At 35.2% G+C, this 51,181-nt stretch overlaps 2 protein-coding genes across 2 annotated transcripts; both read left to right on the forward strand.

Annotated features, from left to right (window-relative positions):
- The first annotated feature begins 19,914 nt into the window (after nucleotides 1-19,914).
- Nucleotides 19,915-22,514, forward strand: LOC128552488 (uncharacterized). The gene is made up of 2 exons (XM_053533536.1): nucleotides 19,915-21,887; nucleotides 22,472-22,514. Exons 1-2 carry the CDS (start codon nucleotides 20,287-20,289, stop codon nucleotides 22,512-22,514), a joined length of 1,644 nt encoding a protein of 547 aa, XP_053389511.1. The 5' UTR covers nucleotides 19,915-20,286.
- Nucleotides 22,515-22,594: 80 nt separating this feature from the next.
- LOC128552489 (uncharacterized) lies at nucleotides 22,595-24,070 on the forward strand. The gene is made up of 3 exons (XM_053533537.1): nucleotides 22,595-22,752; nucleotides 22,911-23,671; nucleotides 23,994-24,070. Exons 1-3 carry the CDS (start codon nucleotides 22,595-22,597, stop codon nucleotides 24,068-24,070), a joined length of 996 nt encoding a protein of 331 aa, XP_053389512.1.
- Nucleotides 24,071-51,181: the final 27,111 nt, after the last annotated feature.

The raw sequence follows: 51,181 nt of genomic DNA on the forward strand, positions 1-51,181 counted from the left end.
CCAAACTTTATTTGGTTGCTCAAAACTTGCAGACTTGGACATTTTTAATGTAGTTACTAATTTTTTTTCAAGGTATGGAACTGAAGTGGGTCAAGCAACAGGAAATGCTTTATATGCTACGGGTAACATTGGTATGACAGCTTACAATGCTAACCACCTTGGGGTCAAGGCCATTGCAAAGAGAGCTGCAAAGGACACTGGGAAGGCAGTTTTAGAGGATTTGTCAGACAAAAGCAAAACGCCACCACAAAAACCACCTCCCCCTGGTGCTGGTGCCTCTGGGAGTGAGAAAAAATACTGAACAATTTAGACTAGTCTTGTTATTCCATTGTTTTTTTTATGATCTGTGATACTATTATTGAGGAATACCTCCAAATCAGCTATGTGTCAAAGTTTCTTTGTGGATTGTAGAAAGGGGACTATGTAATTAGTTACGTCTGCATACAGGTATAGAGCAGTCTTGAAACTTGAGAATTTTCTTAAACGCCTATTTCAACACACAAAGCATCTTCAGTGGCGTTGTACACTCATGCATTAAAAACAGTAAAAACAATTCATCAGTATTAACACAAAGTCTTGATTTGCTTCAATGTAATTGCTGTAGTATGAATTTTAGAACAATGAATAGTAGTCTTTGAAGAAGTGAGTTTTCAACTGCTTTTTGAAGATTTTAACTGATTCACTTTGTCTGAGATTTAATGGCAGTTCGTTCCAAAGTTTTGGTCCAACCGTACTGAACCTCTGTCACTGAATGTTTTTTTCTTGTTATAAGGGACAACGTAGCATCCTACTGATGATTCTGACGAACGTAGTGTACGTTTTGAAATTTTACTAGACAAAAGTTCTATTAGATATTGAGGAGCATTACCAACAAAGCAGTTGTACATATAAGTAAGGATCTTAAAATTGATTCTTGCCTTCACAGGTAGCCAGTGCAAGTCATATAATGCCTGTTTTGAAGTATCACGCATCTTACGGTTGAGAACAAGTTTGGCGAACATATTCTTAATACGTTGTAATTTACCTACTTCACAATTAGCAACACCATAAAGAATAACATTACAGTAATCCAAGTGAGAAATTACTAATGACAAAACCAATATTTCAGTGGCTTCTTTGGTTAGGTATTTACGGATACTTTTGATCTTGAAATAATTCAACATTGCAGTTTTACATTTCCTTTTTATATGCTCCTTGAAATTAAGTGTGTCATCTAGAAAAGCGCCTAAGTATCTAATACAACTCTGCACTTTGATTTTATCACTGCATATTTCAATGTCTGTGATGGAACACTTATTCAACTGTTGGCGACTACCAAACATTATAAATTCTGTTTTAGATGTGTTCATTTTTAGTTTGTTACTGTTCATCCAATCATTAATAACAGTAGCACAATTTTGAAGGTCTTGAATTGCAGTCTTTTCTGCGATGATTGTTGGCTGAAAACGAACGTTCTGACTCCTTAGTTATACAAAACAAACATTAGACAGATGAAAAGTTATGAATATACATGTACGTGTATGTGCAGTCACATTTTAGTAATTTTGAAGACTTAGTACAGATGTTGTTCAAATTTCAGATTTTTTGTGTAAAAATAATAAAAGTGTGTTTAAAGATTCTCCATCAGTCTGTCTGGAAAATATTGTGTGATGATACACCTTGTATATAAAATGATATTGGTTTTAGACTTTTGCTGCTTAATGCCAGTGATGAGCAGACATCATAAAAGGAAGGATTTTTAGAAGGGATTATTACTTTTAAGTATAGGTCATATGTTTTCTTTATACTAACCCCTGATTCCTTACATAATGAAATTTCTTCAAACTTACACATTAGGTCACATGGAAAGGAAGAAATTTTTGAAGGGCCCATAATTTCTGCATTAATGTCCCTTTCTGCATTTTGTAATATACATGCCTGGGATTCATTCAAAAATCAAAGGCCTGAAAATCTACATTCTAAAGCCTGAAATCTCCTTTTTAATAGAATTATACAGACAAATTCTTGCAGCTATATGCCTAAAATCAACACCAGTCCTGAAAAATTCTAACAACATTTTGGTCTGTACCATAGTACATTCCGCTAATCGTTTCAGACCTAAGTCTACAAAACTTTACAGCACATTAACAGGAATGATCGTAATGACATAAACTCAACAACAGATTAAAACACATTTTATATTTTTCATGTACATGGTCTTTAAGTACATGTACTAACTTTGCCAGATACTTATATAGTATTATTGTAAAATACCAGTGTAAGTAATTCATGGTACAGTACATATTGCAGTCAGCAAACTTGTATACTACTGAGTATTAGGTATCCCTAGTATTGATACTGAAGTCATTATAAACGGGATAACAATATGCTTGTCTTTACTGTTGCATGGATTAGGATGTTTCTAATTTGAATAGTAACTTTGTCGGTAATACTCTCTCTCTGTCTTAGTTGCACATGTAGTATATGAGAAGGCACAGTGCATTAAAATATAGATATTGCATGTCCATTAATTTGAAAGAAAAGATGTTACTGTAAAATCATTAAATTTCGTGGGCATGAAATTTCATGGTTTTGGTCAAAATGGCAATTTCGCAGGGATATGAATTCGTGGATTTCAACTTTCGAACCTAAAATGAATGGGAATTTTACTTGTTTGTTGGGATTAAATTTCGTGGATTGACTCGACAACAAAATCCATGAAAATAAGTCCCCCATGAATATTAATGATTTCACAGTATGTTTTTTTCTTTTTTTTCTAAACTTTATTTATGTTATAACTTTTTCCTAGTTCTTATCTACATTTTGTATATTTTGGATTTTTATATACTGGGGTATGGATATTTGTTTCTTTCAGCCGCAAGTTTAAATACATTCACTGAGTGAACATGAGATGCAGTTTTGATTTTTTTTTTCAAGGGTGGCACAGCCATGAGTGAAAATTTAGAATCTGTGTTCACAAGTGAAAGATAATTTGACCTAAAATTTTCCTTTTTATTGCATTGTTTTCAATGGATTCTACCAGTTATACTAGTCTTACCCTCATAATGGCATACATGTAGCAAATGACATTACAAATTTACAATGTTAATGTTAAAAAAAAAACTTAGCTCGTCTAAATATTTAGATTTCTTTTACATTTGAGTGCATATCTTACTGTTTTGTAGGTATTTTTTTTTACTTCTATATCTTTATTATCCCCCGACGAAAGTCGGAGGGATATAGTTTTGGCGTTGTCCGTCCGTCCGTCCGGAGCCATATCTAGGAAATGGTTGGGAATATTTATTTAAAACTTCATATACATGTTCACCACAATGAGTTCTTGCGGCCCGTCAACTTTCAGTCAGATTGCCCAAGTAACACGAGAGTTATGGCCCTTAGAAGTTTCTAGTGTTAACTATATAGGGTACTATAAATATGGCAATTTCTGCATCATAACTTTTGATATATTTGACCTAGAACTATGAAATTTAAACAGAATTTAGATCACCATAATGTGGTTGTGTACACACAATTTCATTTGGATTTATTGTAAATTAAGAGTTATTGCCCTTTAATTGTATAAAAATCCACATATTTGTACATAACAAACTTACCATTTTGTAGAATTTCATTAAATTTCTTTAATTCTTTTCCATGAATATTTATTGTAAACATGTGAAGTTGTGTACCCACTTCTGGTCACCCCCTTACCTTGATCACACACCTCCCCCCATCCCCCGACACACCCCCCCCCCCCCCCCCCCCAAAAAAAAAAATTTAAAAAAATTCATTCCTTATTTTAGATTTTTTTCAAACAAACTTCATATACATGTTCACCACTATGAGGGTATGGGGCCCATCAAGTTTCAGACAGATTGCCCAAGTAACACCAGGGTTATGGCCCTTAGAAGTTTCTAGTGTTAACTATATAGGGTACTATAGATCTATAGATATGCCAATTTCTGCATCGTAACTTTTGATATATTTGACCTAGAACTATGAAACTTTAACAGAATTTAGAGCACTATAATGTGGTTGTGCACAGACAATTTTGTATGGATTTCTTTTTGTAACTTCAGAGTTATTGCCCTTTAATTGTCTAAAAATCGACATATTTGTACATAACAAACTTACCATTTGGCAGAATTTCATTAAATTTCTTTCATTCTTTTCTGTGAACATTTATTATAAACATGTGAAGTTGCGCACCCACACCTGGTCACCCACTTGCCTTGGTCACCCCCCCCCCCCCCAGCCCCACTCCCCCCCCTCCCAATTTTTTTTTTTTTTTTTTTTTCATTTCTTTTTTTTTTTCAAACCTTCCAAGTTGTACTATTCCCCCACCTCACTTCTCCACCCAGTCATGCCCACCACTGATCATGCATCCTCTGCCCCCCCACTCCAACTTCACCCTTTTACCTTTTTTTTTTGTTTTCATTTTTAATTTTCAATCAATATTTATAATCAGCATGTGAAATTTTGTTTCCTCTCCCGTTCCCCTGCACCCCCACCCCCTAAAAAAATAAATATATACATATATCTATATATAGATATATATATTTCCATTCCTTTTTTTAGCTCACCTGTCACAAAGTGACAAGGTGAGCTTTTGTGATCGCGCGGTGTCCGTCGTCCGTCGTCCGTCCGTGCGTCCGTAAACTTTTGCTTGTGACCACTCTAGAGGTCACATTTTTCATGGGATCTTTATGAAAATTGGTCAGAATGTTCATCTTGATGATATCTAGGTCATGTTCGAAACTGGGTCACGTGCCGTCAAAAACTAGGTCAGTAGGTCTAAAAATAGAAAAACCTTGTGACCTCTCTAGAGGCCATATATTTCACAAGATCTTCATGAAAATTGGTCAGAATGTTCACCTTGATGATATCTAGGTCAAGTTCGAAACTGGGTCACGTGGGGTCAAAAACTAGGTCAGTAGGTCTAAAAATAGAAAAACCTTGTGACCTCTCTAGAGGCCATATTTTTCACGAGATCTTGATGATATCTAGGTCAAGTTCGAAACTGGGTCACGTAGGGTCAAAAACTAGGTCATTAGGTCTAAAAATAGAAAAACCTTGTGACCTCTCTAGAGGCCATATTTCTCAATGCATCTTCATGAAAATTGGTCAGAATGTTCATCTTGATGATATCTAGGTCAAGTTCGAAACTGGGTCACGTGGGGTTAAAAACTAGGTCAGTAGATCTAAAAATAGAAAAACCTTGTGACCTCTCTAGAGGCCATATTTTTCATGAGATCTTCATGAATATTGGTCAGAATGTTCACCTTGATGATATCTAGGTCAAGTTCGAAACTGGGTCATGTGGGGTCAAAAACTAGGTCAGTAGATCTAAAAATAGAAAAACCTTGTGACCTCTCTAGTGGCCATATTTCTCAATGGATCTTCATGAAAATTGGTCAGAATGTTCACCTTGATGATATCTAGGTCGAGTTCGAAACTGGGTCATGTGCAGTCAAAAACTAGGTCAGTAGGTCTTAAAATAGGAAAACCTTGTGACCTCTCTAGAGGCGATATTTTTCAATGGATCTTCATGAAAATTGGTCAGAATGTTTACCTTGAAGATATCTAGGTCAACTTCGAAACTGGGTCACGTGGGGTTAAAAACTAGGTCAGTAGATCTAAAAATAGAAAAACCTTGTGACCTCTCTAGAGGCCATATTTTTCATGAGATCTTCATGAATATTGGTCAGAATGTTCATCTTGATGATATCTAAGTCAGATTCAAAAACTGGGTCACGTGGGTCAAAAACTAGGTCAGTAGGTCTAAAAATAGAAAAAACCTTGTGACCTCTCTAGAGGCCATATTTCTCAATGGATCTTCATGAAAATTGGTGAGAATGTTCAGCTTGATGATATCTAGGTCAGGTTCGTAACTGGGTCATGTGCGGTCAAAAACTAGGTCAGTAGGTCGAAAAATAGAAAAACCTTGTGACCTCTCTAGAGGCCATATTTTTCACGAGATCTTCATGAATACTGGTGAGAATGTTCACCTTGATGATATCTAGGTCAAGTTTAAAAGTGGGTCACGTGCCTTCAAAAACTAGGTCATTAGGTCAAATAATAGAAAAACCTTGTGACCTCTCTAGAGGCCATGTTTTTCAATGGATCTTCATGAAAATTGGTCAGAATTTTTTATCTTGATGATATCTAGGTCACATGTGCTCAAAAACTAGGTCACTATGTCAAATAATAGAAATAACGATGTCATACTCAGTTGAACACTGGGTCATGTGGAGATAGGTGAGCGATTCAGGACCATCATGGTCCTCTTGTTTTTTTTTTAAATGTTCAAACCTTCAGCATGTTAAGTTGTGACTGCACAAACCTTGCCCTCAGCCATGTTCAAGATATCTTATCTGTGTTCTCTTAAGGACATCTGATCTTTTAAGTTCAAATGCACATGAACTTGTAAAACAGCAACACCTGGTGCCAAACCACTCAAAGACAATATTTCATTCCAGTTAAACTTCAAGCTCACATTTCAATTAACTGCATTTAATTTTAAAAGCTAAGCTTATTACAGTAAGCATATCCCATTCAAAATAAATTCTTTAGTCCGGATCAAAGTATCATACATTTATTGTGTACTCTTTAATTAAACATTTGTTTTCTGTTAAATTGATTTTGACTAATGAAATTATTTGCTTCTTATTAACATCCTTAACTTTTTGCTGGATATATCTTTTTGCCATTCCTCACCACAAACCCTTTCGGCGGGGGATACCAATTCATCGAATTTGCTTGTTTGATGTTTATTTTGGAAAGAATTTCTGATTTTATATCATTCATATTCTTTTGCAATCAAGTATAGTTCTGTGACAGTGGAAACTGTTTGAAACAGTAGAAATTGTAAATATAATCTTGTTATATTTCAGTTAGCCACTGTAAAGCTTTAAATGAATTGTTTTCAGTGTAATTATTGTCAAGTTTTGTTATCAAATATTATAATGTTTTTTTTTCTGAAACTGGGTGATAAACAAAGATAATCAAATAATGGCTTTTTATACCATTAAATTATAACATCATGTTCATTGTGTAACTTATAATTCCAAGCCAATGTATGGAACTATACCATCAACAGTATTGTTCTTAGAGTTTAAGTAACCTCCCCTTGATTTTGCAAATGGCATCAAGAGGGGTAGGGGAGATAACTCAAGATGGAAAAAGAATTCAGTCAGAGTAACCTCCCCTTTATTTTGCAAATGGCTTTAAGGGGGCAGGGGAGATAACTCAAGATGAAAATATTCAGTCAGAGTAACCTCCCCTATATCTTGCATATGGTGTCAAGGGGGTAGGGGAGATAACTCAAGATGAAAAAAAAAAGAATTCAGAGTAACCTCCCCTTTATTTTGCAAATGGTGTCAAAGGGGTAGGGAAGATAACTAAACCTGAGGGAAAATCTGTTAGAGTTACCTCCCCTTTATTAAGCAAATGGCATTAAGGAGGATAGGGGAAATAACACACGATGAAAATATTCAGTCAGAGTAACCTCACCTTTATCTTGCATATAGCGTCAAGGGGGTAGGGGAGATAACTCAAGATGGAAAAAAAATGAATTCAGAGTAACCTCCCCTTTATTTTGCAAATTGCATCAAAGGGGTAGGGAAGATAATTAAACCTGGGGAAAAAATCACTTAGAGTAACCTCCCCTTTATTATGCAAATGGCTTTAAGGAGGGTAGGGGAGATAACTCAAAATGGGGAAATCAAAGGACTGAAAGTACTGGAGGATCGATTGTCTCTGAACAACACAGATTGTGCAAGATTTTTACGATTAGCATTTATCATTTATCAATTTACATTAGCTATTTCACATTTAACATTAAGAATTCAGCATAGATTATATGGTATAAAGCATTTGGTAAGAAGCATTAAGCATTAAGTAACTGTCATTTAGCAATAAGTAACTGCCATTTTGCATTAAGTTATTGGCAATTAACATTTATTATTCGGCATTTGGCATTTGACAATTAGCATTGCGCACATGCCTTCCATAGATTCCATATAGCTATGGCTTTCTCCGCATGTAAAAATATGACTGTTTAATACATATTCCTCATCAATGATTTCTCGAAACATATAATTTATTAGCCTCCGATCAGTTATCCGTAAGCTATACTCTGTGTACATATAAACTAAAATACTGCAAGTAAGGTAAGACAGAGCCCTTTGCAATATTTTGTGTGACAGATAATACCTTAACACGCGATCAGTATTAGTAATTGCATCCATGAATACTTCCGAGCTTTTTACTGAACTTATGCTTATAAGCATATAGAAACAAATTATTGTTTAATTTACTAGTACATAATATATTTTTCAAAAAATAAAACAACAATTCTATAGTTACAGACTTCAAAAATGAAGGTCTGTAAAGCCAGCGGAAGATGTAGCTTCTGAAATAATTTCTGTATTGTTTGAAAACGTTTCAGCACTTTATAAAAGTGATATCTAATCCAGTCCGTATCTACCCATCATTGGACCAATATCTCTTTTATATAGGATAGATATAGTAAAATGATGTCAGACCATTATAGTTTTGCTCACTGCTTTTAAGTTGGACCGATATCATGTCTAGGTCTAATATCGATCAGGTATCAAACAGTCTATCCGCCACTGTTGATACTCTGTCTTTCACTTGACACTTGTTCTTTTTGATGTGTTTAACACATATGAATGATTAGGTACTGACTGAGGGGATTTTTAATCATATCTTACACACATAACACTATGCCTTATCGTAGGAAAAAAAGTGTGAGTCATATTTTTATATAAGTCAGACATAGCGCCTACCCGCCAATATTCTGACTGCTGTCTATTCAACTGAATAGTAAAGTGTAACATGCTGTTCAAAGTGAACCTTTGATTTGATAATAACATGTAATGTTCCTAGCGCCGTCATTTCATTACTTTATCAACATTTTGATGGAATACAATGTACATTTGTATTTAAACACTACTGACGGAATGAATGATTAAGACTTGAAAAACCAAAACAAAACATATATAAAATCTAACATATATTACTCATTCACAAATATTTACCACTCAAAAATATGTATTTACAACTTTCCCATGGCTTGCGATGCTATGCTACTATAATCGTAAATGTATTAGTCAAAATCCAAAATATATTAGCCAATAAATCTATTTATATCTGCAGTGTTTGTTTGGTGACCTAGTTTCCGTGCATTGATATTTTACTGCAGTCAGAAATCAAAGCCTTGAGATGTCTGGTGGTTGCGGGTTTTGCTAGAATTATTTTCATTTAAAATGCAAATCTATAAATATACATGTATAAGAAACAAATACTAATGTGCCTCATATCTAAGATAAACTCTTCCTGACCTTACATGAACAGCTGGAAGTCAGTGATGTAACCATGGGCTGGAATACCTAATCATTGACAGATCTTATATAACCTAAATGGCCAGTGTGAATGGATAGAGGATGAGTAAGAGCTATTTGTTCATTGATAATTCATCCGCATTGTTCTTGAATGGGACTACCTTGTGTAGCACATGAACATCCTTCCTTTGGATGTGATTTGGAATCAAATAAAGATACTACATGATTGTCACAAATACACTTAACTTTGGTAGCGGGATAAATCCGCAACCAAAAAAACAGCAGACCTATATATATAAAACACTGACTGAAAATACAATGTACATTAAAATTTTGATGTTCGACAGCTGATAATACGGTCGTGGCAAAATAATTATATTTTGATGGTTAAATAAATGTAGGGCATGGAACTACTTGTTTGTACCTATGGCACTACTTTTGTTCGGTTTGCAGTAAGTAAAATCAGTTAGAGTAACCTCCCCTTGATTTTGCAAATGGGTTCAGTTAGAGTAACCTCCCTTTATTTTGCAAATGGCGTCAAGGATGATAGGGGAAGTAACTTCTGACTCGAAAAAGTGGTTGGTTAGAGTAACCTCCCCTTGATTTTGCAAATGGCGTTAAGTAGGGTAGGGGAGATAATGTAACATAGAAAAAAAAGAGCTCAGTTAGTGTAACCTCCCCTTTATTTTGCAAATGGGATCAAGGGGATATGGGAGATAATTCAAGATGAAAAAAAAGGATTCAGTCAGAGTAACATCCCCTTTATTTTGCAAATGTCGTCAAGGGTGGCAGGGAAGATAACTAAGATGGAAAAACAAAATAATTCAGTATGAGTAACCTTCCCTTTATTTTGCAAATGGCGTCAAGGGGGTAAGGGGAGATAGCATAAGATTGAAAAGCAAAAGGATTCAGTCAGAGTAACCTCTCCTTTATTTTGCAAATGGCGTCAAGAGGGTATGGGAGATAACTCAAGATGGGAAAAAATCAGTTAGAGCAACCTTCCCTTTATTTTGCAAATTGCGTCAAGGGGATAGGGAAGATAACTCAAGATGGAAAAGAAAGAATTCAATTAGAGCAACCTCCCTTTATTTGCAAATGGCGTCAAGGAGGGTAGGAGAAATAACATCTGACTCTAAAAAATGTTGGTTAGAGTAACCTCCCCTTGATTTTGCAAATGGCATTCAAGGAGGGTAGAGGAGATAACACAAGATAGAAAAAAAGAATTCAGAGTAACCTCCCCTTTATTTTGCAAATGGCGTCAAGGGGGTAGGGGAGATAACTTAAGATGGAAAACCAAAAGAATTCAGTCAGAGTAACCTCACCTTTATTTTGTAAATGGCATCAAGAGGGGTAGTGGAGATAACTCAAGATGGGAAAAAAATCAGTTAGAATAACCTCCCCTTTATTTTGCAAATGGCGTCATTGAGGGTAGGGGAAGTAACTTATGACTCGAAAAAGTGGTTGGTTAGAGTAACCTCCCCTCTATTTTTTCAAATGGCGCCAAGGGGAGGGTGGTAGGGGAGATTATTCAAGACGAGAAAAAAAACAGAGTAACCTCCCCTTTATTTTCCAAATGGAGTCAAGGAGTAGAATTGCCCGCCTGGTTAGCTCAGTAGGTAGAGCGTTGGTCTACAGATCTCGGGGTCGTGAGTTCGATCCTCGGGCAGGGCGTATGTTCTCCGTGACTATTTGATAAACGCCATTGTGTCTGAAATCTTTAGTCCTCCACCTCTGATTCATGTGGGCAAGTTGGCAGTTACTTGCGGAGAACAGGTTTGTACTGGTACAGAATCCAGGAACACTGGTTAGGTTAACTGCCCGCCATTACCTGACTGAAATACTGTCGAAAAACAGTGTTAAAACCAAAACAGACAAACAAATCAAGGGGGTAGGGGAGATAACTCAAGATGAAAAAAAAAAGAATTTAGTCAGAGTAACTTCCCCTTTATTTTGCAAATGCCATCAAGGGTGTAGAGGAGATAATTCAAAATTTAAAAAAAAAAATTCAGTCAGAGTAACCTCCCCTTTATTTTGCAAATGGCGATAAGAGGTAGGGGAAATAACTCAAGATGGAAAAAAGAATTCAGTCAGAGTAACCTCCCCTTTATTTTGCAAATGGCGTCAAAGGGGTAGGGAAGGTAACTCAAGAAAGAAAAAAGAATTCAAGTAGAGTAACCTCCCCTTTACTTTTCAAGTGGCGTCAAGGGTGATAGGGGAGATAACTTAAGATGGAGAAACAAAAGAATTCAGTCAGAGTAACCTCACCTTTATTTTGTAAATAGCATCAAGAGGGGTAGTGGAGATAACTCAAGATGGGAAAAATCAGTTAGAATAACCTCCCCTTTATTTTGCAAATGGCGTCAAGATGAGTAGGGTAGATAACTCAAGATGAAAAAAAAATCATTTAGAGTAACCTCCCTTTATTTTGCAAATGGCGTCATGGAGAGTAGGGGAAGTAACTTTTGACTCAAAAAAGAAGTTGATTAGAGTAACCTCCCCTTGATTTTGCAAATGGCGTTCAAGGAGGGTAGGGGAGATAACCCAAGATGGGAAAAATTCAGTTAGACTAACCTTCCCTTTATTTTGCAAATGGCGTCAAGGGGGATAGGGAAGATAACCCGAGATGGAAAAGAAAGAATTCAGTTAGAGCAACCTCCCTTTGTTTGTAAATGGCGTTATGGAGGGTAGGGGAAGTAGCTCTTGACTCAAAAAAGTGGTTGGTTAGAGTAATCTCCCCTTGATTCTTCAAATGGCGTTCAAGGAGGGTAGGGAAGATAACACAAGATGGAAAAAAAAGAATTCAGTTAGAGTAATCTCCCCTTTATTTTGCAAATGGCGTCAAAGGGGTAGGTGAGATAACTTAAAAGGATGGAAAAACAAAAGAATTCTGTCAGAGTAACCTCACCTTTATTTTGTAAATAGCATCAAGAGGGGTAGTGGAGATAACTCACTATGGGAAAAAATCAGAACAACCTCCCTTTTTTTTGCAAATGGCGTCAAGAGGAGTAGGGTAGATAACTCAAGATGAAAAAAAAAATCAGTTAGACGAACCTCCCTTTATTTTGCAAATGGCATAATGGAGGGTAGGGGAAGTAACTTATGACTCGAAAAAGTGGTTGGTTAAAGTAACCTCCCCTCTATTTTTCAAATGGCGTCAAGGGGTGGGGGGGGTATGGGAGATAATTCAAGATGGAGAAAAAAGGAATTTCAGTTAGAGTTACCTCCCTTTATTTTGCAAATGGCGTCAAGGATGGTACGGGAAGTAACTTTTGACTCGAAAAAGTGGTTGGTTAGAGTAACCTCCCCTCGATTTTGCAAATGGCGTTCAAGGAGGGTAGGGGAGATAACCAAGATGGGAAAAAAGAATTCAGTTAGAGTAATCTCCCCTTTATTTTTCAAATGGCGTCAAGGGGGATAGGGGAGATAACTTTAGATGGAAAAACAAAAGAATTCAGTCAGAGTAACTTCCCCTTTATTTTGCAAATGGCGTCAAGGGGACAGGGGAGATAACTCAAGATGGAAAAAAGAATTCAGTCAGAGTAACCTCCCCTTTATTTTGCAAATGGCATCAAGGGGGTAGGGGCGATGCTAGTAACTCAAGATGGAGGAAAATCAGTTAGAGTAACATCCCCTTGATTTTAAAAATGGCATCAAGGAGGGTACAGGAGATAACACGATGCAAGTTACCACTAGTAAATAAGACGAATGATGAATGTAGTATGTCAGATTACAGCATGTCCGAAAGCAACACGAATATCTTAGAAAAATGAAGCAAGCACAGATCATTTATCAAGTGAAGCATTATCAGTTAACGGTCACTTCAACAGTGCACTGAAAATGTAAGAAAATGAAGAAAGCACGGTAAAATAACTTCCTTGGAATAGTTAGCAAACGATGGAATTCATGAATTATTTCATATATGCTTCTAAAAAGTCTGATGTATTTAGTGACTGATAATATTTAACACTTTGCGAGTGTCTGATCAATACTCAATTTGTTATGCAATGTCTAAGAAGATAGCGCACTAAAGCGCTTTTATTGTTCAAAATCATAACTGTACATGTTTCATCAAAACTATTTTGATACTACTGCTAAACATATACTTTCATTATTTATAATAATCTAAATTATTTTATCTTGTTTATTTTTACAATTAACGTAATAATCACCAGCTTTGTACAGCTGAATTTTACGCTAAATACTTCAAACAAAAATTCGCAATTTTTTGCCAACTATGATCCATTTTCATAGTGTACTTTTTCCAGGCTTCAGTGTTTGAAATTTTCGATATTAGTACATAACAGCTTGGAATAAATTTGTATGGCGATTTTTATGCCAGTTCGTTTTATAGTGGTGCGGCTTGAGATTATATGATTCACAGGTACGCTGTACAGGTGGCGAAGAGTACTTTAAGCCCTGTCCATTTCTCTGACAAAAGTAAAACAAAATACGACATTCATATTTAATGAAATGTCGAAGAATTCCAGCTTTTATTACCACAGCTGTTACGTTAGTAATATTAATTAATATTTTAGTTAAACAATATTTTACATATAATTTAAAATAATAAGTTAACACTGGACAATACATACTACAAAAGAATAACATGAGTTGATGTATTCATATTATTGTATGCTTTTATGCTTTCCGACGGCCTGGAAATGTTGCCAGAATGTAATTCAGTATGGCGTTATGTGGCAGTGAATTTAAGGAAGTCAAAACTGAACTGTTTCAATCAGTAAATATATGATACCATTCTGGAGTATGCATGCACTGTAGGAGAAAATCTATTAAACACATAACAATACTTTATTATATACAAAGTTCAAGAACTAGAAATCCCATTTACATAAAAAAAAATACATCCATGTAGGCGATAAATCTAAAGACGTGCTCTAAATAATTGTCATTTCTAATGCATATAAGTTATGTGAAATTGTCTGAATTCGTAGCAATATGCTTTTGCACCAATATCATTTCATCTAGTATTAAAAAAACTTTATACATAAGAACAACAGCAATATTAAATAATAAATACGGAAAACTAGATTTCTGTACGATATCTCACACCGCTAATGGCCGTTACATTTCATTTCGCCCCTTTCATTAAAATAAGAATTACAATATTTGCAACAACATTTACGAAGGAACACATTAAAGTTTGTTATTAATATTTGGTTTAAACAATATTTATTTTACAAATATGTATCATACAAACATTTATTAATGTGATAGGAATGCGGAGTAAGCAAAAAACTTGTAAAATAATATTTAAAGTATCTACATTATTAATGATATGCTAGATTTTGTACAATATCTTGCACCGCTAATGCTTGTTACATTTCATTTGGTCCCTTTCATTAAAATAAGAATTACAATATTTGCAACAATATTTACGAAGGAACACATTACACTTTATTATTAATATTTAAAGTATCTACATTATGAATAAAATGACAAACTGAAACTTAAGAATTTATTTAACAATTGCTCTGAAAATGAAATAGGAGCACATATCAGTGAAATAAGTTTCATATTTCATTGCCGAACTATATTTTATCGATAACTGACTTTAGTCAGAATGGAAACTTCGCATCTCTCTAGTGACGTTTCTTCTACCACCCTACTTTAGTAAACTGGCCATACGAAAGACTAAGCCAATTTTTTGTTTGTTTTGTTTTGGGTTTAACGCCGTTTTTCAACAGTATTTCCGTTATGTAACGACAGGCAGTTAACCTATCCAGTGTTCCTGGATTCTGTAGCAGTACAAACCTGTTCTCCGCAAGTAATTGCCAACTTCCCCACATGAATCAGAGGTGGAGAACGAATGATTTCAGACACATTAATTTTTATTACGGAGAACATACGCCTCGCCCGAGGATCGAACTCAAGACCCGCGATCCGTAGATCTGCGCTCTCCATACTGAGCTAATTGGGCGGATTTGACTTTTATGCAATGTTAAACATAACAAAATTTGCTGCCATGTGAAGTTCAGGTGCAGTTCGGATACCCATCCTCCTAATGCAGTCGTTAAGCGCGGATGAGATCTATATGTAGGTAATATCGCTGCTTGAAAATGAATAAGCATTTCCTCGGCGATATGAATTCAATAACGGTCCAAACATTACATGATGTAAATGCAAACTCCCAGGCAGGGATCTCATCTCCCTTGCCGCTACGCTTTCTTTGATCACTGAAAGCACATTTTTTCATCTAAAATTCAGCTAAGTGAAATTTTTTATGTATCTAATTATTTCGTTATTTTTCCAGATTTGTCATAAAGTTTACCTTAATTATCAATTCTGGCACTTTCCCCACTTAAATTATTGTTCCTTCAGAAGGAACACTTTGATTCGGTAAGTCACACTTGACTGAACAACTGACCTCGAAAGCTGTTGTCATTACAAGCTGGCCAATCAAACTCCGTGCCCTTAGAAATAACCTGTAACGTTAAAATTATTCTTTCCTAATTGAGGCGAATCACTGACCGTTACCTTCGAATGCATGATTAATATGTAAAAACAAACCCCATTGCGACCCTCTAATTATGCGCAACAAAGTCACGCATCGAATCGGGGATCCTGGAAAACCTGGGATGGGCTCGTGGGAAGGGATAGGCTCAAGGACATGGGCTGAACTTATTTGCCCTCAAAATTTTCTCAGATTCTCGAAGGTTTAAAAAACCCCAGTTCTTTACAAAACAATGATACTCCTGGGAATTCATGCCATACTCCCAATAGGAACTAGTCGAGAGTAACAAAGATGTGTAATAGAGTTCCACTTAAAGCTGATGCTAGGGTCGTGAGAGGCTTCATGAACAGACTCAGTCAAACTGAGTCTGCTATTATTCTGTCTGGTTGTATAATTTGCTTCCAAAAGATCTTTTTACAGATTTTATTAGCATTAAACATATCAATAAGAAATAACATAAACAGTGATAAATATTTTTGTTACATATAACATAACAACAATTTACATAACAAAATTCGTATACATGCACATACTAATCAAGAATAAAGATTACGATTTTAACCTAATCAAATGCTTAAATATGAGTTTATCTGTTCTTTAAAACAACCTGCACCTTCTGAATTGTACAGTTACAGATTTCATTACTCTGACACTGTAATATTAGTATCCACAGCGAAATCCAAGCACCCTTGTCACGTAGATAATTCGTGACAAACACTTTTAGTGTGATGGACAAAATGAATAATTGAGCTGCACCATGAGAAAAGCAACATAGTGCATCTGCGACCAGCATGGATCCGGACCAGCCTGCGCATTCGCGCAGTCTGGTCTGGATCCATACTGTTCATTAAAGGTTTCTCTACTTGCAATAGGCTTTGAAAGCGAACAGCATGGATCCTGACCAGACTGCTCATCCGCGCAGTCCGCGCAGTCTGGTCAGGATCCATGCTGTTTGCAAATCCACTATGTTGGTTTTCTCATGGTGCAGTTCAATTATTCATTTTGCCCATCACACTAAATGCTGGTTGCAAATCCACTATGTTGGTTTTCTCATGGTGCGGCTCAATCATTATTTCATATTACCATCGTTACGACTGGCATGTTTCGACAATCTAATGTAGCTCATTGGTTCAGGATTCATAGGAGTCACGCCTGTCTTTTATGAATGCCAATATATCAATGCGTTACTTAGCCGAATAAACATTCATACACTAGCACGAGAAACAAAAAGTACTATTCAATGCCAGAGATTGCACATTTTGTCTCCGTTTAAACTGACTGACAGTCAGGTAGGTAAACATTTTAACTATTTAGTTTTATTTAGTCTGCTAAAAAGGTTGTTATGCTAGTTGTTTTATTTTTTTAACTATCATAGCAGATTATCTAAAATCGGATCCATTTCGGTGTGCCTGTTGCTTTCGGATTAAAATTTCTTCGCACATTTCTCAATTTCATTATGTCAATTTTATTGTATTTATATAGCACGCCAAACTCAGAACTGTACTATAAGAAACAAATTATATTTACCTGTTAACTTGCAAAACCTTCCTTATAACTGTTAGCTAGGAAAACATGTAAAGAACACCTAAAAGTCAATTCATAACCGAAATATGGAAAATCCATTCATTCAAAATATTCTTCTCAGGCTTCATGAACTATCTTTAAAAAAGTTTATCATATTTTGTTGGATTCCTAGTCATGTTGGTCTTCATGGAAACGAGGATGCTGATATTGCAGCAAAGAAATCCCTTTTATTATCACAATCTAATTTGAAATTACCACATACCGATTTTAGGCCCAATATAAACAAATACATTTTATTTAAATGGCAATCGTCATGGAACCGTGCTTCATTCAATAAACCTACTCTAGGGGAATGGCACCAAGGGAACAGATCAGTTCGCAGGGAGGAAGTTGTTCTTTCTCGCTGTCGAATAGGTCATACCCGTTTGACTCATGCACCTGTCAATATTTTGCCCGCCCGGGGGAGCGGCGGGCATACACGGGACTTTAGACAGAAGACCATTCCCGACAGGCGGGAATTTGACAAACATTTGATGTACCAACCAGGCTCTAGGGTGGGATTTAGACAAAAAAGGTTGTCCCTAGGGTGGGGATTTAGACAACAAAATTTTTGAAATGTCAAATTCCCCCGGGTCGGCCCGCCGCCCCCCTGGGCGGGCAAAATATTGACAGGTGCATCACTCTTACCTTTTGAATAAAGAAGATCAACCCGAATGTGTACCATGTCAAACACCGCTAACTATTAAACACATTTTAATCGACTGTGTGGACTTTGCTACACAACGCAGTACATATTATGACGTTCAATCTTTGAGAGAATTATTTGACAACGTTTCAGTCGGAAATATTTTATCGTTTTTAAAGCTGATAGGAATATATCAAAAAATCTAACACTTCTTATTTTTATTTACATCTTGCAATATTATTATGTTTGCAGCTGATATTTTAACACACACGTACATACATTTTTACATTACTGCTTTTAGATATGCTTTACATTTTTACATGGATGCTTTTAGATATGTTTTACATTATTCATAGTGTTCTTTACATTTTTACATGGATGTTTTTAGGTATGCTTTACATTTTTACATCAATGTTTAGGCTTTACAGTTGGCGTTTGCAATATGACTTCTTCTCGGCGATATATGACCATTTTGTGTCGACTCGCCGTAAAACCCAACTCACTCACTCACTCACTCACACACTACTTTTAAATATAGATATTCTTTTTTGAAGCCTGTCAAAAGTTCTATATTGCAGGAAAGTAATATTTGAAACCAAACACGTTACTGTTAAATCACTTTGAAATAAATGCTTTGCTTACATTATCTTTTAATTTACGTTTGTTCTAGTTATTAGTAATGTAAAATATATTAATCAGGAAATTAGGGGTCCACACAACTATTGCCCTTATTATTGTCATCAAGCTATATATGAGTCGCAACATGAGAAAACCAATATAGTGCATTGGCGACCAGCATGGGTCCAGACCAGTCTGCGCAGGCTGGTAGGGATCCATGCTGGTCGCAAATGCACTACGTTGGTTTTCTCATGGTGCGGCTCATATAAAGATTGTTTTAGGTAAGAGGCCAACCTTTCTTGCCAGAGGAACAGGTACCTCTTAAGCCCAGTTCTCGTTATAGTGTTGATACGAAGGAACATGCTTTTGGGTAAGGGACCTCAAAGGACAAGATCACTTTGAATAATTTTAAAAACTCCAACCACTGAAGAACTCATTCCTCCATCAAAAGATTTAGATATTACTCGGAACAAATGTTCTTAATAATGATGTGCCGCGTGAAACCCAAATATGAATCTCAAAGGTCAAGGCCCCCCTCTAAGGTCAAAGATGAAAAAATCAAAGGGTACTGGTATTTCTTGGCATATATCTCCTTTTAATAAGGTGCCGTGTCGCGGACAAAGCACATGTCTGTATCACAAAGGATCATATGTTTGCGATTATTCAAGACATTTTGAAATTTCTTGGCAAAATTGTTACACAAAACAAAATTACATTTCGTACTCAGGACCCAGTCATGTGGCCACATTCTGAAATCAGTGTGGGCTATATTTCTGTTTACGGCCATAATTCTACTTTCCTTAAAGGGATTTACATATTACTTTACACACAGTTTAGCCAAAAGAAGATGGTCTCTTACTGAATGTCAGTGTGACACTTAGAGTCAAAGATTTATAGGGTCTGTTTCATAACTCGGACATCTTTCTGTAGGTATCAATATTATTTAGCATACATTTTTGCATAAATATATTTTTGTCGCGTGCAATACTAACCAAAAGCCCAACATAGAAAAATACCACAGCCCCCATCCCCCAACACGACATAAAAGGAAATGTTAACGGCTTGGTTTGAATGAGCCTGTTCTTGAAAGGTTGTGGAAATGCAAGCTACCGTTCGCGCCCTCAAGCCCCGGGTTGAGCAGAACTCAACATTTACACATGTTACAAGTACCAAAATATAATGTAGAGACATGCGCAGATGTATTCATATTTCGGTGCACATGGACCTTCAATGATACGCAAAGTGCAATTCCATGGAAAGCGGCGAATGGTCCCAAGTTAAAAGAAGTCATTTCAAGCACAAAATAAATGTGAATGGGAGCTTTTATTAACCAAAAGTCCATGTCACAATGTCAAGTCTTTAAATGTAGTACCAATAACTTGAAATGAATCAGTGTTTCCATATAGAATCAAAGTAATACGCGCAAGATCCAGATCAAACGCTCCAATTTTTCAACCAAGTAGGTCGTATGTTGTGTAAAAGGTGGTTACTCTGTCATTTTTCACTGCTTTTGACATCTAAGCGAACTGTCTTTACGTCAGGATTTTCTAATAACCATTGTGTTTGACATGGAAATTTTGCACAATAAAACTGAATGAAAATAATATAATTTGTCTTGCAGGAATCGTGTTTTCACCTTCGAAATGCTGACAGTATTGAAACTACAGATAGCAGTGGTTGTTTTTATAGCCAACATTTTCTTGATATGTTGTAGAAATAATGATCAAGAGGACTTGACACGTATTTACAAGAACCTTCTTGACAATGAACACTTTAATTTAGAAAACCTTGCTGAGGAATATAGTAAAGTTTGTCCATTTGGCGTTGACGATTACCGACTTGGAAACTGTCCTAATTGCAGTTATGAACCAGACTGTATCATCAACAACAAATGCTGTCCTGACGTTATATACGGTTACCTGGATTACAAATGTGTGAGTGTGGTTCAACGAGAAGGAAAAAGCTCGTTTAATGCTACATCATACTCTATGATAGCGTCTTGTCCAAGTTCTTCGAGAGGTTCAGGTCGCCCGTCTCAAAATAGTAAAGAAGAAATTCCAGTAACATCTCTCATTACGGGGTTAACGTATCAAACCAAACAGTTTGCAAGATGTAACGACGACGATAACTCACTTATTACATGGAATACGTCTTTTCATTGTCTTGAAACGTTACCGCCATGGGGAGAGCCAATACAGATTACCTCGTTCGAAGACCTTGTACAAAATATCGAGCTATTCAACTGCGAAATCAGATTCTCTATTACAGCAGCAAATGTTCCACTTGCAGCTGTTTGCAGTGGTGGTGAAGAGTACTACAACAACAAAGTCTTCATAAAACCCAAACGTCTGGTAAACGAGTGTAATATGACAGGTCTTTGGGAACATTTTGACCCAGATAATGTTTTTTGCTATATCTGTAATCCCGGGTTGTCTTTTCAATACTATAAAACGAAACCTGTAATTAGTACATGTAATTGGATCAAAAGTAATATAGATATTAAAAATGCCTGCACGAGGAGAGAGCAGACGCCATATTATTTGCCATTTAAAAATGTCTTCTGCAAATTGTGTAACATTATGCCCAATTCATTTTTCTCCGTCAATGACGAATTGTATGACACTTGGGTACATGCTAGGAATATAAGCGAACAAACCGTTGCTGAAACAGTTGGTGGATTGTTTCATAGCGAAAACTCCAATGATTTTGATACAGAACTGATTGGGAATATAAGCTATAATTCAACAAACTACTCTTGTCTCATTCCTTTACAGAAAATGAATGGAAGTACACGAAGTAATGCCAGGAAAATATCAAATTGTGACCGTGGCAACACGAATGATGATGTTGAAGTTCCACTTTACAATTGTTCAAGCATGTTTCAAAAATATCTGATTAACGGAAAAAGTGGGTTAAATGTGTTTAATAGAAGCCAGATAACGGATACATTATATTTCAGCTATATACTTTACATCTATCTGTGCGATGACTCAGTTGAAATTAATAGGTTTTGTGAGGTTGACACTGAAGAACAAATTTGTTCATTAAAATCTAACCAATCAGAAAGGGCTATATCTTGCATGTTATGTCAAACAGGAGACATATATTTTTTTGACTATCACTATAGAGGTTCAGGATTTGATGTATTAATGAAGAACACGTGCTCGAATTTGTTGGAAGACGTTTTATTTCTTGACATTATCTCGCTTCTTGTAGCGGCACGTGAGTCTGGTTGCTCCATATGGTTTGTTCCCACAGGAATTCGAGATTCTGATTACTTTGAAGTACTTAACGAAAGTGATGAATGTTTCGATTTACCATTTATTGATATTAAAACTTGTATGAACAATATGGGCACGTATTACTTTGGCTCTTACAGAAAACTATTTTCTCTATTGAATAATGACTGGGAAACGGTACTGCGCTTTGAAAAACGAGTACCAATAGAGATAACACAATGTGCAAAAACCAACGCCTCATCAACAAATCAGACGAACGTAAGGCTTGAAACTTATTGCAACTATATATCAATGTTATTTCGACTAATTTTAAAACTTCAGATTCCCTTTTTTACGTTTCGTACATACATGTGCAAGTTCATTGTGATCGTTTAAAAATTCAACGAAAAAGTAGTAACGTTAATACAGATCGCGGGCTTAGCGCAATACGGTTGTAACTTATATGAAATAAAGAAGGAGGTACAACCGTTTTGCGCTAAGCCCACGAAATATACATTTTTATATGAATAGATAAATATTCCAATATTCTCGCTTGGAAACCAAAGATGATTTTATATATGTTTTATTCTATTTCATTATTGTTTTCCAGGAATCGTGTCGAGAAATACTATGCTCAGAAGGTCATGTTTTAGTCAACGATTCATGCATAAACGAATACGATACGTACGGAAATGTGCTATATGAACTAAGTTACAGATATGTGGTCTCAAATATGGAAGAGAACGCTGTGTTATTCCGGGATGGCAGCATAAGTCGAGCTTATGGAACAACTTTTGAGAGCAGCATCAACATAACAGACATATGTGAGGGCATTCAGGGCATCATCCAAGGTTTAACGAGAATAGTTCCTATACAATTCAAGAATGCGAGGTAAAGACAGACCTGAATTGTTCCGGAGATTATATTGCAAGCATAGTTGTTGGCTCAAATTTAGAAATATCTTTATCCATTTTAATCCATTTTACGAACGAGTTGCCTGTAATTGAGAGAATTCTTGTTGATTCTTTGACACAATCTTTTGCTGTTAGTATTGATAGAGATTCCTTTGTCACATTAACACTCACGCCTTTGGACCTACGTTTGAAGAATACAATACATCCACGATGTAGTGTAAGGCTTGTTCATGAAACTGCTGCTTCGTTTATTTCTAAACTGGTTATTGTAAACCAACTCCTGATATGCCCTCAGATTGAGCTATTAAAACATGAATACATTATTGATAATGCTTCCGATACGTTACAACTTGTAAAGAACAAAATACAGGTGGAAAATTATTTCATTAGGGACAGGAGAGTTAGAATATGCCTGGCTGATTTCAATACATATTTAGAAGTAACAGTGTCTATACCACTTCTTCAAAGAATCTATAAAGTGGTTGACAATGTGTGCACTATTTTATCATTATTTTGTCTCTTAATTACTTTCATTACATACTGCGTGTTTCGATCTCTCCGTAACGTTCCTGGCATTAACAATATGAGTTTGACAATTTCGCTCTTTTGTGCCCAGTTAACCCTAAAACTTGGTATTTGGCAACCAGTTGATTCTACCTTTTGTCCAGTATTCGGCATTTTAATTCATTTGTTTTGGCTGTCTACATTCTTTGCTATGAATGTATGTTCTTTTCACATGTACCGTGTCTTTAGTTCAAACATTGTTCCCTTGTCAAAATTTACCAGGAAAACAAATGTGCTATATCTCCTGTACACGTATTTTTCACCAACAGGTATTGTGTTATTAACAATAGGTTCACACCTAGCCATGTCTGAGGGGCATTCTTTTGGGTATGGTAAGACAACTTGTTTTCTGACTGACAATGTGACTGTTATTGTATCATTCATATGCCCATGTGTGTTTGTTTTTCTTTTGAATATTTTGTTCTTCGTCAAAAGCTTTCTTTCAATCAGACGGACACTCAATACTCCCTTATTACGGCGGTCGACTGATAGACGGGATTTCCTAATCTATGTACGACTCTGGACACTTCTAGGTGTCACGTGGCCGCTTTTAATTCTAGACGCCTTGTTGGAAATGTTTGTTTTTTCTTTCCTTGCACTTACCTTTAACACTCTCCAGGGTGTTTTTATATTCATTTCCTTTATCTGTAACAGGCGAGTTCTTACTAAGTGTCGAATGTGTTGTTCTGAAGACATCAAGAGTTAACGCTCAACAGATAGGCCCCAGATGAAATCTGATATTGATGAAAAGAGTCTAGGTAACGAAAACAAATAACGGAGCACCAGATGCTCAAATTTCTAAAGACAGTAAGGCTTTGAGTACGCTAGTAATGACAAACAGTGCGACAGTTACGGTATGTACCGTATATTTTGCAAGCCTTTCTAATCACTTGTGTATATATTTGTAAAAACCTGCCTCGATAGTTACCATAATGTATCTAAGTATCATTGTATGTGCACGAAATGATTTTATATGTTGCTATATAGCTACCTGGATACATTTGAAAGCCTCTTCATTAGATTCTTTTGAAAGTGGGGATAACGCATGTTTTTTTCGTGTTATAACAACAGCACGTGAGCGCGAGAATCTCTCTGTTAACACACGTTTTCTCTCCTATTAAAACAACCCCAAAAAGTGAGAAGAACAGCAGTTTTATGCTAGAGTCTGTCATTCTAATTTGGATTTCATTATTTAAGTTTAGATAGTCCCTGTTATTATCGAAATAATAATGAATGGTTTATAGTGGAATAACGTCATCGTCTCTTCTAAAATACCAAGACGTTTATTTGATGAAGGCTGCAAAATTATAACTCAGACAAAATGATTTTGGTGCTTCAACCAAAAAATAAAACTTTTATCAATCAGATGACTTTCAGAAAAAAAAGTACTATTCAATACGAAAATGCCCGGCCTGTAGAAACTGATAACTAAGTGAAATGAAAACAGACAATATTGACGGGTAAGAGTAAAAAATGATATAAGAAACGCTGTCAGTCTCGTGGAACTACACTAGATATTATCTATAATCAATCGGCATTCTTTACTTTTGGAAAAATCAAAGAAAACAGACAGTAATAAATGCATCGCAGAAATCTAACAAATATAATGTTGGTAGTAGGCACACCTCTTTGGAATGGGTATTTGTCGGCCGCATGGAAATGAACACATCTTTGAGAGGGTTTTGCCGTCTTAAACTCAGATTACTACCTGTAAAACGTACACCAGAATTGGCTGCTCTGTAGAATTTCTTGTGGACATATTTCAAAAATGGTTTTAAAAGGTATTTTATAGACATAGTACTAGAGATCAGTCAATAACACAAATATTAATCCTATCCTGCATTTACCTGTTCACCTGCATGACACAAGTTAATAGGGAACATCTTATATGAATGGTCATCAATTTGATGTTAAGAAAAGATAGCCTTGGATACATATCTTACAGTGCCATTTACAATGTTTTATTTTTTGTCCATGTGGTTTTGTTATATAATGTTAAAGTATCTCAATACTTCTTTTAGAAAGGTTTTCATGAATATTTTATGAATACGGATGTATATGTAATGTCATGAAAAGTGAGACTTAAATAAAATATTGTGTTGTATTGTTGTATAATGTAGTTACATTTTCGCTGTTTTCTTTATTTTAGTTATTCCTTGTTACTGCGCAAATGTTTAGCTTTTTCAATTATATTATCAGTAAAGTAGTGTTAATATCATAATCATCAGGAATGTCACAAGTTTCATTTTAGGTACTAGTCTAGTTAGCACATTTTAGATTCTTCATTATTTTAATGGTTCTTCTATATCTTTTTAATGGTTCTTATATTTCTTTCTATGACCCTATCTTATCAATGGCTCTTTTTATCTTTTCAATGACCCTTTCTTTTTTATGGTTCTTATTTATATTTTAAATGGCCCTTATGGATCATTTAATGACTTATTTATCTTGTTAATTTCAATGGCTATTTTTTATCTTTTAATGGCTCTTATTTATCATTTAAATGGTTTGCATTTATCTTGTCGCTGGCTTCCTCTATTGAATGACTCTTATTTACTTTTTAATGGCTTTTAATGGCTCATATGTCCGCCCGGTTAGCTCAGCAGGTAGAACGTTGGTCTACTCGGTAGAACGTTGGTCTACGGATCTCGGGGTCGTGAGTTCGATCCTTGGGCGGGGCGTATGTTCTCCGTGACTATTTGATAAACGACATTGTGTCTGAAATCATTAGTCCTCCACCTCTGATTCATGTGGGGAAGTTGGCAGTTACTTGCGGAGAACAGGTTTGTACTGGTACAGAATCCAGGAACACTGGTTAGGTTAACTGCCCGCCGTTACATGACTGAAATACTGTTGAAAAACGGCGTTAAACCCAAAACAAACAAACAAACAAACAAAATGGCTCATATTTATCCAAAACTTTTTGATGTATTGTTTTACCATAAGAATTGTGGCATGTACATGTGTGAAACCTGTCGGGTGTATGCAATGTTTGCATCTACTGTAATCATATTATAAACTGGATATGTGCAGCAGCATGAACTTATTAATATGCCCCTGAAATATTTCAAAGTTCATTGCACACCACTGCTATGTTCTTCACTTCTATGAACAATAACATCACAATGTAGAATTTGGTTGCAATTGTATACAGTAGAAAAGTATATATCATCTTTTTGTAATAACATTCTGAATTTTATTATGGCCACGGTTTTGAAGCCTATCAGAAATGTTTGGTTTAGATTACCTTAAATAATCAAATATCAACTTTACGTTCTTGATTGAATAAACCAACTTGCAAATGTATGACAAAGGATAAATGTCTATATTTTTCAATGCCCACGCAATCATCCGGGAATTGATGTACATTTTTTTTTGTATTTTTCTGTAATCATAAAAGAATGGGAGAATTTACAATCTGTCTACCTTCATAATTTAAAACGTTCTTAGAAAATAGTCGTGAGGTGCAATTTATTTTGAAATATTACGGGTATATAATTATAGGTGATCGCAGTTGTGCATGTGCGTTTTGTATATACTCCTTGGATATATCATATTTGTGCACAAAACTAATAAGTAAATTTAAATATAATTCACGAGAGATGACAAATATTTTTTCATCGTGACTGCAAACATTGAACCAGCCTGTTGTAGTCTTAAATATAGGAAAGAGTTCGCTTGCCTCTTTTTGTCCTGCTTGTGCTTTGTTGACTCTTGTTTTTCTACTAGCTAGAATTGTGTGTCTTTTCATTTTTGTGTGTCAACTCAATTTTAATTATATAACTGACATGCTTTTTATGTTTATGCTACTTTTGAGCCAGCTTGCATGAATGTTAGCCTTTGAGTTTTATTATGGCCTATTTACTTAAATGATTCGTGCATATGTTAATTCCCTTTTGCATGTTAAGATAGAAACCTTTTTTGTATACCGAAAGGTACCATCTACCGTACCAACAATGTACAGCAATATGTGTGCACTACTTGCAGAGAACAGGTTTGTACTGGTACAGAATCCAGGAACAATGGTAAGGTTAACTGCCTGCCGTTACATGACTGAAATACTGTTGAAAAGCGGCGTTAATTAAACCATAAATAAAACAAACAAAATGTATGCATTACTAGTAATATAAGTAATGAGTACTTGAAAAGTTCACGAACGGTCATGGTCCCTTTTAAACTTACTCTTTTTAATACGATTCTGGCTTCGGGTGTCCTACCATACTCTTGGTTAATTAGATGTATAAAGCCCATTTTTATAGACCTATTACAATACTTAGTTGTCTCGGAAAAGTTTTTACAGCTGTACTTAACAACCGTATAAATGAATTTCTTAATGATAACCATATTTTAAATGAAACTCAGGCCGGATTTAGATTCGGGTACTCTACAAGTGACCATATCTTTACTTTTACTCTTTGTTTCCTTATTGAAAAATTAAGGTCAGAGAAGAAAAAGTTGATGTTCTCTTTTATAGATATTTCAGTTGCTTTCGATTCATTGTCTCGTGTAGGACTTCAAAAATGGAATAAATTGTATGAAACTGGCATATCAGGCAAAATCCTTAACGTCATCCGTAATATGTATTCTGACATTAAGTCATGCGTCAATGTAAATGGTCAAACATCTGCCTTCTTCTCTAGCTTCACCGGGGTGAGACAGGGTGAGAATCTCTCGCCTGTACTCTTCTCCCTATACCTTAATGACCTAGAATCTGTCCTCATTCGAGATGACAACAGCATCATAATTGATTTTCACGGGAATAACGCTCTGCATTTTTTGAAAATATTATTACTATTCTATGCAGACGATACAGTTATAATAGGTAAAATGAGACTAATTTCCATTCATGCCTAGATAACTTCTACAACTGTTGTCATATGCGGAAGTTAAAAATTAATTTCTCCAAAACAAAAGTTGTCATCTTTGGTACTAATAAACCCAGCAAGTACATTTTCAAAATTAATGGTCACTCTATAGAAACTGTTAAAGAATATAAATATTTAGGTGTAATTTTCTCAAGCTCTGGATCTTTTCTATCTTATAGAAAACGTGTAGTTTCACAGGCAAATAAAGCCATGGACTTGTTATATAAGAGGATCAATAACCTTGACCTTCCTATCGATTTACAGTTGAAGTTATTCGACCACACAGTCCTCCTTATTCTAACGTACGGGAGTGATATATGGGATTTTGAAAATTTGGATATGGTAGAGCAAATCCACACCAATTTTCTACGCAAAATTACTAAGACCAGAAAAAGTACCCCTAGATATATGTTGTATGCTGAACTTGGACGCTACCCTATCGAAATAATCATTACATCCCGAATAGTTAACTTCTGGACCAAGTTAATTTTGTCCCAAAACACTAAATATTCTTATAGTTGTTATCTACATATGATACAGTCAACTCATACCTTTAAATGGGCTGCTTTCGTTAAACTAATTCTTGACTCAACTGGAAATTCTCACTTATGGTTGAACCAGCACTCACTAAGTTGTAAAACTATACATAAACATAAACGTACCTTGACTGATCAATACATACAGGCCTGGTCTTCGAAACTTTTAAAGATAGCATATCTTTTGAGGAATATGTTACTTTACTTCCGAATTCCCTTAGACTCCCAATTATGCATTTCCGTACAGGCAACCATAGATTCCCAATAGAAACAGGTCGGTGGAGCCAGTCATTTATTCCACACGAGGAGCGTAAGTGTGTTCTGTGCCCTTTAAATGACTTATACGATGGTAAAATTCAACAACAACACGTGAATATTTATCTTTGATCAACGTTTCGGCGCTTACGCCTTCATCAGGATAAATACATAATAAAACAACGGACGTGACGTCATGAAGTAAACGTTACGTTGAATGGCGGAAAACGTATAGATCTACTGTTTTTTTAAAATATTACATAAATTAATGTGAATAATAAATAGCAAGTTTAGTACATTACGGATATAAGAATACAGGATTTCCTATAGCAGTATATATAAAAAACCATAAATAGGAAAAAACGCAATAGTACTAAACAAACACATATACATGTAAAATTCATTACACATTAAACAATGTTTTTGAATTAAGTCCATCAGGATTGAGTGTTTTTAACTTATGAATCCAGAATGTTTCCTTGCATAACCGGTTAATTTGATTATTTACCACATCAATAGGCATAAATGTGAAGTCATCAATACTATGGTCATCTTGATTAAAATGACCAGCAACCAACGTGGAATATGCAGGATCTGTAAAATTAGATATGTCAAATTTATGGCTATTCATACGCCGTGAAACCTGTTGCATAGTCTGCCCAACATATTGCATATTGCATCTTTTACACGTTATTAAGTATACAACATCTTTAGATTGACAGTTTGTATCATATCGTAAAGAAAATGTTTCTCCTGTAACTGTACTGCTAAATGAGGATCCAGAGTTGATTCGTAGACAGTGGGAACATCGTTTCCTGTTACATTTCTGTGTGATGTATGTTTCAGTGTTCAGTTTGAAGTCGGAACTTACTAAGTAGTCGCTTAAATTTCTTGTACGTCTGTACGCCACTATAGGTTTGTATTCGTCATGAACAAATTTAACATTTGTATTCTTTGCAATGTTCAGAAGATCCCAATACTTGTGAATTGTTCCACCTATATTTGGTAATGATGGATTATATTCTACGGTGAAAGGAATAACACTTGTTTTATTTTTATCTGAAGGCGTCAGGGCTTCGTTTTGTGACGACCTCGACACCTTATTGAATGCACTGTCTATCACAGAATCCGGAAAATTTCTATCTTTGAAGTAGCTCCGTAAATTAGTAAGAGATGAGTTGAATTTTTCGTCATTAGAAATAATTCTCCTGTACCGCTTTGCCTGACTGTATGGGATTCCATCTTTGCATTGTTTCGGATGACAAGAGGTGTAATCTAGGTATTGATGGGTATTTGTTTCTTTCACGTAAATATCAGTGTCAATTCCTAGCGATTTGTTTTTGGATACTTGTACATCTAAGAACGAAACAGTACTTTCTGATATTGTAGTAGTAAATTTGATATTTGGATGAAATTTGTTAAGATCGTCGATAAAGGACTCTAACTCTTCTAACGAGTGGTTCCAAATCATAAAAATGTCATCTAGGAACCGTAACCACAGAGATGGCTTAACTCCCCTTGAGTGAAGGAAATCCTGTTCAAGTTTTCCCATGAAGAGAGATGCATATGATGGTGCCATGGAACTCCCCATTGCTGTACCCATCTTTTGTAAATAAAACTGTTCACAGAATTTGAAGTAGTTATTTTATTTTTTTTTTTCTTTAAATGACTTGGGAGACGAATTTCATTACTTACTTGTATGCGCCTTCTTTAAAGAAGAGCGAACTAAACTTATCCCTAGAAAATTCTATACAAGACCTAATATGCCGAAATTCAAGGAATTGCTTGCCACTAGAAATCCGAAACAGCTTATGAATCTTGTTAAATACGTTCGGTTTCTCATGAATGCCTTTAGCCGTTCACAAGTTTAAATTTATCGTGACAGTATTCATTTAATATGCCAGCCCACTAATTTACTTTATATATATATATTTTTCAAGCTGAAGTATTAATCTATGTCCGTTTTATAGTTACAGTATTTATCTATGTCCTTCTTATAGTTACAGTATTCATCTAGGTCTGTTCACAAGTTTAAATATATAGTTACAGTATTGATCTATGTCCGTTCACAACTTTTTTTTTCCTTGTTTCAGTATTAATCTATGTCCGTTTTATAGTTACAGTATCCATCTAGGTCCGTTCACAAGTTTAAATTTATAGTTACAGCATTAAACTATGTCCGTTTACAATTTTAAATTTAGAGTTACAGTACAACTTTAATGTTTTAATTTCAGAATTCATCTTTGTTCGGTTTATAGATACTGTACTCATCTATGTCCGTTCACGTGTTTTAATTTATAGCTTCAGTATTCAACTATGCCCATTTACAAGTTTAAATCTATATTTACAGACTTTTCATCTACGCCTGTTCACAACTTTATTTTTTTAGTTTTAGTATGCATCTATGTCCGTTTTATAGTTACAGTATTCATCAATATCCGTTCACAATTTTAAAATTTAAAGTTACAGTATTCACTTAAGTCCATTTTAAAGGTACAGTACTCGTTTATGTCCGTTCATAAGTTTAAATTTATAGTTACAGTATCTATATATGTATAATCCATTGTTATAATTATGTTTTTGTAGTTGCTGAGGTTGTTTTTATTAAGAAGAAAAAAAAACATAAATGGCTGTGACAACCGGCGATTACTGCCCCTGCCCGTGTATACAAACTGCTAGCACTCTTGTCGTCCGTTTTATATATTTCCGCAATATATTAAATTTAGATAAAACAAAAGAAAAAGATTAACCACTTTCCCCACAAACATAAAATGTATTTATCACCAATACCAATCCCGTTTGTGAATTTCTTGTATATATATTTTGCGCACATGTTATTGCAAAATGTTATTTTGTAATCTGTGCTTCTTCAATAAAGCTATGTTCTGTTCTGTTCAGTAAGTGTTGGTCGAGTGATGCTCGTGTGGAAAAGGCGTACAGCTTACAAAGCCAACATTCATGTATTATACATGCAGCATCTGCACCTATAATTATACAAACCAGTAGCTTATTTTAATAAGTAAACTTGAAGTGTCATTGTGGGGACATGAAGTTTACAGTGTTTTGCAATCTGCAATTTTATAATCCTAAAAATGTGTATTTCCTTAACTGTATGCATGCTTGTCTGTACTGTATGCATGCTTGTCAGTATACCCCGGGTGGTCAGACACGTGTTCCCTTTGTGCTTTTTTCTGTTTTCCATAGTGAAACCAATCTGTTGTCATCTGAACAGAAAGATTAGACATTCAGACGTCGGCAAGAGCCGGATCAGATAACTATGGAGTATGTGTTCATTATGTTTTTTTCCTTTCCTTTTTACTTCCATAAGGAGCATATTTTTAGCATGTTTAACTGCAAATATGACTTCTTAATTTTATAATGTCATGGTTTTTGGATGCTTTATCTTGGTTAATTTCTGTTTTATATAGTTTGTTGGAAAATAGCTCATGAGTTCATGGTAATTTGTTATATTGTATCCTGTATCTTATCTTGTATATCAATTAAAAAAATTATCTTTGTTAATTTCTGTTTTATGTCGGTTTGTCGAAAAACAGTACAAGAAATAATGCTAATTTGTTATATTGTATCTTGTATCTTAACTTATCTTGTATCCTTTTTTTTATGAAATTTGTCAAATTTATCAATTGAAAAGTGTGAAAAGCAGCAAACAATATTACCTACACGACTGTGAATATGAAAATACTGCCTGTTGTTCTAAAACAAGTATGGTAGAGTCCCGCTCTTGCAGACCTGGAGCGGTATTCTGCGCACGACCGGAAGTGATTATCAATTGGGGCGCACGACAAAAAATACGCAAATTATTGCTTGTCCGCACGCATTTAGTGTATGATATTACCATGATTACAAAATATATACATTAAAGATACTTTTCAAGGGGTGCTTACCAAAAATATACTGACTGGCGAACAGTACAGATCTTGATCAGTCTGTAGATTACAATCAGCCTACACATCCGTGCCGTCTGATCAAGATCTGTACTGTTCGCCAGTCAGTATATTTTTGGTAAGCACCCCTTGAAAAAGTTAATGGTACGGTCCAAATGGAAAGATGGACAAGTGCATTATAGAAATTTAGCAAGGTAATGGTAACGGTCTATCTACCTTTATGCTTACTTGAATTAACCAATCACAAACTTACCAATAAACAATGTGCATCTTATGCATACAGGGGCCTGCGAGTGGATAAAGTCACTGACTACAAATCACTTTCCCTTCACCGATGTGGGTTCGATCCTCATTCGGGGCATTTAATTATTTATGTGAGGAGGCCACCCAGCTGGCTAACGGAAGGTCGGTGGGTCTACCCAGGTTCCCGCCCATAATGAAATAATGCATGGAGGGGCCCCTCCTCGACCACAAAAGCTGGAAAGTCGCCATATGACCTATAATTGTGTCGGTGCGTGTAACGTAACACAACAAGAGTCTGAACGTTTTTGATGTTTATTTACACAATAGAATATTTTGTACATAACTTATGTAATCCGCTTTGTATATAATTTCTTAAGCCTGATCTTAACAAGTGTCATATCTAAAACCTAACTTGATATTAATATCTATAAGACCCATTTTCTAGGTTTTAGCTTCGGACACCAGGCTCACACCTGAACTGTCCTAGACCCTTCTCCCATATACTAAATATCTGTCACTATATATATAGCCATCCTAACATCAGTTATATGCACAGTCTGACAATCTGACGTATAAAACGTATGGGTTTGATATAATACTATTACCTAAAATGCATCAACAATATATCAACTTGACAGATGTGTACTGGTCATAATTATGCCCAAGCTGGTGTACTGTCTAACCTTATATAACAATTTAAAACAAATAAAATAAATAATCTTTGATTATTTTACATGCAATGTTAAACCCAACAGAAAAGCATCTTATACTTACAAAAGAATGCACACACATCTTATAATTTTTCGATATTGATAGAGAGAATTTATACGAACTAAGTCGCCACCACAATATACCAGACCAGTAACTGCAAAGCGCCTAGCATACTATGGAAAGCCTTGAATTCTTTTGTTGAAAATGACTGATATGCCTGGTTAAATGTCGTCCTGTTGGGTCCGAGATACGAGGGATGTTCGAAATGAATTGCTTATTTCTATCTGGAGACTTCAAATTTCAAGTTAGCCCAAAAGGGCTCATTTCATGCCCTCGAAGTACTCCCCGTGGCTAGAAATGCAAAGTTTCAGCCGATGTATCCACTTCTTGAAGGCGTCACGGTACGCTGATTTGGGCACAGTAATAAGGTACTGATGAATGGCAGATCCAAGTGCCTGTCGGGACTGGTATTTCCGCCCAGCAAGGAATGCTTTCAATTTCGGAAACAAAAATAAATCACATGGGGCAAGGTCTGGGGAAAACGGGGGTGAGGCAAAACAGTTACTTTTTCTTTCTTCAAAAACGCCGTAACTATTGCGGAGGTATGAGCGGGGGCATTGTCTTGTAGAAGACGGACATGTTTAAAACCAGTGGCAGGGCGTCGTTTCTGATAATACTTTTTCAGTTTCTTCAGTACTACGTCTTTGTAGTACTTTCCGGTGATGCTTTTGCCCTTTTTCACCGGCACTTTTATTGCGACTCCTTCACCAGAGAAGAAGATTGCATACAAAACCTTCTTTGCACTCAAAGAACGTTTGGCAATTATTGGGCGTTTGCTGTGTTTAGTGGCCCAGATCTTATTGCTAACCTTTCTGACGGGCTCAAAATAATGGACCCAGGTTTCATCACCTGTGACGACATTGGCAAACTGCTTTTTGTCATATTTTGGAAACATATGAAGCAGCTTTTTGGCCACTTTAACCCGTTGCCTCTTTTGCTCATCAGTCAACAGATGTGGCACCCATCTAGCAGAATTCTTTCTGACTTTCAAATGCTTCTTCAAAATAAGGTGAACCGTTGATAGTGATATGCCTACCTTTCGTGCAATATCACGAACTGTAAATCTGGCATCTCCTTCAATGATTTCCTTTATTTTGGAAACGATTTCTTTACGAGATGCAGATTTTGGCCTACCTGATTTCGGTGCATTTTTGATGGACTCTACACCAGACTCAAATTTCTGTTTCCATAGCCGAACTGTGTCATAAGACACACAAGAAGGTCCATAAGCAGTAGAAAGTTCAATCATCAGCTGCTTCAAAGAACAACCAAGTTTTGAGCGAGCTTTGATGTAAGCCCGTATTTCATCTTTCTTGTCGACGCTTCTACCAACCATTTTTACTACAGTGGTCAATGATTGCGTGTATTCAAATGGCAAATTTTATGTCTTACACTTAGTCTAACATGTACATTTATACACCGTTGTGTAGGTATTGAATAACCCTATACAGGTAGGTATTGGTTTTTATCGTGCCCCACGTGGATATCGAGCTAGAGGACAATAAGCAATTCATATCGAACACTCCTCGTACAATACTGAGGGTGGAAATCACATTGTGTCCAGTTATTGAAGTGTTATGTTGTGTGCTGATTATATTTTCTTCAGTTAAGTCAATGTATTGTTGAGTGCTATAGTCATTATGTTCAGTTCTTGAAAGAAACAGGCATATGAGATAACAAAATTATTTTCAGTTAAAAAGATGCACTGTGGGGTGTTGCATTATTATGTACAGTTATAATAATATGCTGTTAGGTGCTAAACTCATCATGTTCAACTATGAGAATAAACCGTTGAGTGGTATTATCATCATGTTTAGCTGAGACAGTGTATTATTGAGTAGTACTCACAGTCAAATCAATGTGTTGTTCGGTGTGAAGGTCGTTATGTTCAGTTCTTAAAAGAAACAGGCATGTGGTAACAAAATTATTGACTTGACTGAAGAAAACATAATCAGCACATAACATAATGATCGTACCATTTAACAGTTTTTTTTCACGACTGAACATAATAAAAATAACACCCATGAGCATATCATTACAATTGAAAATAATGTGAGTATTACTCAATAACACACTGCTTCAGCTAAACGTAATGATGGTACCACTCATCTGTTTATTCTCATAGTTGAACATAATGCGTAGAGCACCAAACAGCATATCATTATAACTGAACATAATTGTGTTACCACATGCCTGTTTATTTTAAGAGACATATCAGTCATTCTCAACATAAGACAGTCTAGGCGTTCCATACCTACCGGTTCAAACGAGCGCGTACATGTATGCCACAGCAAATCCGATTATTTCGATGCTGCTTTATATACACACCCGAATTGTACTACACATTCGTACTGGTTCAACATTTGCATATATACTCAAATCTCTGTTTTCATGTCTCACAAATCAGCAGTGATATTTTAGTCTTTTCAACTGAATTGAACCAGAAAAGCTATATTTTCTCTCTCTGAAAGTTAACTGGATCTCGAGGATACACTGAATATATATAGAGATAATTCAGAACAAGTTCGTATTATAAATTATTATATGACAGAGAGAATTTATACGAACTAAATCACCGCCACAATATACCAGACCAATTATGGCAAAGCGCATAGCAGTACAAACGAGCGCGTACATACCATAACATTTGCATGAAAACAGAGATTTGAGTGTATATGCATCACTGAATAGCAAACAGTGTAGACCATGATCAGCGTGCACGGATGTGCAGGCTGATCTTGGTCTACACTGGTTGCAAAGGCAGAATCAGTTGCCGACAGCGGGCTATCATTCAAGTTCTCAGTTGCCGACAGCAGGCTATCATTCAAGTGAATGATAGCCTGCTGTCGGCAACTGATTCTGCCTTTGCAACCAGTGCATACCAAGATCATGGTCTACACTGTTTGCTATTCAGTGAACACCCCTTTGAATAAGAAGTGGTACTGCCCAAATTAAACGATGGACCAGTCCAATATAGAAATTTAGCAGGGTAAGGGTTAATAAAAATAATGCTCCTAGATATGTATGTCTTTCTCATGTCAAAAAAATAAAAACTGCATAAGAAAAAATATGATGCATGCTGATACATTGCTTAAATTTACCATTACTTTACTAAACTTGGTCTTAAATCCATTTATGATGTCTGTTTTGTACCATCCTGCAGTAACTGATCTTTATCAGTTTTCATATTAAAATATACAGACACAAAAACCCTCAAGCAATTATAGATACAATAACTGATCAGTAATAGAATCTGATGTCTGGACCTTAATTAGTGCCTACAATTCATTTCTTAAAGACAAATCAATATCTTTTCATTTTAATTTCAAAATTTCTAGACAAATTAACTATTGTTTATTGTTTATTATTCAAAGTCTCATTATTATCAGAAGAGAAACAAGAGCTGTACAATGACAGCATGCTTGACTATTTGAAATCATCACACAATTCAACAGGATACAAACTTAGGCACATAGACATTTCAAACAACATTTGCTGAAACACAGCAGTTAGGGGCAAGTGGTTTAAAGCTAACCAGCTTCACCACATGTCCACAGAGGCCCCAAAGATGAAATAAATACAAATTGCAAGAATCATTTGCTATTTGTTACATCAGCTTCAAAAGTGGTTAACTGCCCTCAACATCAATGCAGTTAGCCAGTTAACTTCCTCTTTATTCCAAGTTAGATAACCAGTTAACTGCCTCTTTATTCCAAGGTAGATAACCAGTTAACTGCCTCTATTCCAAGGTAGATAACCAGTAAGCTGCCTCTTTATTCCAAGGTAGATAACCAGTAAAATGCCTTTTTATTCCAAGGTAGTTAAGCAGTTAACTGATTTAAATAAACATAGTTATCCAGTTAACTGCTTCTTATGTCAATGCAGTTAAACACTTTATGCTAAAGTGATGATTATAACTTTTTATAAATAAACTCACGGTACACTATCATAAGAAATAAGGGCCTCATATGAGTTACAAGCTCTTTATACCTGTAAGGTCCTGGACCAATCATCCAATAGCTAACGATATCCGTTTTATTTCGTGCAAATTGCTTTTCAAATGACCGAGTTATATAAAACAAAAACAGTGCGTTTTATTCGACCTGGCGGGGCGGAGTTAATCTCCGACTTATGCAAATAATCGTAATCTCAAATATCGAGCAAAACAGGTAGAGCAATATAATTGTTTAATTTCGCAGTGCATAGTGCATTTTATCTAACCTGGCGGGGCGGATGTAATGTCTGACTTATGCAAATAATGATAATCTCAAAAAACGAGCAATATAGGTAGAGCCGTAACCAACGACTAAAATTCAACGCTACTTTGGTTACAATGTAAGGTAGATGGCCACTGAATAAGAAATTAGGTTACCGAATATACTACATATATCCTGCACAATAAAACCCCACCCCGCCAGATCGATTTAAACGCACAATATTTCAAACTGAAAAACATGCAGTCATACACACTGACAAATTTACTTGTCACATTGTAAAATGGATTCGTAGCTATATTAAATGCCACGTTAGGCTTGATATAGGTTCAAAGCAGATATTTGATGACTATGTGGTGTATATGAACCTCAGGCCATTTCAATGCACACAGTTTTTAGGTGGGTTAAAGCTTTTAAAGCTGGGAAATTATCTGTCGAAGATGATACCCGTTCTGGTAGGCCTTAAACCTCGCTAACTTCGCTGCTGTAAAAGCTTTGGTCGAACAGGATGCGCGATTTTCGGAGTTGTACTGGCATATCAGAAGGCAGTGTACAAACAATTCTGAAAAAAAAAACGTATGGACCTGAGAAAGGTTTGCGCTAGATGGGTACCTCATTTGCTCATTGAGGAGCAAAAAGAAACAACGCCTTTAATGTGCCCGGAAACTTTTGAACATATACAGAGGTTGTGATAGTCGGGTTAACAGGTAACGAAACTGAGGGGCACATGTTTTGAGTCACAGAGAAGGGCTGATAATAAGCAGTGGAAGCGAAAAGATCAAAAACGCCCCTGTATTGCCAAGAGAACCATAAGTTCGAAAATGATGTTGTAAGCAATTTTCTTCAATTCTAGTGGGCCAGTCGTTCAATGTTGATGGGTTTGTGGGTGTCCGACCACAGCTGATGGTTCAGAATGCTCCGTGAGGGTGCCATGTTTGAGGTAACCTCATGGGTTCTCTTTAATGTGTATTTTAAGAATGTATATCCCTGTATGACACGTTATCATATATTGTAATTTAATTTTTGCAGTATTTGCGTTGTCAATTACTGACGTATTTTTTCATAGTATTATCAGTTGTATCGTTTTATGATTGCTACACTGGTATAGGATTGGGATACCATTGGAAGATTTTACCAGGAAAGCAATATCCTGACGCAAAAGCGCTTTCGACCCGAGGGTCTCCTTCAGTTGCTATAAAATCTAAATCCTACGTTAGCAGAATCTTATTGATCTGTATTAATATTTGTATTCACTTTTCATTTATAATTCATAATCAATATATTACGTGGATTCACGTTAGATTTTTATTAAAGCCTGAAAACATTATTGCGTTTATGCCCTGTCAGGGTAGGTTCCTGAATATCCAGGAGAAACCTGCGCTATGTACGAGGTAGGTTCTCGTTATTTTGTATAGCGTGTAAAACTAAAATAGTATTGTCCGTAAGTATTGACCTGGCACTCATTAATCTTCGCCAATATTTTCGGGCGTTTTCGTTAATTTACGCAATATTAGTATCCTGAAAGTATCTACATTACTAAAGTAACATGTAAAGTTAATCAATGACATGGTGGCGTAGAGGTAAGGTGTCTGACTAGCACGCACGTTACCATGGGTTCGAAATCACTTACGGGATAGATCTTTTTTCAATTTAATGCATTGTAAGGTTATCGATTACATTATTTTTATGTGTCATATTTCATAAATTTTGATTGTTTTCTCTTGTAATATTTTCTTTTCCTGGAACGTTGGTGACAGGTAACTTGTCTTTTTATCTAAGATACTATTAAAACAATTTTATTCCATTATTTTATAACTGGAAAATATGATTGCTCTAAATAAATGAACCATAGATAGCACGATACGTTTGATCAAATGAATATTAAGTCTGCATATAAAATTTGGGGAAAAAATATATGTTCGGACGTAGAACTCGAACCTACAATCCTGATTTTGGCAGGTAAACGCTTTGTCCGCACAGCTACCTGCACATGCGACAGTATATCAGTTAAAACGATATATGTACTATTTAGTTATACCGCTATTTATATTCGGACACCGAAAATTAATTTACGGAAATACACGGAATATTCATGAGTGTCAGGTCAATACTTACGGACAATAATAAAGGCTTTATTTTGTATTGTTTGTAAGATCTAACAAACAATAGATTTAGGCTTAAAAGAATAATGTTAGCCAAAATAATTTAGCTACATCAAAATATAGAACTGCGAGTGATTCCTTGAAGCTCTGACATATTTACCTAACGGTACCCACATAAATTGATACCTGGGGATGTAACGTTTTAGTCATGGTGAGATCCTTTCAAGATCATACGGTACAAATGCAGACTAATTGGTGTCGGTGGCCGTAATATTAATGAATTAATGCTCATTTTCTATTTTTATTTCTCATATCGAATATTGTTTTGGTACTTAGATATTTTACCTTAGCGCTTGTGATTAAATATTTAAATACATTAAATTTTAATGTAAGAAGAAGCCTTTATCCGTTTATTACTTTGTATTATACTTTAGATAAAGTCTTATTCAACTACTTAAATTCATAATATTTGACTGTAAGAAGAAGACTTTATCAGTCTAGACAATGTATTATATTTAGAATAACATCGCATTTTGATAGATTTATTTACATTGTTCATTTTATTCCTGCTATAATCATTTCATCATTACGTTAATTGTGATTTATTTAGTTATTAACCAGATTTTATTTTTATTATTTATTTGTATTGTATTTCAGTTTGTTGCCACAGGAATGAATTAATACTTTGTTAACTTGTTGACTTTTTCATTTATTGCAACATGTGAATATTTATTTACTGATGAAATCAATCAATCAATCAATCAATCAATCAATCGATCGATCGATCAATCATTCATTCATTCATTCATTCATTCATTCATTCATTCATTCATTCATTCATTCAATCAATCAATCAATCAATCAATCAATAAATCAGTCAACACTCATCATTCAGTCACTTCTGCATTGACTTATGCTAATACATGCACTTGATGATTGTTCATTTAATATTACATCCTTATTCATTCAATTAATCATTCGATTAGTCAGTCAGTCAAGCCTTCAATTATTGAATGCGTTAGTACCAACAAAAATGTGTCAATGCATTGTTTAATCGTTTACGTATTCATATTATTAAACCCATGAGGTTACCTCAAATGCCACGGGGACCTCATGAGGCATTCAGAACCATCAGCTGTGGTCGGACACCCGCAAACCCTCTTAACAGTGACCACCTCCATAAAACAGCCACTTGTCTAAAGCAGCAAGTCACCTAACTTTCAAAGTTGACATTTTGTTCTAACTTTAACTTGTTTTAAGACGGCTGGTTTTGCTGCTCCCTTGGATGACCGCTGCTTTTCACTGTACATTATGCTACAATGATATGAGCCGCGCCATGAGAAAACCAACATAGTGCCTTTGCGACCAGCATGGATCCAGACCAGCCTGCGCATCCGCGCAGTCTGGTCAGGATCCATGCTATTCACTAACAGTTTCTCTAATTGCAATAGGCTTTGAAAGCGAACAGCATGGATCCTGCGCAGGCTGGTCTGGAACCATGCTGGTCGCAAATGCACTATGTTGGTTTTCTCATGGCGCGGCTCATATCTCAAATCATCGTAATCATCTTATGTTTGAACTGACAAAACAGTTATTTTGAACAGATTTCTTGTGCAGTTTTGTATAGTTTGTAAGCATTATTGAATAAGTTGATCAGTCTGTGCACATTTGATTCCAACAAGGCTTTTCAGGAATAAAAAATAAATTCAGTTTTTGCAAGACCCTTATTTCTCCCATCTTACTAATGTGTAAGATTTTTTCTTCCAAAGACCGACCGGACCGCCCGCGACGCCCTTGATTATTCATTCTTAAAATACAGCCTATCGTGACAAAATTTTGGTTAAACAGCAACGCAAGGAAGAAAAATGGTAGGCAACATAGCAAAAGTGCAGGTGCTACAATCTGTCTATACACCATAACTATTTGGCAATAGCCCTGACATTACAAAAACAACCGAAATTAAGGACAATAAAAGAAAATACACTTCACTTCGGAAAAAATCAATTCCAATTAAATTTTTGTTTCAAGCTCAGTACTTGTGTTGTTTTCGGTTTTTTATATCTTGTAAATACATATTATATTTTCTAAATAAATTTTAAGTAAATAGATAATAAATAAAAAAAAAAAAAAAAAAAAAAAAAAACTTCAAATTTTGGCAACTTTTTAGTAAAATCTTCTTCTCATTTGGCATACAATTTAGACCATTTTCCAAATTCAAAAATGAGTGGCTCCGGAAGGGACGTTTTGCGTGGTTTACAAGTAGCAAGAACACAACCGCTCCAGTCGTGGACAGAGAAAGAAGCTCAACAAACGACGGCCCAAGCCTCAAAAGAGAAGGTACGCTCAACGTGCTTCTCTTAGAGGGGAGGGTGAAATCTGGTTGACACAGAACAGACCGAAGACAAGGGGCTCCATCGACGACCACGACAGGAGTGGCTTCCAAGTTGCGTTTGCGGTTCCTGGTTGGCATGGCTCTGCTGGAGACTCCAGTAGCCCGATAACAGAGTGGCTCGCCTTTTCCTTCTTCTGCTATATTGTCTACGCTAGGAACGCGTGACCGGTCCGGTCCGAGTGCTTGCATTCCCAAAACAGACTGTCACACCATGACTGGAGTATGTTTAGGTCCCATTGGCCGCTGTACTTACAGTCTTATTTTGGCATACAAACTCATACACTTTGAATGAAACTCTCTGGAAATTGCAGGGAGGAAAATTATCACCTCTTTGGATTCAAAAATGTATCTTTAACGGCATGAATGGTGACATGTCGGGGGTCTATACTCTACATAGCGTCAACGCTATACTGTGCCTGCAAGGGCGGATGGACCCTTATTAAACTTAAAATCAATCAATCAAATGGTTTAGTCGTTCTGGAGCTGTAAGTATCCATTCATGCAATGCAACTACTGGCATATGGCAGAATTTTTCTTCCACTGTATTGCTAATTAAAATTAGGCAAACATACGACCAAATTCTGATCTGTGCCACTAGGACAGGTGTCGGCATTGGTTCCCCAAATTTTGACAGAGTGATGGTATTTATTGTCCGCTAATAATATTTAAGTAGGATCGCTTAGTTTAATCATATTTTATTGCTCTCTGTTTCAATATTACACACAATATTACATACATTTTTAACACACAACAAAAAACAAAAGGGTTGGGCTACGAGTTATTTCAACATCAGCATACAGCCCTTCCCATAGAAAAATATCTTATAATATTCTATTCAACAGACTAAATGTGAGCAAGTTACTTGAGAGAGAAATAAACAACAGAAAGATTACAATAATCAAGAGAAAGAGAGTGAGAGAGAGGTGGGGGGGGGGGCGGGGAGAGGGAGAGAGAGAGAGAGAGAGAGAGAGAGAGAAGAAAACATCAAAGAATACATTTCTGTAATAGAGCTATTATTTTGATTCATGAAGCCGCCTCTGCATCCCGACCGTACCCCCCAAAAAACCATGCTTGATACAAATCCATATTTTGTTCAAGCAAAGAAAAACATAAATAGACAGTTTCATTCATAACAAAATGTATATAAATTTTCACGTTATTGAATTTATTGTACTTACTTAAACCGATTTGATTGTTGAATAAAAGTTTGTACTGCTAAAAAAATAATACCATTTTCTTCTTCAGTTAGTTCTACTTTTCCAAAGAGTAATATATTTGTGTTTAAAGGATGGAATTGTCTTGTTGATTGAAATAAACGAAGTCTTTCCTCAGAGTATCTTTTACATATAAAAAAAATAATGTTATGCATTTTCTTCTCCACATCTACATTCGCAAAAAGGGTCATTTCGTAAGTGATTGTTGTAAAGATCGTAGTTAAGAATGCAACATTTATTATTTCTTAAGTGAGCATAATTAACTGCATATTCTCTTTCTCCAATAAGATAATACTTTGGTACGGTGTGAGGCTTAAATAATTCTTTCAATTTTGCTTTTAAAATGTTTAAAGTGGATGATTCTCTAACTTAAGGTTCTAGTTCAGACCAGAAAGAAAATGCCTCTGTACATGTTATACCCTACCCCTAGGTAGGTTATTAATAAAATCCGGCCCAGCCCGGCCCAAACCACGGAAATAGCCGATTCTGATTGTACGGAAACCACCGGAAACTTACGGACGGAAGGCTAATATAATTACGAATGATATCGTGTCGATATCAACTTACATATTTAGAATTTAGTAAAAAAAAAAAAAAAAACACTGAACTTTATGCCCGCGAGGAACTTCTTTGATGAATGGGTTAAAACTGCGTGTTCTTTCTGGTTGCAAAAATGTCTTAATATAATTTGTAAACTTTTACACAGGAAGTCGTTATCATAGCGTTGTTTTGACGAGCCTTCTAATTAGTTCCCGATATTTTGTATCGTTATCATTATATACTATTTTATAATCAAGTTTTGTCCAAAAAGTTGTTATATTTCGAAGAAAGGAATTCCTCTCGGGCCTCAAAGAGTTTTTGTTTCACCTGTGCATTCCCAAAGCCTAAATAATTCTTTGTGTCCGGTAACATGCCTAAAAAAATAGGCAGTAAAAAGGCAGGATTTTTTTTATACTTTTTTGTTCAATGAGACTTTAATACGGAAATTATTTTTATGTAAAAAAAAAATTAATACGAATAATTTCTAATATCACTGACAATTTCAAAGAATAGAATGAGCAGTTTTTTAAAACTTTTTAAAAAATCTCAAAGACCATAAAACATTTAGGGTCATGTAAAAAAAAAAAAAATAGGACAGGTCGGGATACCGATTACGCACGAAGAATGCAGCGTTGAATATTGAAAAGTTTTACACACGGTACCCCATATTTTTAAAATATTCCTGTATAAATATATAGAAACAAATACTGAGACAGATGCGAGTACTGGTTACTTTCCAGGAAGCAGTCATCGGGTGTATTTCACATTAGTTGGTGAACCAAAACTCGACACAAAAAAGAAATCTTTTAAATGGGAACAAAATTACCATTTAACTGCACTCAATATACAGAACGATTCACACTGTTTCGTGAAAAAAGACCAAGTAAAAACTTGTTACGGTTCGTTTGGATATTTACCAATGCTCTACACTTTCAGATTATCAATTTAGATACTTCAGAATTAAACTTCAATGGTTAGACATATCTTGCAAAACTTTGCAATTTATTTAGGTTGATTTGATATATTATTGTATACAGAATGCCTTTTCAGTCAGTTTGCTAGTGCTCGGCATTTTTGATACATAACAATTGAAGAATCGTTTGAGCCCGCTAATCATAATTTACAAATAAGTCTCGAAAAAGCAAAATAAAACTTTGAACGGATGTTGTTTCTTCAAATCTCACAAATTTCTTCATTAAGATTTTTTTTTGTAAATTTATCAATATCACAATGTATTGCAGACGATTTACTCTAACACTGCTTACTTTACTATGGTTACGTGACCACACCGGAAGTGAACCGTACTTGGATCTATATTGAGCAGCTTTAATGCTGTCGCATTCTGAGACCTTACGTTTTGTGAGTTTTTCATTGGTAGAACCAAACCTATTGTAATTATGCAAATAAATCTGTTGCTCTTCTTTTGTATATACCGAGTAATTGTACGATAGTTTGCAGTTTTTTACGAAAGATCTGAGTGTAATTCTTCAGCTATAATTGGTTTGTTAAACTGCCCATGTGTGAACAAATCCATAAAGCATCTCAGAAAAGTTTTAACCTTACAATTTTTTTTCAACTTTACGGTAAAGAAAGTGTAATAAGCGGGATTTTCCAAAAACAAGTTGCATCCTTCATAACTTGTTTAAATAATAGTAAAAGTTGATCTTCACCCGATATTACATTGTACTGAAAACGAAAAATTCGTACTCCTTACGCAAATCGCGTCGAGAAATCACATTTTAGCTCAACCCTAAATATATATAAGTAGTAGATAACAATGAGTTGGGAAGAGTTGGGGCATTGGGGCATTGGGGCATTGGGGCATTGGTGCATTGGGGCAGCGGGGCATTTTAATCCGACTTAATCCCTAAACCGACATAATCCCTAATCCGGCTTAATCTCCTTCAATGCGTAATCGTTGTGGAGTGTGGTCCGAATTCAAGATCTATACAGCAATAATATAGAATATGTTTAATTCTGGCAAAATTGTCTAAACTACAGCCTAAGGTGCTGCGACCCTTTGTTCCATTATAATAAACTTATACGTCACCTTATACAATGCTAACACAGTAATGTTATCCACTATGATTCATTTTAGGGAGATTAAAATTATCTACGACCGTTCTTAATTTCATTTTCAGTTCTGATTTGTGTGAAGACAGCGCGGTCTTAAAAATTATTTAAAAATTAGAAAAAAAATACAAAACGGAATATTCTGTATAATATAAACGAAAGCGATAAGCGCATTTTACTTTATTATTATTTGCACGTTTATCATTATCTTATTTATTTCCCATTATTTTAAGTGACTGAAAATAACACCCGCAGCCGGTTTTACAAATGCAATGATTATATCTTTTTCTTTTCATTTTATGACTATGATACAGAGCACAAACATATGCGCTTAGTCTTCAACAATATCCAGTCAACCGGAGCATTTAAAAAACTAATTTGAAAGTTAAATGTTTAAAAATCAGATAAAGCAAATGCCTGTTTAGATGTTATACATTATTACACGAACAGAAAATCTCTACCTTCAATATCACACATGAACTTTTTAGTTATAGCGATAAAGGGCGGTAATCACAAACAATAAATTCACTAATATTTTCCACTTTGTAAATAATATTTCAAGTCTTTGTACTGCTTCATCAGAAAATAAACATTTGACTTTCCATGTACATATGTTTCATTATTTCCCAAACCGACACTTTAATGATCATCTATGGCTATAGTAGACAACGCAACGGAAATCTTCCTAATTCACCATAAACTTTCACAAGTCGCGTTTGTTTTCGCGTTTCCCCTCATGCATAAATTAGCTAAATCTTAGATGTAGTTTAAAACAAAATCTTTTATGACTATAGATACCCAATATTTCAGAATCCGTACAATAATAAGGAAACATCCAGAAAGACAACCAGTAAAGTTTTGTATTCATATTCAGTTTTATAAATACAAGGGGTTTTATATTTATTTGCTTTTATTCTAATGATACTATTTCCTTCAATGCGCAATCGTACGGGACAATCGGGATTAAACGCGGTAAAAAACGCCACACCGCCACCGAAGTACCGAAAACTAATTCTCTAATTGTAGAAAAAAAAAAAAACAATAAGTAACATTCTATTGTTAGGATGATACACTACTCTATTGTAACGTTAATACGGATAGGAATAACACCGGCAATTATGGGCAAATAAGTGCAATAGAAGCAAAAGATTTACAAGGTTATAAAGTATAGAACGAAATATGTTGGAATCCTTCTTTATGTTTTCATCCCACAACTGTCCGTCTGATAGGAAAAAAAAGCCCAAACACTTGTGTTACACAGGCGAGTATTTAAGATCCTCATAGACACATTCTTCCTCATTATTCTCGTCTATAAAACAACAAAAATATTTTTTAAAAATCATCGCATGATCCTTTACAAAATTGTATAATTTTCCCACAGGAATGGTCCCAATGTTCTTAATGTGTACCCCATCTTGTAAGCAAAGGTTCCTAATTGATCTGCCTCTATTGCTTTTCAATTAATTGCAGGACTGTTTTATTCAGGTTAATCCTCATGACAAGGCACAAAAACTTCACAAAGTAAATGACGTATTAACCGACTTATCAGAATAGCAGTTACAATCTGACCCATGCCATTGGTGACTGATTTAATTACATAACAAGGATATAGTTACTTACATTCGCATTACTAGGCAGAAACAAAATGGCGTGTATAATCACTTGATGTTTTTATATTTATTAATGTAATATAGTTAAATCAAAACAAAATGAAAAGTAATCCCTTATCCACTTTTTGTACACTAATTTGAAACAATTAGACGGACGTTCTGGAGGACGGACATTAAATCCTCCTATAACAGAAGTTTTAGTTTACATACTAATAATTAACAACAATATGTACCGATTCATATTAAGCATGGGGCCTATAAAACCTCTGGATAGAGAGAACGTTTTAAACCTTATCAAATAAGCATTTAAAGCACAGACCAGTAAATTGATCACTTTTGCATATATCTAAAGAAAAATTATACCTCATGAGTAAAAACATTCAAAACGCGGTTAATAATCTGTATCCATTCCAGTCTGGGGATTACAGTGAAATGACAGTGGGGTCTCCTTGAACAACCCGATTCCGGATGAGTGGCTATCAAAGACCTAATAATATAAAAGATTTATGATTATAGCTACCCAATAACTCAGATTCGTACAATAATACGGAAACATAACCAGAGTGGACACACAAATAATTATTTGTTTTTATATTCAATTTATACTTATACAAAAACGATTTTTTGTATTATTTTCATTTATTCTAAGATACATAATTCCACTTTAATGCGCAGTCGTATGACGAATCGGTTTAATTAAAACCTCCACACCGGAGTAACGTAAAATCAAAATCCACTATGATTGTAAAAAACAGTAAGTGGCATTCTAAATATATAGTAAAATACACTACCACTATTGTACCGTTAACACCCATATAAATGGAGAAAAGTGTAAACATAAGTAAAAAAACATTATAAATTGATACTGTAGAACGAAAATTATTTATTTAGTAATTATAAAACTACAAAACGAAAAAGTTTAATAAATAAAAAGCGTTGAAGGGTACTAAATTAACTAAAAATGTATACGTTAAAAATCAAAGAGCTAAACGTAACTGAAGTAATTAAAGGTACGTTAAAATTAATTTCATAAAATTTTGTAAAACAAAAACGGTGGGCTGGATTTTTAATCAAATCGTTGAAAGTACTGTTAATATTTCGACGGAGAAGAACCGTTCCTCGATATTCAGGGAAGCACATTATAACCAGAATACCAAAGGTTTTAACCTGCGTTATACTAGACAATTTTATAACACGTTAATTCAATGTCACAGAGATAGATCATAAAGAAGAAAGTCTTCTATCAAACTTACTTTAAATTTCTGTATTTCTGCCAAAGAGATTATGATAAAGAAGAAAGAAATTACATAAAAAGTCACATTAGACATCTCCTCCTTTATAAATTAGATAAATTACTAAAACGAAGAAAACTATTAGCCCTTCTTAAATATTTTAATTGACAGATCGGAATTAATTAAAAATAGTCAGCGGATAACAAAGACTTATCTCTATTGGTAGAAAGCAACCGTGGCATTCCATTATAGGATGATACTTACATCTATTTTTGTTAACTTTACTTTGAAGAATAACAACACCGACGTTTGTAAACTAAACTTGAGTGGATTTAATCAAAGCGTTGAAAGTACTTTCGTATTTCAGTCTGAGAACAACGAAAAAACTTTTCCTGAGAGTTTACAAAAACTGACACGTAAATTAATACGAAAAAATCGATCGACATTGACAAAAACTTACCCGAATCAACAAAAACTCGCTATTTTACACTATAATTAATTTAACGGATTTAACATTTTTGAAGGCTGTGTAGTATATAAATAACTATTTAATCTCTTAAATAAAAATACGAACGTATATTAAATAATTGACGTAAGCAAATGTATAATATGTCCGACAAGACCAAAGTGTGTGTAAACACCGAGTTTCTCCCTCTTTACATTAAAGTAAATGCTAGGTACGTCATAGATACGCAAGAAACTAGTCGCATATCACATCAACCCGTGACACGGTTGTATCAAAGTATGGCTGTCACACAAGGGGATCATACTTTTTTGATTAATAAACCGAGCGTGCAATCCAAAGACGCTTATATAGATCACAAAATTAGTAACACAGAAAGAGAGAAAGTAAGCTTTTTTACTTAATTAAGGCGATATCATAGACGGTACTGACGACGAAAAGCCTGTTGTATTGAACTGGGAGACGGAAATGAAAGGTTTTGGACATGTATTCACGAGCTTATAGACATGTTTATGTTACAAGTGAAATGTAAAAGGGGGACTAACGAGAATCTCGCATGAAACACAATCCTGCGGGCCTGGAGGAAGAAACGTTTTGAGGGCATCCCAGAAGCATACTAACGCAGCACGCATGCTAAAAAAAACGACACGTAAATTAACTAACATGTTACAATTTTCAATCCTCACTACTGGCGAAAATGACGGAGGAACTTCAGTTTTAAAAGTAGAAAAATTGATCAACCCATCTACGAAGTTTAAAAGCGAAGATTGTCAGTTATAGAACCATGTAATTGTACTTGGAAAACTGAAAGCTGTTGTTTGACTGGGGGACGGAAATACAGGTTTTTTGGACATGTGTGCCCGAAGCATTATAACATGATCAAGTTAACAAGTGAAATGTAAAGCCTAATGAGAATCTCGCATGAAAAACACATCAAACCCTCCTGGAGGAGAAAGCGATTGAGGTAGCCAGAAGCGTTCCCTAACGCAGTCACCGCATGCTTAAAAATAGAATACTTAAATAAAATAACACGTATACATTTTTTTTTTACTCACTGGCCAAAAATGACGGAGAAAACATTCAGTTAAAAGTAGAAAGAAGTGATCACCACACGAAGGACGAAGAGATCTATCAAGTAGAACCTTTTTTTAAACCTAACAATTCAGGGCAGACTCCCCCCAAACAAGGAACTTTTTTCCAATATAGATCTTTTACCCCTTCGTTCAAGATACATCATTTACAGATTCCTTATAAACGCATTTAACTTGCACATGAAGATAAACTGTGTCGTTTCTAACTATCAATATATCTGTAACGAATTAAATTCTAGCCCATATTTATATAGAGAATAACATATGCATGTCGTATTAAATGAACTAAAAAAAAATAATATAAAAAATAGTGCGTGTCTAAATATCAGATAGATC

The sequence above is a fragment of the Mercenaria mercenaria genome, unplaced genomic scaffold (assembly GCF_021730395.1).
Source record: "Mercenaria mercenaria strain notata unplaced genomic scaffold, MADL_Memer_1 contig_2842, whole genome shotgun sequence".
NCBI classification, from domain to species: Eukaryota; Metazoa; Mollusca; class Bivalvia; order Venerida; family Veneridae; genus Mercenaria; species Mercenaria mercenaria.

Coding starts and splice junctions, on each gene's coding strand:
- LOC128552488 (XM_053533536.1), top strand. CDS start 20,287: ATGCTGACAGTATTGAAACTACAGATAGCAGTGGTTGTTTTTATAGCC. Junction 21,888..22,471: donor GAGTCTGGTTGCTCCATATG/GTTTGTTCCCAC, acceptor ATTGTTTTCCAG/GAATCGTGTCGAGAAATACT.
- LOC128552489 (XM_053533537.1), top strand. CDS start 22,595: ATGGAAGAGAACGCTGTGTTATTCCGGGATGGCAGCATAAGTCGAGCT. Junction 22,753..22,910: donor ATACAATTCAAGAATGCGAG/GTAAAGACAGAC, acceptor TTTTGCTGTTAG/TATTGATAGAGATTCCTTTG. Junction 23,672..23,993: donor GGGGCATTCTTTTGGGTATG/GTAAGACAACTT, acceptor TATCTGTAACAG/GCGAGTTCTTACTAAGTGTC.